The 61,107-nt window shown below is 39.0% G+C and overlaps 3 protein-coding genes across 3 annotated transcripts; all 3 read left to right on the top strand.

Annotated features, from left to right (window-relative positions):
• Positions 1 to 11,410: 11,410 nt before the first annotated feature.
• Positions 11,411 to 27,061, top strand: cds2 (CDP-diacylglycerol synthase (phosphatidate cytidylyltransferase) 2). Its single transcript, XM_079250929.1, has 13 exons — positions 11,411 to 11,508; positions 17,781 to 17,923; positions 18,831 to 18,927; positions 19,289 to 19,386; positions 19,861 to 20,000; positions 23,978 to 24,036; positions 24,417 to 24,499; positions 24,713 to 24,800; positions 24,953 to 25,021; positions 25,143 to 25,295; positions 25,711 to 25,830; positions 25,982 to 26,085; positions 26,784 to 27,061. Exons 1-13 carry the CDS (start codon positions 11,437 to 11,439, stop codon positions 26,917 to 26,919), a joined length of 1,362 nt encoding a protein of 453 aa, XP_079107055.1. The 5' UTR covers positions 11,411 to 11,436; the 3' UTR covers positions 26,920 to 27,061.
• A 3,673-nt stretch (positions 27,062 to 30,734) lies between these two features.
• arhgap25 (Rho GTPase activating protein 25) lies at positions 30,735 to 48,640 on the top strand (the record flags this gene model as incomplete). Its single annotated transcript, XM_079252016.1, has 11 exons — positions 30,735 to 30,854; positions 35,761 to 35,963; positions 38,468 to 38,555; positions 39,492 to 39,605; positions 44,689 to 44,893; positions 45,905 to 46,037; positions 46,113 to 46,186; positions 46,358 to 46,479; positions 46,622 to 46,767; positions 47,655 to 48,196; positions 48,439 to 48,640. Exons 1-11 carry the CDS (start codon positions 30,791 to 30,793, stop codon positions 48,638 to 48,640), a joined length of 1,893 nt encoding a protein of 630 aa, XP_079108142.1. The 5' UTR covers positions 30,735 to 30,790.
• Positions 48,641 to 53,788: 5,148 nt separating this feature from the next.
• Positions 53,789 to 55,505, top strand: bmp10 (bone morphogenetic protein 10; the record flags this gene model as incomplete). Its single annotated transcript, XM_079251864.1, has 2 exons — positions 53,789 to 54,194; positions 54,448 to 55,505. The coding sequence occupies exons 1-2, from the start codon at positions 53,792 to 53,794 to the stop codon at positions 55,503 to 55,505; spliced, it is 1,461 nt and encodes a 486-aa protein (XP_079107990.1). The 5' UTR covers positions 53,789 to 53,791.
• Positions 55,506 to 61,107: the final 5,602 nt, after the last annotated feature.

Below are 61,107 nucleotides of genomic sequence, written 5' to 3'. Positions count from 1 at the left end.
AAGCGCAAAGAAGGGGGCCGGGGACTAGTGAGCATCAAGGTCACTATCCAAGATAAAACATCCAAACTCCACAAATACCAAGGGAAATCAAGGGATGAATATCTCAGACAGTGGAATCTGGAGGAACACGAGATGGAAGAACGACCATGGGAGGAAAAGCCCCTGCATGGGATGTACCACCGGCAGATCACTGAAGTGGCCGATATTAACAAGTCCTATCAATGGCTGGAGAGGGCTAGACTGAAGGACAGCACAGAGGCACTAATCATGGCAGCACAGGAGCAGGCCCTGAGCACCAGAGCGATCGAGGCCCAAATCTACCATCCCAGGCAGGATCCCAGGTGTAGACTATGCAAAGGAGCCCCTGAAACAATCCAGCAACTCCCAGCAGGGTGCAAGATACTGGCAGGCAAAGAATTCATGGAGCGCCATAACCAAGTAGCTAGGATAGTGAATAGGAACATCTGTGCAGAATATGGACTGGAAACCCCCAAGTTCCAGCAGGAAACTCCCCTCAAGGTGGTGGAGAATGAGAGGGCTAAGATCCTCTGGGACTTCCAGATCCAGACAGATAAAATGGTGGTGGCCAACCAACCGGACATATATCATGGATAAGCAGCAGAGGAAAGCCGTAGTGATCGATGCATCCATCCCCAATGATGGAAATATCAGGCAAAAGGAGCATGAGAAACAGTAGGAGTACCAAGGCCTCAAGGAAGAACTGGAGAAGGCCTTGAGAGTGAAAGCAACAGTATAGTAACCATAGTGATAAGATAGATAGATAGATAGATAGATAGATAGATAGATAGATAGATAGATAGATAGATAGATAGATAGATAGATAGATAGATAGATAGATAGATAGATAGATAGATAGATAGACAGACAGACAGACAGGTGGGACTTTAACACATTAATTACAATTAATTAATTACAGAATAACACATTTTAATCGTGGAACCTTTGTCAGACCACAATTTCCTGGTAAACTGATTACAGTGACGCACACGGTACATCTGCTACTAACTTAGCAGCATTGGTGCTATATTCAGCAATGTTTCAGATCATTAGTGAGTCTATTAAAGACAAAGTGAGCATCAACAGGTCGAGTCTCTTTCTCTGGTGGAGTAAGAAAAAAATCACTCCCCTCACAGTTGTCCTGAAGGTAAACCTGACCTAATAAACCTAAAATGTTTTGTACCAGGCTGTAAACATGTTTATTTTTGCTGTGAAGTTGTCTTTTTTAACATGGGAGTCTATGGGTTTTGGAGCCCTTAGCGGATGAGGGGGGAACTGCAATCTTTGGATCTTCCGCATCGGCTTCACTTTTAACCACCAGAGCTTACCGCTTGTGTAGTCAAGAGGGAGAGGGCCTTTGTTCATTGGTTTGTTGATGAGGGTATGTTTCTTTATTATCCAATCAAATAAGTTAGATTTGAAACCAAATCTAACTTATATATATATATATATATATATATATATATATATATATATATATATATATATATATATATATATATATATATATATATATATATATATATATATATATATATATATATATATATATATATTTGAGAAAGTATACTTCTCCAACTTCAATCAAAACTAATGTTTTCTTCAATCAAAACTAATGTTTGTAAGTCAAAAATTACAACCATTGTGCGTAAAAATAAGTCCTCTTCGCTTTAGAGTTAAAAAATTTTGTTCCAAGTTTTAAAGTTTTGTTTGCAAATCAGTCCTCTTTGCTTGTAAGTTCTAAAGTTTTGTTGCAAATTTAACAGCATTTGATGGGCGGTCCCTGCGCTGGTGAATGAGAGCAGCAGAGAGTTTCTATTGGTTGGTTTCACCTGGCTCCGGCGCCAGCTACGTCTTCTGTGTTTCACCCATTTCTCTCTTGCTGTCCTGCTTGCAGGTCAGTTGATTGTCATGATATGGTATTTTCTGTTTCTTCTTAGTTCTGGTTTCCTGTTTTGGTTTGTAGTTTTCCTTGTTTAGTTCTCTCATGTCTAGGTTCCTGTGCATTAGTTCACCCGGTTTGATTTTCTGATTTGTTTCACCTGTGTCTAGTTTCTTCTTTTGTGTATTTATACCCCTTGGTTTGCATTGTCAGTTGCTGGTTCATTTAGTTAGTTCTGCTCTCATTTTGTTTATGGATTAAAATTATGTCTACTTCCTGCATCCTGGCTTCCCATATCCTGCATTTGGGTCCTTATCTCCACACCAATCATTGATAGCCTGTTGGTCTTGAAATCTATCCCAAAAGTCACCAATTGCACTACATATTGTTGGCCACAAATAGTCATACATTTATAATAATAACACAAGTAACGAATTATAACGCCTTGCTTGCTGCTCCAAGCACACTGATTAGCAAGGACATGGTTAGTCATGGCTGTGTGCTTGGAACGGCATCAAATGCAGCTTGCAGTCAAATTCCTGAAAATGAGAAGTTTGGTTTCATTCTGAATAAAATTTCTTTCAAGTTATTTGTCTTTTAATTTACTGCAAATATTCCTCCTCTGGTAAAGGATTATAAAAGGTTGGTGTTATCTCCAGAGAAGGCAATAAAGAGGAGGATGAAGAGGGGTACTGCAGGGGACATGGAGTATTTTTAATCATGATTAACAGAGAAGTTGAGAGCGATGGGATACACCCTGAACTGGTCACCAGTCCCCATAAAACTTTGTTCTAAATCAAATGTACAACTTTAAGATAACTTTGATTAATTGGGAATAAATCTGAAGAAATTGTGGAGGGTTCCCATGTAGATACTGCTAATGGAGATGTAGCTACATATAGCTGCATGAAGCATGCAGCCAATTGATATAGGGATATATAAGGGTTGAAATAGTGACAACTTAACATCTGAAAACCTTTTTATTGTTTGCCATCAAGGTTTACTAGACATACCACATAATCTTACTACTGGGTGCAGGTAGAAATGATGATGGGGACCACACCCAGCATGGGGTGAGACATGACTGAAATTTTAACCTGAGACAGCAGCAAATTTGTGCTGCTGTTGTGGGCTTGCCTTCCCGGCGTCATGAAACATCGATGCTCATCTGTCCTCGGTGGCACAAGAAGAGATATGACTCAGCATGGACCTCTGCGGAGGATAGTTAGACAGGAAGCATGTCAGAGGGCAGATTTATTGAAAATTCAAGAGTCCAATCAATCCTGAAGCCGCTCTGCAGGCCTGTGGTCCCGCGGCTGGACTACGGACTCGCCCTTCATTTGGCCATGTTGCTGCTGTGTGAGTGCTGAGCTCTGCTGTCAGCAGATTCTGTTGTTGTGGAGGTGCATACATAATTGAACCTCTCCGTTTTCCTCTCCTACTGTTCTCCTGAGACTCTTACAGATAAAGCAATAAATGCTAAACCACAGAATTTAGCAGCCACCCTTTCCTGTTCCTGTTTGTGGGAGTTCTCAGGCATATTACCATGTTTTTTCTTTTGAAGGGGTTAAACACATGCATACTAGTAAATACACAGCTTAGTGTCCCTGTCATCACAAGTATTGATTTCCTGTGTGGACAGTTGGTTAACTGGGTTTTCTTGTGTTTCTTGAGTAAAAAGGGTTTGAAGTCATAACTTTCTGTTTGCGCAAACAGGATTATACAAACATGCAGAAGAAAGTTTGCATTCAACATGATAGAAAAGTGGATCACTGTCAAGGAACTCATTTTCTGATCAAGGATTTCTTTTTCATTCATTGTCCTCCCCTCATCCTTCTGTCTCTGTGTCCGTCTATGCCTCCCTCTCTCTCCCCCTCTCCCTGTAACTCTATTTCTATATATAGACTTCTGCATTGCAGATGTCCCAGAGCCCCGCAGTTCTGGAGGAACTGCTGAGGAGTCTCAGCCAAAAATTTGGGCTGGCTGACACACAGAGTCCAGACAAGCAGAAACAGCAGACTAACTGTGCACCACAGGATGGGATGGTCACGCCATGCAGGGAGAGATCACAGTGTACATGTGCTGGCAAGGCATCGCAATGCAGCAAGGATAAAAAGGTCTCACTCAAAACCACCGCAGCCTTCATCTTTGGATGGGTGGGTGGGTGTGAGAGTGGGAGAAGTCGTGGTCATTTTCTGCAGTATTTCCTCTCACAATTTACATCCAAACAATTGTCAGAAAAAAAACTGATTAGAAAATTATAAAATGAACAAAATATTGAGAGTCTCCCACCTTAAAAAAATAACACAATAGGCAAAGTGAAGTCACTTTAAAACTAGTTATTGCATGATGCATAGTTGAAACAACAATTAAAAAAAAAGGACCTAATTGAGACGGATTTTCAACTGATTTACTTTTGGTTTTCAAGACAAGCTTTTGGACCTTATTTGTGAGCAAAGGCCGTTAAAATAAGTACACATATAAAGAAATGAGGATGTCTTGAGTTATGGGACATTTCTTCACTGGAAAACAGGATGTACTGAAGAATGCACACACATACAACATAAAAACTAAAAACTAAGCTTGTAACATTTTAATGAAGAAGTCAATATTTGGTTGTAACTCCTTTATTCTTCATCACAGTCTGGCAAACTTTTTCATTCCTGTGATCTTCAGTAATTTTCCAGGTTTCAAGACGGACTTTCTGGAGAAGTTCTTTGGATGTTTGCCTTTTGTTCTGTTCTCTTTCAAGATGATCCCACACTGTTTAAATGATGTTGAGGTTCGGACTCTGGGAAGATTAATGGCTCCATCAGATCTGTCGCCTCTGATTCTCAGTTCAGCATTTACCTCAGTCTGTTCTCTTTAACTACCACCCCTTCATGGAAACTACTTCATATAAAGCTGAAACAAAAATATCAGATGTATAAATTAAAAGTCAAGATGCATCATGCACCATCAAACAGTCTCTGCAGGATTTTTTCAGCTTTCTCCAAATTTCTGAAGGGCATCACTTTCAGAAACTGTTCAGCTGTTGTAGATTACTTTTTCTGTGTGTCACAGTGTTTCCTAGAAAATAAAACAACTAAAGGTCAGAGTCAGAGTGTGATTAGTTGTCTCCCATGTTGTGACTATGACAAACTGGTGACCTGCCCAGGTGTACCCTGCCTCTCGCCTGCTAATTGCTGGGATAAGTTCCAGACCTCTGTGACCCTGAACTGGACTAAGCAATATAGAAAATAAATTAACTTCTCACCATATTGAGATATGCCATGTAATCAGCTCTTTGGGAGCAGCACATTGTTCTTAAAAAAATACTTATTTATGTCTGTCAAACTTTATTTTTATCATATTTTCATAAAATCAACTAAAAAATAAAAACTCTACAAATTAGGTCTGATTTTGCTTTAATGGGTCTTATATTAATGTTACCTTTAACAAAAAAAAAACAAAAACGTTTTCTCTTCAGTGTTTATTTAAAAAGCAGCTGAAGTCCAAAGAAAAATCTTGAAAGACTTTCATACAGCTTGAAAACAAGATTGATAGTCAACAACATGTTATCAAAATGCTTACAAAATTGTACACATTGGGCACTTTTCATGCTTCATTTGTTGGAATTTGAGGTTCATAAAGTGCAATATTATGTGGCTATGACTGCGGAACATAAAATGCTCCACAAAAGTACACTATGTAAGCTCACACTGCACATAAATAAGCTACAATATAAAGAACTTTGGGGGATTTTGTGCAGTTGAGATATTTAAGGAGGGCAAAATACTTCAGATGATAAGTATAAAGAAGACATGCCTCTAGTAAAACATAATTAAAGCTCGTAAAAATCACAAATAAAAGATGGTTTGAATTTCGTCTCAAATTGTTAAATAGACAAGTTTATCATGTATTGTAATGAGTGATGTGTAGAAATGTAAATTGCTTTGCAGTCTGTTGCAGCTACTCATCACCACCTACAGGAAGAGTGAGCAGCTTTCTCAGATCCTATTGAACTGTTGTGTTTGGGCTGCAGCGCTACCTCTCCTTTCACTCCTGCTGCAACTGTGGTTGGCCATTAAATAATGATAAATGCTAGCTGCTGGCAGGCCACAAAGCTGACACACACCATACACATGAGCACACATACATACGCTGCACAGCAAAGTGAGCTTTTGCTGCCACTTGGTGTTAAATGTGCAAATTGCGGGAAACATGCAACAGAAAAGACTAAAGAAATCTGATGAGGAAACATTACCTTCAATGAAGGAACGCTAATCAAATAAATGATCTAGTAAAGTGAGAGCTAAAACAAAGTTATCATATGTCTTGCATTTTGATCTGGGACACTGAATACTCTAGGGTACTGTAGTTGAAGATTATGTCTATCAAAAGTAAATATATAGGTACATTTCAAATGAACGCTGTGGATTTAGACCCAGGGACAAGGATTTCCACCCCCCCAAAAAACCACACAGATATTTTAAACAGAATGAACTCAACAAAATCTACAAAGTTGTAAAAGACATTGCAACTAAATTAGCAGGTTTTTGACAAAAGACCATTTAGTTAGAGCTTATGTGTATAAAGAGGCGGCAAGTTTAGTTTTTATAAAACTTAATGGTAAAGATTATATCTGTCTGAGGAAATAGGTAAAAATATTGATGTCTGAATTGAGGTACACAGCAAGGAGGTTCACATTCCTGTTTCAGCCCTTTCTCACTGTGATGACAGGGTGTGGTTCTGGCTCATCTGCAGTGGAGGTGGTGCAGGGCTTCAGGGAACAGTGCCAGGTGAGACTGATTAGCACTGATGCAGCGTCACAATGCACAAGGTTATGATGTCTGAACACACAAAGGTGGATTAGTGGCACAGTGAGGTAACTTCTGGTACAATTTTGGTTTTTCAGTGTAACTAAACTAGTTCAGTTTTTACCAGCGTGCATCACAGTTTTTTCTGTAGCCTCCTTTGAGCAGGCCATGTTTAAAGATTAATGCATGATGGTGGCATATACACCAATTTTTACAGTAGCTATACGGTAAAATGGTTCTAATGTCAGATAACAATACATACCAAGATAATAGATTATCAAAATCCTGAACTGTGGTTAAAATGGTTAAAACAATTCCTTTCAACAAGTTATTTAATCAAAATGTCCAAAAATATTGGGGGTTTTTTTTGTTGTTTTTTTTTTTTTTTTAACCTTTAAGTGGTTTAAAGTTGTGCTTTATTCTACTGTCTATCCAGAGCTAATGTTAGCATTTTCACATTGGATAAAACTTGATTTTCCACAGTTTTTATTACACTCTAAAAAAAAATTTAAGGGGGAGGGGGTGTAGTTGGTTTAATTACATGCAGCACTTCCAAACACCCAAAACTGTTTATTGTTTTTATTTATCTTGTCAATAATATGACAATACATGACTAAAAGATTTTTCTCAAGTCCAGGTTGGCTTTAAGTGTCAACTAGTTGAAAAAGGGATTATACGTGAAGTCAACTTGATTAGAATTTGAAAACAATCATGGCCAGGTCCATGGATGGACAGGAATAAAAGACTGTCCTGAACTTGTCCCACCAGGACTGTCACATTTTTACATTTTACTTCCTGTGACAGGGCTATTAAGATAGGATTACATGTCATAGTCAATTTACAACACTAAGAATAGCAAGTTGTGAATGAAAACAAAATGCCACTGAAAATGACTGGATACTGTATTTCTTGCTGTAAAATTTCATATTCTTCTAAATTTATTGTCCTGCTAAGTGGTTGACCAGGCAACCATATCCCCAAATGAGTGCATGATAACATCTAACCTGAGGGGTGAAGGTGTTTCACTGGTAAACAACAGGAACCTGCAAACACCCAGCATCCTGTATAAGCACTATTTAAACATGTTGTGGCAGAAAGGTATACCTCTACATCTGACTGAGTAGGTTTGTTGATGCATAGTTAATAAATGAGTATCCAACAGTATCCAATGTCAGCTTTGTACTGTATGTTCATGGTATTGATGTGATGAACTGTGAGGCCGGTAAGCTGACAGCTGTAGGAGAGATGGGTGTTCTGAACTTGTCCATATTTAAGGGCTAAAATGAATCCTTTTTACAACGCAAACCTTACACTAACCTTATGTCTTACGCTTCATGTACAGTCATTTTTACAAGCACTAAATGTTTCATATTTCTTCAGATGAGCTGTTTGTTTCCATTGCCTGCATTACTAAAATTACCCAAAAGATAGTTTTTGGGATCTCGTGTAGTCTCATCACTGTTGCCCTGTTTTTGATGCAAGGGCCAATGCACTAAAATGAGACATATGGCCTTACTTCCAAAGACTAAAGTCAATCAAGCATATTGAACAGTCCTGAGCCTGTAGGAAGGATAAAGTGCATGCTCATCACAGTCATGTGCTTGCAGAACCACATTTGCACACACAACATAAACATGCACCATTGCAAGCATGCTAGTGTTAAGTGTTCTCTCTGCAAGCTTGCTAATATTAAAGTAAAAATCCAGGTCAGTAAAAAGAGGCTCAAGACCTTCATTTTTAACTTGTCTTTTAACTGAAATGTTTATTACAAGGAGGAGGTTATGTTTTTACCGGTATTTGTCTGTTTGTTTGTGTTCAAGATAAATAAAACAGTTATGGACAGATTTTTATGAATTTTTTAGGAGTTGTTGGAAATGTAAAAAAAGAAGAACGGATCTAATTTTGATGGTGATCCAAATAACCTTTTGTATCCAGGAATTTTTTAAAGGCCTTGGCGGAGGTTTGCGCTCACCGAGTGCTGGAAAAAGGGTGCGGTAGAGAGTTAATACCAGTTGAAAGAGTATCCAAGTTAATGTCCTTAATATTATGGAAAAATAAATCACGAGACGGCCTGTTTTTTGAGAGAACCACATTAACATTAAAAGAAATTAACAAGTGATCACAAAAGGGGAGTAGATCTACTTTGCAGCCTGTGGACCAGGGTTTAGTTATTTTGGTTTTGGTAGCTGATTTTATTTGATATTATCCCAATATTTTTTATAAATTAATTAACCCTTTAACCAACAAGAACCACTCCTGGTTCCTTTTTATGTATTTTTTAATATAAAATCTTGCACGATCTGTTAAATGTTTTATATTTCAATACTATTGTGCATGACGAACTGAACCACAGTGGAATACTGTCTTGTGGTCAGATGAAGAAAGTGAAAATCTTCAGGTGGATATCATGTCCCTGTCCTCTTAAAGCAGAGAGGGACCACCCAGACCTTTCAAAAGCCTGCATCTATGATAGCATGGGGTTGCATTAGTACCTGTGCCATGAGCACCTGACAGATCTTTGAAGGCTTATTAATATTGAAAAGTAAATAGAAGTTTTAGAACTAAAATTTCTCCCATCCAGACGTCACTGTCAGCGAAGGCCTTGTGTATTTTAGCAAGACAAAAGAACCCACAGGGTCAAATTTGGCCGTTGTTAATCGCTTAACCCAAAATGAACAAACATAAAAAAAATGTCAAATTTGACTCCAAAATTCCAGAGTGCCACTTCTGACCTCTGCACAGAGACACCTAGTGGATGGATATTGACCTGACATGAGCCAGTGTGGTAGTAGCAAGATGCCTGACTACATGTTGTTTTGTTGAGCTGGAAACCTACCCAAACAAAATGGTCTTTTCTAGAAATACATTTTACGTTCTTTTTGGATAAATTAGTGACTGTGAGCTAGCTTAAAAAACAATGTGCCAAAAATGACCCTCTGGGTGTATGGGTCCAAAAAAATGTTGGGTCAGAAATGACCCTTTGGTTATTTGGGTGACTTTGTAGATGTAGAATGATGACAGTCCTGCATTTGGCTAAAGCCTTGAAACAAATTCATTTGTATTTTACTCTTACCTTGGTAGTATAGGACCAGAGACTAATAAAGTAAATACTGATATATTTTCATATATGAGAAAAACGTGGACGCAATAAAGAAAAAGGGAAGAGTCAATCCGGAGTTGGTGGAGACATTGTGGAGAAGCTATGCCAATAACTTGCAGAGAAAATACATTTCCTGATTTTTGCTGACAATTTCTTCACTTGAATGCCCCTTGTTTAGAAATTATTGGCAAAAGGAACCACATGTTGAGGTGCAACCTGATGACGGACAAAGACTTCTCCAAGAACAGCCATGATTATCCCTGCATAACATATCAAGATTGTTATTATTATTTCATGTCTGTTGCTGTAATCACAGCATGGCATCTTTACCAGCATGATTGTGAAGCAAAGGGGAATCCTTGGATCAAAAGTTCTCAATCTTTGCAAATTTCAGGCTTTTGTTGCTCCAGGCTTGGTTGAAGATGGAACATCAAGAGAGCGAGGTAGGCCACCAACTACAGGCCCCTCTTTCCAGTAACCAAGATTTGTTCAAGGTTATCAGAGTGCAGAGTTCATTTAGACAATATTGCCATATTGTTGGTGTTGGTAATTTTGGCTTTGAGTTCTGGTTTCCATTGGCCAAAGTGTGTTTTACACTTGAAATCCAGCTCTAACATGCAACAAAATAGAAATGAAAACATTGTTAAATGTATTGATGCCACTTACTGATTATTTTCCTCAATATAAAATAGTTTACATTGACAGTGTTTGTTCTTGTGATTCTCTGAAATAATACACGTAAAGCCCAATGGGTCAAATTTGGCACAAATCCTAAATTAGGTAAGTAAGGGTTAAAACTGAAAAAGTGGACATTTTGGTGTTAAGTGAAATTATAGCAGTCATTCAATGCATAGTTAATAATTTTCTAAAGAAAAAAAAAGTGTTCTTGGGTTCTTCAGGGCTAAACAACATAAAGCATTCATCAGGCTGGGTGCTGAACTGGTCTGCCTGAAGCAACAGAAAACAGTTTGTGTATCAACATACAAACTAAATGTGGCAAAAAATAAAATAAAATAAAATAAAATATGTTCTATTGTGAATAAAACATGGGTTGATAAGTGTTTGTATTTCCTTTTTTTTTTTTTTTAATATCCCAGTGATTTTGGAATTTGATTGTACTATCATTTTATCTTATCGGGTTTTATGTATAAAATCTGAAGATCTCCTAAGGACCAGCTTTCATTTGTCTAAAACCGTTTTATTTCAATTGCTTGTTTGCTTGCTCATATGTTTGTGTGTGTTGTGTTAATTCCCTGATATTAAAACTTATGAATATGTAGAAAAGTTTCTATCTTTAAATTTAAAAGCAGTCAATATTACTGTTATCATTAATGTGTGTATTTATTTCAAAACCCGCAGATTGCAGTAGATACTTGAAGCGGCTGCGAGGTTGATAAGTTATTGGATAATAACAGTTTGATTTACCTTCCAAAATAAGACAATTTCCTTTAACTTTATATTGAAAACCGGAAACTCTTATTGTTTTTGACGTTGCTTTGCCATCGATTGGTGTCTTCTAGTAGGAAAAAAAAGTGTTGCTTGCAACATCTTGCTTAAATATTAGTAGAAGTTTATCCAGCTAAGGGTGAATTGTCAGAGCTTCTGGACCTTTGCTGTGTTTGCTGGACTGCAGTAAGATGACGGAACTAAGGCACCGTGGAGCTAAAGACACCGACTCAACGCTGGAACAGCAGCCGTCAGAGGACAAGGTAGCGTCAGCCAGGACACGTTTATTTATACGCGATGCTAATGCTAACTAGCCACCTAGCGATGACAGCATTATTTTAGAAATCAGTAATATCTCGCACAACTAATGTCAGTCATTTTACTGCCGTCTAGTGAAGCCCTATTGTATGTTTTTCAGGAAAGGGATTTGTTTTTATTTTATACTGGATTGGCAAATCTTCATTTCTCCCAACTGTGAGCATTTGTTACGAAAACACTCGTAACCAAATGGGAAAATGTAAACAAATTAGTGCCGCTTTTTCATGTGTCAATTGCCGATGTGAAAAAGTGCAGTTTTAAAATATAAAAATATACTGTCTGTAGCTTGACCATTTTATTTAGTTAATGCAAAGCTTGGTATCACTAAGATGTTTACATTTAAACCAATATTTGCTGATGCGGGTTGCAGCTTGAAAGCTGTGATGCACGGCGTTTTTATGTCAGCGTAAAAAAAAAAGGCCAAAACAGTCGATACATCCTCCTCCATGTCAGCCAAAGGCATCTTTTCCGTCTGTTTCTCTGTTTAAACAGCAGTAGGTAAACATTGTTGACTGTACAACATCTTCCCTGTCAGTGTGGCAGCATTAGCTTGAATGGTATCACGACTGCAGTAACAAACGCTTAGAAATAAAACGACACGACATAGCAATAAAAATACTATTTTGTTTCATTCATAGTGAAGAGATTTGAAAGCACTGTCTTGTTAGGTAGCGGAAATATGTCCCAGTGAATAGTCGGAGCCCAAGGGGCGTGGTGATGGTGTGATGGATGTGTGACTATGTAGGGCGACATGATTACAGAGAAACGCTGAAAGCAGATGGGAAAGTAGTCAAAGCATTAGCTCCAACAAACCACACGGGGTTAGTTTAATTTTCCAGACAATCCCACTCAGTGTAATGAGTTCCTAAATATCTCATCCATTTTTTTTCTTCTGGTCTTGATGCATTTAGGTGAACTACCATTGACAACTCAGCTGCAGGATAATGTACCACTGCTATCTCACTAACATTATTTTTTCAGGATATTTGCTACATAAGCCATGATGCAAAGCCATCATTGTAAAAAAATATACATTTCTTAAATAAATTTGAGACCTTTATTACGGGCTGTCAAAGTAAGCATGGTAACGCAAAGACATTAATTTGTACAATTATTGTTTTAATGTTAAACTGAATCCACCAACAAATCATCCTCCTCCTCATTTATAAAAATTCTGGTTACACTGTCTTATCGCTCAAAAAAGATTAAGAACCATGGATCTAAGTGTCTGAACAGGACCACAATTTCTTTTGGAAAGGTTTACCTGAAGTGACGTACATGTAAAACCAGTGGTTACAGGTACAACAAGTACCTGGTAAGGTGATATTAAAATTCATGCAGATGTCAAACTGACTTGTGTTTCAACAAAAATGAGCAGAATTCTGTTTGAGGTTTTAGTCTTGACATTTACAAAATTACTATTAAAATGTGCAAGGTCATACAGATTGATTTCCTCAACAAGCCATACTGCTGCTTTGTTGTTTCAAAATACAAAAGGAAAACCTGTAGTTTAATATCCGAGTCTACAAGAACTGGTTGTCTAGTAGTACATTACACACATGCAGAATATTGTTTTTCATTTTTCAGGGTTTTATTTTCTCACCACTCACTAAGTATAATGTAATTTCCAATAACTTAGGAAACAACAGTCCAGTTTAAGCTTTATTGGCAGTGTGTTGTCGATACTGTCGCACCACAATGCAACACAGCTCATTTGTTTTATCATTTAAATTATTTACCACAAAGCTTTGTATGTTGAGTGCAAAGCCAGATCTGAATGCTGCTCAAAGTTTACTTTAGCGAGCTCTAGCTGTGTCTGTTTCTGTATCTATTGTTTCATTTTAGGTGATGTCAGAAAATGAACCTTAATCAGGACTGAACATATGGAGATTTTTTTTTGGCTTTTCAAAACTGTTTATTACAGTTTTTCTGTAGTTTTTGTTTCCAAATCACAAGGCTTTGTTGGTTTCTGGTCTGTTTAATGAAGAATTCACACTCCGCTGTGTATAAAGACATTAAAATCCCTCCAAATCTGGCCAGTAGGCTTTTATAGCATGTTGATGCAGCGTTGCTAATAAAATAGAGACTCAGGGGGGAAACGACAAAGACTCAAAGTTGCCACTGGTGTAAAAAGACAACATGAAAGGGGAGGAGTGTTAAAGTGAAAGGAGCGCCTATTTTTAACTCGAGTATCCTGAATGACGGATATTGTCTCCATAGAAACCAGCAGACAGAAAATGGCTCAGTGTGTATGTGTGTGTTCTTGTGTATGTTTCTGCAGCCCACTAATATGTTTTTAACCAGCTGTGTACACTGTTTCATTTATATTTCCTAAAATAACTGCATTTCTGGAAAAATGTTGAATTTTCTAAACTGCAACATAAACTTGAATATGACACTGGTTTGTTTATATGAAGTGTTACAAGAGACAAGCACAAAGAAATGATTTTTACTCTTCTCTGGCCAGTGTTTGTGTGTTTAGAAACATATTTTAAACATGTACATAACATTTTTCTAGAATATTTTGCCTGTAATTAGTCAGATAAAGGTATCAATATTGTTTATGAAATGAGCATCAAACCCAGACTTCAGCTTTTTATGCCAGGATAGGTCATAGTTCACCACTTTGTGTCAACCATCAGAACGAAAAAGTGACTGTCATAAATAGCAACAACACATGCTGATTCAATTAAAATTCATGTATGTTCAAAAACAATTACATTTTATTAAATTTAGAGGAATGTTTTTATTATTGTAAAGCCACTAACACTGACCTATGAATTATTCAAGTGCTGTGTTCAATATATAAAGAACAATTTAGCAAAAAAACATTTTAAATAGTAGTTGTAGGCACTTTTTAATTATTAAATTACAGAAATAAAGCTTTCTGCATTTCTGACTTTTAGGCAGGAAGCTAACAGTCACGCTTCACCTGTATGCTTTAGGGAGGCTGACTGGAAATCCAAAGCAAACAGGAAACAACAGAGATACCAGAAAACTAACGACTAGCCTTGCAGCTTCTGTTACTGAGCGTGAGATTTACTCATCAGGGTTGAAGGCTATTGTTTCGAAACACTTTTGAGGTACCTAAGATTGTAAACAACTAATAATTTAACTAGGACCCAGACTGAGCCAATCCAACAATATAATCCAGCTGATGGTTTCTAGATGAAAGATGACTGTAAGATAGCATGAAGGAATTACACAACTTTGATATGTTTCATTATGCCGGGCAATCCATCATGGTAAATGTTGGTCTTCGCAGCTTGTTGGAAAACCCAGAGCAAAGGTATGCTTTAGTTATCATCCTGCTCCTGCAAAGGCACAGGGAAGAAATGCCTTTTCTAACTTCACAAAGTTCAACCAGTGCCAATAAATTCAGGCACCAAATTCGATATAATGCAGAACTAAATTCTGTAGCATGTCTAACAGCTTGTATTCATGGCCACACAGTGTGTTTGCCTGGCATGCCTGCAGTCCTACATCTGCAATGTTTTTATATTATCTAAGTGTCAACAGTGTGAATTTTTGTGGCATCTTAGAAAACTCCAATTTATTCAAGAAATGTGTTGATGGCATTTATCACATTTTGGGAGATGAAGTTTTGCACAGGGTCGCGGGGAAGCTGGAGCCTATCCTAGCAATCTTCGGGCGAAAAGCAAGGTACACCCTGGACAGCTCGCCAGTCCATCGCAGGGCCACACAACCCTGAGTTGGATAAAGCGGTTTAGAAAATGAATGAATGAATGAAAGTTTTGCACAGAGGATACGGATGAGAAAACTGCGCTGACTTGCTGACTGTTGCAAGTATGTAAATGTCATCTTGATTTGGTGTGTTAGTTAGTTACCCTTTTCTAGTCTCCAATAATTTTCTTAGATTTCAAGTTGGAGCATTGTTTCTAATATTACGTGTTGTTTTTTTTATATAGCATGTTAAAAAAAAAAAAAAAAAAAAAAAAGGATATTTTTTTTGTTCTGGTTACATTTCAGTAGGCGGGATGTGTGGATGACAAAGTCAGACAATGCATTTATTTGAGTCAGCATTGTAAATGTGTGGAAAGGAACACAAAGTAACATGACATTTCACAGTAATATTGAGAGACTAATTAAAGGACAGTGTAGGCAAAACAAACACCCCAGGTCTGTTATTGATATGGGAAAAAAAAAAAAAGCTGCAGTAATGTAGTCAGCTGATTCCAGCTCTTGTGAGAGGCTGAGTGGGTGTCAGAAAGCCACATGTCCACCGTCTGCTGAGCAAATGTGAGGTGACAACTCAAAGCCTAATTTGGGCACCAGTATTAGAGAGGGCAGCAGGGGAGCTAGAAAGAAAGAAATAAGCCTGAGTTGTAACAGAAGCTGTAACAATAATGGGACTGGTACCGTCTGGTTACGTCCATTTTACCGTTACCATGGGAGGCACAGAGATCAGTGTGTTTCAGTCACCACTCAGCATATGTTTCTCAGACATCACCAATATGGAAGGAGATAATGTGGTGCAATGCTTGGCCTCCCACACACAACCCTGCACTGGCTGTCTTTCTCCTCTTTCTTAATACAGCTTGTCATCCTCTACTGCATCTGATGCTGTTTGCTTAACAACACAAACCTCTTTCAGTTAAAAGTTAAAGTGAAAATCAACTGCACTGAACTAAAAATGTGTCTTTTGACTTAAATGTTAAGCTTCTGGCGCAGTGTTGCTTCATGGTTCAGGGATGTTAACAACTGTAGACTGGTTAGGTCCTTCCTCGTGTCTGTGTTGCTGCTTACAGACTGCACTGAGTGGTTCACCCTGAACAGAGATTGTCCAATTATGGTGCAGCAAAATAACTCTGGGTGTTGTGCAAAGGAACTCTGTGTCTACAGTAATAGTTTGGCATTTGGTAATAGGGCTTTTGTGCCAATTCGATTTGATTCCGATTTTTTGGGTGCCGATTTGATTTAAATTGCGATTCTCACAATTCTTCGATATTACTTATTTTTGTAGATTGAAAGAAAAAAAAAATGTATAAAACTTTTTTTTTTGTTTTGCTTGTCATTTTTCTTGATTTCGATTGGGAAAAACAACACAGTAGCCAGATCATCTTTCTGCTGCTATAATGCCCAAGATGACAAGTAAGAAGATCAATAAAAATAATAAAAAATTACCAAAATTTTGTGATGGATTATATTTATTTATTTGAAAAAAACTAAACAAAAACAAAAACCAATTTTTTTCAACAAAAAAAAAAAATCAATTTTAAAATAGTGAAGCAAAAAAAATCCAGATTTTCGATTTTTCGATTCGATTTTCCCACCCCTAACTGGTAACACAGCGCTGTGCTAAAGTCTCTTCATATTTTGCTTTTTGAATAATCTGTGAGTGGTCCTGAGCGATGGATCTCCAGGCTTTCTAAAGGTTTTTTCCTTTTTTTTTTTTTTTAATCATGGATATTGGCTGCTGCTTTATCAGTTTTCAGGCCAGTTCTGTTACAATTTTAAAGGAATTTTTCTTTTTATTGTGAAGTGACAAACACTGACCTATGAATTATTCAGGTGCTGTGTTAAATATATAAAAAAACTATTTAGCAAAGAGCCGCTTTAAATAGTATTTTTAGGCACTTTGTTACCAGGAGACTAACACAAAGATGAAGAATATGTTGCTATTTTTTTAGTTGCATCTCTAAAGAATGTCACTGATGATTAAGCATACTAGTAAATAGTGTCCCAATAGTGTGAAAGATGTAAAAATATTGTCTGTACAAGTCTGTCAAGCAGTAAATTTGAAACAAGACTAATTTTGATCATAAAACCTGAGCCAGTTTTCAGTCATCTTTTATCTTAAGAAAGAACCCAACAAAGATTAGGAAAGAGGTTCCAGGCAGATGCATCTTTGTTTATCATTCTGCAGGAAGGGAAACAGGGACACCAGATGATACACAAACCAGACTGGAAATCAGGTCAGCTACTGCTGACTTTCACATTGAGGGTGTATGGAGGGGTGAATGTGAATCTCAGCATCAACATATCTTGCATTTGAATTCTTATAAACAGCGATTCTCTTCTTTTTGAGTGTCAGGATTTAAAAGATGTGAAAAAAAATGCAGTCATTTGTCATGTTCGATTACTACATTCAAGTCAAATCTAAAATAAAGTAAAAATCTAAATGATATTAAATTTCTAGTGTTGGAGAGTTAATGTGTTTAACAAGCATCCCATGTTGTTTTGCGTTTTGTTGCAGGGTTCAGACAGTGAGGTGAAAACGGAAAAAGATGGGGTGTCTGACAGCGAATCCAAGGTGGACTCAGGAGTCCCAGAAGTGCCAGTCCCTCCTGATGACACCCCTGAAGTCCTAAACAAGGCATTGTCTGGACTTTCATCAAGGTATGGTCTGCGCTGAAGGACATCGTACGGTATCATAAGTTGTGTGTGGGAGTCTAAGCTGTGTGTTTTTAAAGTTTGGATTATTCTGCTTCTGGAGGCTGAATATGCTGCGCAACATTTAGATGTATTTAAAAGACACCTTCTCTCATTGTTGTGTTTGTTACTTGTCCATCCTTACTAACCCCTCCCGGTTAAAGCATATTTGAGCCAGTCAGCATTTCACCTGTGCATGGTGTCATTTCTAAGGATGATGTAGCTAATTTGATGACCGTGTACAAGTCAGTTTACTTTGGTTGAACACCAAAAAATCCATCTGCAGGAGGTGTGCATAGAGGCTGGAGGCCGGGTTTCCATCCTGTGGGTCCCTGTCCCAGCCCATCCTTCTAAATCTTAAGCCCAACATGGTGTGGTGGTGTTGCCCTTTGCCCTTCCTTGCCCCCATCCTGCTCATGCTACCTGCATTGATGCTGCATATCATTCTGTTGAGTCCCCCCACTGTGTAAAGTTCCTCTCTTCAGGATATTTGCTTACATAAACCATCCTGACTCTGGTCTGACGTTTTTCAGACCTAAACCAGAGATCCTTGTTTATCCTGAACTGCATCTCGGCGCTGCTGCACGTGTAGAGGAGACATGATGTATACACAGGAATACAGTTTTCTTTGAAGAGTTGACATGATTTACTGATCAGTAGGATCAATGTTTAGAGTTAGTCAGTATTAAACCCAAAGCGCAGGGTGCAGTTATATTGCATCAGTCTTGTTTTTGGTGGTAAGATCTGTGTTCCCAGCGACTTGTGTGGACATTTTAAGTGGACTAAATAAAGAATTCTCCTTACTGATCCACTTGAATCTAGATGTTTGGCTTTCTTCATCTTTGAGCTGACAGATTGGTTGTTTTCTTCTCAGATGGAAGAACTGGTGGGTGCGGGGAATCCTCACATTAGCCATGATCTCCTTCTTCTTCATTATCATCTACCTGGGCCCCATGGTGCTTATGATGATTGTGAGTACAAACATAGCCGACGGTGTTCCACAAACGTCCCGCAGCCGGCTGCTCAACAGGAAATAAGGAGACCAGAGCTGTTTTAAGCCAGGGTTTCCTGTCAAGGCACCACTTCTGTTTTCTGTAACTTCATGATGTCAGCATATTGATATTCCTATGTCTAGCACACATGAAAACCTTTTCCTCATGGATTAAACGGGAGCCTATGCTAAAACACACACATGCTCTTGTCGTTTAGGAATTTCCTGAATCTAGGCCTATCAGCGATTTAGTGTCAGTAGGGCACACACATACAGACGCACAATGAGAAATGATGTTCCTGTAGTTAAACACCCTTCTGATGCAGTTTTTCTCTGTGAAGGTCCTCTGTGTTCAAATCAAGTGCTTCCAAGAAATCATCACAATCGGTTACAGTGTGTACCACTCGTACCACCTGCCCTGGTTCAGGACGCTGAGCTGGTGAGAACACACAAACATGACATGAACAACCCAAATATCCATTCAGACTTTCATGGTTTTTTTTTTGTTTGTTTTGTTGCAGTTGTCCCAAGGTTTGTTTACTGGCTTATTTTGTTTTAGTTGCCATAGTTTGTATATAGTTGAGCCAATTAGAAAATAATATCAGGAGCACTGAATCATTAGTGCATCATCAGTTTGATTTCCTGTAGTACCAGTGCACAGTGTATTGTGCTGCTCAGCAGAGTCCCAATGTTCACTAGCCTGAAAGACCTGGTGGAAAAACACTGTGTGTAAACTTTGCAAAACTTTTAACCTTTCACTTTTCAGAAGTAAGAGAAGCCGAGAGCAAAGTTTCACATGACAGACTAAACATGTCAGCATTCCAGGTTTTCTTCAGGCATTTTAAACTCAGTGTAATAAGGCGCGAATCCAGCAGTAAGATGTGTGTTTTTGCTCCAATCATCTGCTCTACAGGTACTTCCTGCTATGTGTGAACTACTTCTTCTATGGTGAAACTGTGACAGATTACTTTTTCACACTGGTGCAGAGAGAGGAGCCGCTTCGCATCCTTAGCAAATACCACCGCTTTATCTCCTTTGCCCTCTACCTAACAGGTACACACACACACACACACACACACACAGTCTGTGAATGTATCTGTCATCAAGCCAGTAGGTCACAAAAACACTTATTCTTTAAGGCTATTCAAGTGAATCTTTAACTTTATTAATAAACAAAATGACATGTTATTAGCAATAACCATGTATTTTCCCCATGGGAATAAATAAAGATTTAATCTATATTTATCCAAAAAGTTTAAGAAAAACACACACAGCTTCACATTTATTATTTTTTTTACAACCTTTGCCAAAAAAGTTGAAGTAATTATTAAAACAGTTTGAATATCAGTGACATGTGGTGGTATAATTAAAGGATTGTTTACTTTTCCCTGCTACACTCTGGTTAAGCTTGATTTTGGTCCATAAAATGTGGGAAATTTTCCTTCTGTAGTTTCTCGCAGCTACTGTGAGGGTGTGAAACCAGTTTTAGAAACAAACCATAATTCAATATTAATTTAAGACACATTCCATGTTTAGTAGATTTAGGATGTGCCGCATTGCTCCTGGCAGATGACAGTGATGAGGAAAGTAATAAGACTAAAACAAGTTGCGAGCACGATTCTGGAAAGAAACTAACCTCTGCCCTGATTTATTTATTCTTCTTACATTGTAGTTTTTTGGCTCGTTTCATCTTTATGGCAACGCCTGTGCAGGGTTAGGGTTGATGAATGGCTATGAGGTGTAATCATCTAAACTTTTTGTCTCTTCTGCCTTTTCTGCTTTCTGTGCTACACAAACATTCAGGCTTCCAAGGAAGATGTGTAACATTTTTATTTAAGCAGATGGTGTGGAACCACCCTGCAAAACTAACCAGAGGTGTTTTGTTCTTCAGATCATAACTGTTAATCCAGTAAAAGAAGAATGACCAATACAAAGAGCTGTATTTTAGTGTGTTTGCTTTTACTGCAAACTGAGCAGTATTTTGCATACAGCTTTGTGCTGTCGTCTGGTTTTCAAAGCTCTCCCAGTTTGTGTGCAGACTCGGTTGAATTGAGTTGTTTTTCTGTGATGCTGTAAATTCAGGAAGAGTGACCTTTTTTTTTAAATCACTTATTCACTCCTCACTTACTCATTGAACCACTGCTACATTTAGTAATTTCTGTTTTTAGCCTACCATAGCTCTAACAGTCTCACACACATTACTGTTGCATCTTAAGCTCACAGTCACATGCATCACTTAGAATTAGGAACAAAGCACACTGGGGAGGAGATGTATTCTTTTACAACGGTGCAATACTTGCACAAATATCCATCCATACATCCATCTATTCTCCGCCGGTCACAAGGGTATCAGCCTAAGCAGGGAAGCCCAGACTTCCCTCTCCCCAGCCACATTTGCCAGCTCTGCGGGGGGGATCCCGAGGTGTTCCCAGGCCAGAATCCCTCCAGCATGTCCTGGGTCTTCCTCAAGGTCTCTTCCCGGAGGGATGTGGCTGGAACACCTCACCAGGAGGCATCCTGACCAGATGCCCGAGCCACCTCAACTGGTTCCTCTCAATGCGGAGGAGCAGCGGCTCTATTCTGAGCCCCTCCTGGATGACTGAGCTCCTCACCCTATCTCTAAGGGAGAGCCCGACCACCCTGCAGAGGAAGCTCATTTCAGCCGCCTATATACGAGATCTCGTTCTTTCGGTCACATCCCCCAGCTCATGACCATAGGTGAGGGTAGGAACGTAGATCGACTGGTAAATCTAGAGCTTCGCCTTCTGGCTCAGCTCCTTCTTCACCACGACAGACCGACGCAGAGTCCGCATTACTGCAGACGCCGCAGCGATCCGTCTGTCGATCTCGCGCTCCATCCTTCCCTCACTCGTGAACAAGACCCCGAGATATTTAAACTCCTCCACTTGAGGCAGGACCTGACTCCCGACCCGAAGAGGGCAATCCACCCTATTCCGGCTGAGGACCATGGTCTCAGATTTGGAGGTGCTGATTCCCATCCCAGCTGCTTCACACTCCACATCATCTGCAAAACGCAGGGACCCAATCCTGAGGCCACCAAGCCGGATCCCCTCAACACCTTGGCTACGCCTAAAAATTCTGTCCATATAAGTTATGAACAGAATCGGTGATAAAGGGCAGCCTTGGCGGAGTCCAACCCTCACTAGAAATGAATCCGACTTACTACCGGCAATGCAGACCAAGCTCTGACACCTGTCGTACAGGGACCGGACAGCTCGTACAAGGGGGTCCAGTACCCCATACTGCTTAAGTACCCCCCACAGGAGCTCCCGGGGGACACGGTCCAACGCCTGTAGACTGTTTGGGCTCCCATGCCCTCTCCAGGACACCAAAGGGGTTATCGAGCTGGTCCACTGTTCCACGACCAGGACGAAAACCACAATGCTCCTCCTCAATCCGAGATTTGACTATTTGACGGAACCTCCTCTTTAGAACCCCTGAATAGACCTTTTTGAGGAGACTGGGGAGTGTGATTCTCCTGTAATTGGAACACACCCTCTGGTCCCCCTTCTTAATAAGGGGGACCACCACCCCAGCCTGCCAGTCCAGAGGCACTGTCCCCGATGTCCACGCAATGCTGCAGAGGCGTGCCAGCCAGGACAGCCCCACAGCATCCAGAGCCTTAAGGAACTCCTCGCCATCAAGGAGCTTTTTAACCACCTCGGTGACCTCAGACACAGAGTTAGGAGAGTCCACCCCTGAGTCCCCCAGCTCTGTTTCTTCATCGGAAGACGTGTTGGTAGGATTTATGGAGATCTTCGAAGTATTCCTTCCACTGACTCACAATGTCCTGACACACAAATATGTCTGTCTGCATTCTCAAAGTGTCAGATATTTGCAAATGAGAATGCAGACAGAGCGATCTTGCCACTCAGTGCCTTATAGAACATTTTTCACAGTGGAGGAAAATGTCAATTCAAATTTGGGAAGAAACCAAAAAAGAGCAGTGTTTGCCAGATGTGAGCCATTTGCTTGAAATAGCTTACTCTCAATAAAATGAGTATATCTCTGCAAGCACAAAGTGTATTTGAGTGCTTTTGTTGTCATGTTACACTTTGTCAAAAATGTGTAAATTTTGAGTGATTTTACTGGTAATATTGTTGCAGAAAAGTTACAAGGATTTCATTAGAGTAGAAAGACAAAGACACATAAAAACACATTCCTCTGAACTTCTTGGCTTTTTTTCCCCCTCCATGTTGCACTGCTACGTTTCTGATGTAGCTATTAACTTAGCTATTTTTATTTCTTTGTTTTATAAGGTGAGGTTATTCAGCTACATTATAATCTGCAGTTTACAACCACTGAATGTTGCCAACTCCAACTCACTGAACCTTAAAAAAAACAGATTTAATGTTTTATTTGATGCGTCTTGGAAACGAGGAAATCATTAACTTAGACTGTCGCACGACATTTGATTATAATCCTAGTTACTCAGGAGGTTGTTTTAGTCTCATGTGAACTGTGATGTCCCACTTCTCAAACTACAGGATGTCAGTTCGCACAACAGTACTGCTTTAGTTTCTTACTCATGCCAAACAGGATGTGGGGAGGAAGGAAGCACCCTGACAGTTTGTGCCTCTTGCCTACTGGCTTCAAGGTGAAACCGAGCAGCCCAGGTTTATCCCAAGCACTTAGACAAGAGGTGTTAAAGCTTATATTGTGATGTGTTTTGCAGTGCTACACATTTTACGTTCCAACCTGAGAAGAGACACTGCTCATTTGAACTGCTGAGTTCAGGAAGCAGATCCTCTCAGTATGTGTAGGCTGACTTCAGCCTAGTGAAGACACCTTCTCTCTGTCTTTGTTTTGCAACATACTTTCATATCAGTCATGTGAGAAATGACTCCAGCAACTCTGAGCTGCTCTCTTCACTCTAAACTTGGCTTTGTTCGAAATGGGTCAAGCTAAATTTAATCAGTTTGACCAAAGATGATCTAATTTCTGAATGCTTTTACCTTCTCCTTGATGCAGATGCCACTGTTAATGTGGTCTCTGTTCTGCTCCGGCAGGTTTCTGCATGTTTGTGCTGAGTTTGGTGAAGAAACATTATCGGCTTCAGTTCTACATGGTAAGTGGGAACCAGTCTTGTCCTGGCGTCATGCCTAAAGGCTGGATTATTGATGAGATGAACCATAAAACAAGCCCTCCAGTTAATGATAAAGTGGGACAAAGACATTTCTTAAGGGGAACAATCAGTTCAAATGTGTCTAATACATTTAATAGAAACTGATCCCACAATATGGCATCAGTACGATGGATGAAACATCCTGCACATACACCGTCTGCATGAGGCAGTGCACACGCAAAATGACTGAAGTAAAAGGCTTTTTAAGTGACCTGCAAACAAATGCTGGATGACTCTTCTGTTTTTCAGATGAACAGTAAGGGTTTAATGTTGACCTCTCCTCATGCTAACACAGTGTTCAACTTCTTACCATGTCTCCACAGTTTGGTTGGACCCATGTGACCTTGCTGATTGTGGTGACACAGTCTCACCTTATCATTCACAACCTGTTTGAAGGAATGATCTGGTGAGTGAAGAGTTCTTGATCTGCTTTAAGACTGTTCAGTGCAACCTAAAAGGCTGAAACTTTACTTCTTTCAGAATATTTTCATGCAGAAAGTCAAATCTAATTATTTCAGAATTAGATTATCTTGGATTCTCTTTGTTCGCAATGCAACAGCAGTGCTTAAACATGAACAGGCTAATTATGATATAATCTCTTTTTTTTTTGTCTAAATAGGTTCATTGTCCCCATTTCCTGTGTGATCTGTAATGACATCATGGCGTACATGTTTGGTTTCTTCTTTGGACGAACTCCTCTCATCAAGGTTAGTCAGCAGTTGCTCTTTAAACTAAATGAAAACATGATTATGCAGCATTTTATGTGGTTTTGGGGGTTATTTCCCAGTTTTTTCCACAATTTTTAGCTGGTTGTTATGTGCACATGCATGGTGTTGATGTTTGTTTACAACTTCTGCAGCTGTCACCTAAGAAGACATGGGAGGGATTTATTGGTGGATTCTTCTCCACCATTGTGTTTGGTATCATGGTAGGCATTTTTTTTCGCGTTTTGAATAGTAAATAGTGTAATTAATGTGTATCAGGAGAATTAAAATAAATGAAACTCGCACGATGTAACTGGAGAGTAAAAGCATCTCGCTCCCTCTCAGCTCTCCTACGTCATGGCTGGTTACCGCTACTTCGTGTGTCCGGTGGAGTTCAACAACGACTCCAATAGCTTCCAGGTGGACTGTGAGCCCTCTGAGCTGTTTCAGCTGCAGGACTACGCCCTTCCCAGTGTCCTGGAGTCCATTACTGGATGGGTAAGACTTGGTTGACATTTTCTCCTGATTTGTGCTTTTAATGGTCTCCTTCTCTTTTTAATACAAGCTGTGATTATGTTTATTTGTGTCAATATTATTCTATTTTCTGCCTTTCTACCAAAATGTGTGCAGTTGGATATATTTATGTAATGCTATTTAACTTTAAAATAACCACAAATAAAAATTGCATCCTGGTGTGCTGCATTATTTCTGGTTCCTGTTTATAAAATTGTGTTTTAGCCAAAGATCTTTTATCCCCAACATGTTTTATCAAGTTTGTAAAACCAGGACCTGGAATATAATGGATATAAGAAATGAATACTTTCTTTTTTTTAATTGGTTAAATATTATTTATAGATGGTTCCTGATGAATAAGATGATGTGCTGATGTAGATTTTCCTTCTTGTCTCCGCAGACCAAAGTTCGTTTATATCCTTTCCAGATTCACAGCATCGCTCTTTCCAGCTTTGCCTCCATCGTTGGCCCCTTCGGCGGCTTCTTCGCCAGCGGCTTCAAGAGAGCTTTCAAGATCAAGGTAGGAGTTGAACCGCCGGCCTCCAGGAGTGTGTCAGTACACCAGCAGGCCAAACTTTTCTGTAGTTTGTTTTATCACCTGTAATATATCCTGCCTGTGTTTAGGTGCCCACAGTAAGCTTATATGTTGTCTTCTTTGTTTTTACTTCCAGGACTTTGCCAACACTATTCCGGGCCACGGTGGCATTATGGACAGATTCGATTGCCAATACCTCATGGCTACATTTGTCAATGTGTACATTGCTAGCTTTATCAGGTAAGCACCCGGACTGGTTGCATGTTTAAAAATATTGAGTTTTGGGAAAAAAAGGAAGAAGAAAAAAAGAAAAAAGAGCCTCCAGAACTAAACCGAGTTGCTGTTTTAGAAGATGAGTTAAGTTTATTCACACAATCTTCCAAACGATTAGGGATGTATCAATGCCACATCTGTTCATACCAAGTACAATACTTGGTTTGAACAGTGGAGTACTTATATAAGTACTAATGAATCTCATCACATTTAACTGGTAAGGTTTGCGATCCAGAATGTCCGACAACTGAGAGGTTAGTTGTTTGATATATCAAATGCAGCCATCCTCTAAATCAGTTGAGCTCAAGTCCGGACCTCGAGATCTACTATCCTGCAACTTTTAGAGTCAGCTCTTCCCCAACACACATGAAACATATGGCTGAATTCCCTCATCCATATGTCATTCAGCTATGCTGAGGCCTGGTCATCTGATTCAGGTATGTTGCAGGTGGGTAGCGTGACGTCTAAAAGTTGCAGGTTTTGGAGGACCGGCCGTGCACTCCTGCTCTAAATGTAGGGCTAGGAAATGATGAGTCGCCAATGTGCTAACTGTAGTTTGAGAGAAAGTACCCTGGTGTATTAAAGTGGAGCAGTTTTAAGTTAAAGCAAAGTTCAGCTGTTGTTGTAACTAACATTACTGTTTGATTTTCTGTGTTTTCTTTTAGGGGCCCCAACCCCAGCAAGGTGATCCAGCAGCTCCTGGCCCTCCGGGTTGATCAGCAGCTCCACATCTTTAACTCTCTGAAGGCTCACCTGACAGAAAAGGGCCTCCTGCCCGCCCTGGAGGAGGCCGCCCCTTAGAGCCCCCCCCTCTTCCTCAGCAGCTCGCCGTGAGGGTGGGGGAGAGGGGAAGCGGGCAGTACCCAGGGGACCCCCTGAGGCTCCAGCGATTTGGGAGAAGAAGTGTTTAGTGTGGGGGGGGGGAACACTGACACAAAAAGACAACAGCCTTGGGTCATTCCATGTCATCTGGGTTTGAGAGCGGTGTGTGTTCATGTGTTTTGTGGATTATGTTTCTAACATCAGTGTTTTCAGGTTGGCTTTGTGGTTTACTGTATCATCACACCTTTCCAGTAAGACTGGTGTTTAAGTGTCGGCAATGTTAAACTACACGCCGTGCAGACGTACATTTCTACCTGTTTACAGAATATTCTCTATATATTACCTGATAATGTATGTTTTATATTTTATTGTATGTTTTTTTTTTTTATTTTAATGCACTGCTCTCCACTCTGTTACTCACTGTATTGTTACTTCATTTCCACCCTCCCAAACAATTTCACTTATAATTTCTTTGTTGTGATTGTTTCTATTTATATATAAATATATAGATATGGTTTTTATATTTGGTATGTTCAAATATATGTTGTGAGTCAAATGTTGTGTTTTATTCAGGCTGTCATCACCACTGCCACCTGTCACATGCATTTGTTTTCTGTCCGTTTTTCCTCTTTTTGTCATTTAAAGCCTCTTGCTTGGTCATATATCAACATTTTATCAGCTTGCAGAAATATGGATTTTGCAAAACTATTTCAATGAGATAAAACTCTGTTTTTGTCTCTTAGTTACTCGCTGTTTGAGCAATGCTTCAGTTAGTTTTATGAAGAATCAATAGATGTCTCTGAGGGCCACAGACACCTCCTCAGCCTAACAACTACAATCTTCCCCAGTAAAATAAACATCCTGAGATGGGACAGTGTTTTTTTTTTTCTTTAAATACAAGACGTTTTTTTGTTTGAGTTGACTTATTTTACTTTTCCCCTGGTTAGATTAGGGGGATGGAAGTATTTGTAAAAGTACAAGTACAGAAAAAGTATTTCTGCACTGCCATTGTCTGCTCGTGTGTATTGCACTGTGCCATGTATTGCAGCTTCAAAGCAGATGTGTTATCATCACAGGTCAGTTTGACCAGTTGGAGTCACACGTTGTTAATGAAGCTGAGCTTTCACACACCTGTCCAGGTTGGATTTTGCCAATACAATCACGTACCGCGTACATACTGTTCATTCCATGAGCTTTTATAGCCGGAGTTTTCCGTTATTTATGTTAATGCCAAGTGTGTGTTTGCTTTGGTAGTAAAACATTTGCTGAAGCTGCTTTAATGTGAGTTTCTTAATGTTTCACAATACTTTTTGTTTTTTTTTTGTCTTCATAAATGCCATTCTGTCTCAAAAGCTTCAGCAGAATTTTGTAAAGTCCAGGGGTACTTCACATCAGTGTCATACTTGTTATTCAGCTCATGAGGTTCAATGCCTGCTAATTTAAGTCTACAAATGTGAATATTTCTGAGTTTGTGACAGGGAAAGACTCCAGAGATGTAATGCTGTAAGTGTGGTGTCTGAAATTGGTGGTTTGGTTATGTTGGCCTTTACTGTAGCATTTACGGCATTTAATAACATCCGGCTTGAACAAGTCCTACTGATTGTATAGTACCGCACTTCTGGAGTACTTTCTGAACACTGTCTGGGTGTTTTTTTTTTTGTTTTTTTTTTTTTTTTATAAATATACATTGTTTGATCAAAATCTGTATGTGAAACTCTGACTGACTGAGGTAATGATAAACTACTATGTGAAATGGCTGTAAACAAATTTCCCTGATATTTTAACTGAATGCTGGGATTGTGTTGCATATTTAGATTAAATGATTTGTTGTACAGGAAGATTGAGTCTGAATAGTAAAAAAAACAAAAAAAAACAAACACTAATTAATCCAACACTCAGCATTGTGTTTATGATCCTGTGAAATCAGAAAAAATAATGGATTTGTCTTTGGAAATAAAGTCAGATTAGCTTTGTTGGGCTAAAGTGAAGTCCTGTACAGCTGTTCTCAGTGTAATAGGACAAAAAGAATAAAGCAGTCAGTGTAGAAGGGATGTAAAGGTCTATAATGTGTATTTCTACACGCTAAACACAAAATATTTCTGGTTCGCTATTATGTAAAATAAATGTTAGCTCAATTTAAATCAAAGTAATCGTACTTTCTTCAGATAATGCTCTCAAATTTGACCTTTTAAAATTTTTGTTGCCTTTTCATTATTTGTCATGGAATGAACTGGTGTATGATCCAAACACTGTTGTTTTCCCCAAGTAGGAATGTCACTCCTTATTCATTGATATCATGCCATGCCATCAGCCAATCATGAATTCCTCCTCCCTAATGTATATTTATCGTTTTCAGGTTCAGTTTTTTCAGAGTTAAAATATTGTACATTTATTAAGATGTTTAGAAAACTGTTCTTTAGTATTTTTTGGTTGGAAGAATATTTAAATAGTTACTGCCATATAGGAAAGAGTATTGAAATAGAAGAGTATTTCCTCGCCGTGACTGTAGTGCAGTTGGGTGTTTTCTAGAGTCGTCCCTGTCGTGTCAACTCCTGCGTCAGAGTGCAAAGTTGAATGGACTTGAATTCTTATAACTTATGTTCCAAGTGGTTTTCTGGAAAGTAGTGCAAGGGAAGGTGTCATAACACCGTGAAGGATCTCATGCTTCTCAGGCCTTGATGCCTCCGTGGTGGTTTGATATTTTGAAGCTTTTAGTCCTGCAGCTCTGTACTGCCGTTTGCCTCTGCCTGGTGTTGCAGACGGCCACCAGGGAGAGCTGAAGCTCCTGTGTTTAACATTTTGGGTACAACACAGATGCTGCACTTAAATGGAAAAGTTTGACCTCATGTAACAGCTGCTTGATACATTCCAGCCCCTCAGTGATGAGATTTTCTCACTCATTAAATAAAAAGTAAACTCTTTGAAAGCACCCAGGATATACCTCAGTGCTGTTTTCAATCGTCATGGTGCCACTTTACAGTTGTGCATCATACCCTGTCAGGAATGTATGGGAGTTGTGTCAGTCCCACACACTGTTTGCTTCCCTTTGTAGACATTTTACTTTGTGGTTGTAGACAGATCTGGATGATTTTAGAATATATTCTTAAACTGCAATTGTTCAGTTGTACATTGTCGAGAGAAAAGCTGTATTCTTTGATGCTGAAATGTGCTTTGCCTTGTTTCGGAGAAAATAAAACTGTATAAAAAGAAATCACATGGCAATGTGACTTTTTCTTCTATTTTTGTCTTCTTCCTCATTTTGAACATTCTCAGATGATTTTCTGACTCCAGTTTTTATATTTGCTCATTTCTTTGACAATAACCACTGCAGTGTGTGTTCTGGGAGTTGGTAAAGGGATATGCTTTAAGCTTCATCACATTCTTGCAAATACCCTGTCTGCTTGTTCATCCTACTGAAGCTTCAGCTGTGAAGCAACAGGCTTACTGAGAGTCAAACCATCAAAAACCATTTCCTCTATGAAGACGCTGGTGGTTTTTTTCTTATGACACCGCTGAAAATTACTCATTTGAAGACTTCTCACTACAAGACAGCTTGGAGTTAGTCACTGTTCACCTCTCTGGAAGCCACTGAAGCAGTACTTTATTAGAACGAGTGCAAACATGGAAGTAAAGGCATCACAAAAGTACTTGATCTGAAGAGCTGCAAAAAAGAAGAACAATTAACACACAGGAAGTAGGAAGTGTAATCTGCGATATCACCAGTTTGTGTGTGTGGATATTGTATGTGTGTTTGCTTGTAGTGTGTGTGTGTGTGTACGTGTGTGTGTGTGTGTGTGTGAGTGTGGGGTGCATGTGTGGACTGAAGCACTGACCTGTGTGCTCTTGGATAATGTCTCTGAAACTACCTCGCAACTGGGACTTCAGCACCTTCAAGACTGACACAGCTCGAATAGGTAAAGCGGTGATGGTGCATTCACTGACAACCAGTGATGCAACACTTCCTCACTGCACACTTTATAGAAATGCAGTAAATTGTACAAAATTTACACAAAAGATAATGTATTTTTGGACCATTTTTGCACTCTTTTCAATTTCTTTTTTGCTGTCTATGAACTTGTGATTAGACTTTGATGATAAATTAGTCACAATGTAACATAATTGCTGAGAAACTGCATGTAGTTTTCTGAGTGTGGGTTTTTGAGCGCATCAGTGGTTGTGTGGCTGACTTTAACCAGAGTTGTTTTTAGGACATATTTTAAAAACAAATCACTGTATTCTGGTATTAAAACTGCTATGTTTTAACACTGGATTACAATCAGATACTTCAAAGTATTTCTCTTTAAGTACTTCTACATGTAAAAAAGTTGTCCCTCCTGCTCATACATGTGTTGTTTTGTGAAACTATGTGGTATCATACATGTCAGAGTGTCCACACTACTGGCTAGACCCACTCATGCTATTATTAACAGTCTTTGTTCAGGGTGGACACAGTTTTGTAACATGCGTTGTTTCCTTTCAGGCTTGCATGGCACAAGAATTGCAGCATATATATTGTAAAATATGTGCACACAAGCTGCGTAAACTCTTCTCTGTACAGTCCTGTTCACATTCATCATTCGAGTTTTAGCTTTAATCAGTTTTCACAATCAGTGGTACCTGATGTTTAGCGTTGTGAAAGGAAGTAGCTGCACACATTGCATGTTTTTATTAGCTCCTTAACAGCTGAATTTCTGCCATAATATAACTGCGTTCTTGCACTAGTTTGAAAGTATAACTTCCTCAAAGCTAGTAATCCTTCAAGATGATTTACTCTTAGATGTTAAGTGGCTGTAAAAGTAGAATGCTGCAACCATTTTGGCAGGAAACTGTTGCAAGAGCTCAGTTTCTGAGCTTTTGCAGCAGCGCAATCAAACTTTCAACTATGTTGTTGCTTGTTTGCAACTCTGCTTACAATTATATCAATGCAGAGGTGTGCAGGCAGTGCAAAAGTTTGTGCAGTCTTTTCAAAACTTTTGAAAAAATATGAGAAACAATGTATAGCCTATCTGCAAGTTTTGAAGTGCTAAAGTCAGGACATGATAAAACTGAGCTTTACTTCACAACTTTGTTGTAGTTAGAATAAGCGTTTTCCTGGAAAACCCTTTAAACAAGTCACACTTTTTCAGTCTTTTATTTTTATGTACAAAATTGTACATATTTAACATCCCAGTAAGTTCTGTGTGACAATATGCCCAGTAAGCCTGCAGCTAGGGTACATGCAAACTGAGTAAGCAACGTAATGATTCTTTACAGAAATATGTCAGAGTTTGACTATAGTAGTGTAATTTTACACTTAAATGCAATGGCCAGTGAAGTATTTGAACTATTAACCTGGAGAGTTTTTTGGTTGATGCCTTGGATGTAATGTATAGTAGCCTAAATATTCAGTATTAAGAGCAGTCACTGACTACTCTCTGAAAAACAGAAGAAAGATTGTCTCATTTGGTCTGGCTTTGCTGCTTTTGACCAATGATAAACAAGGATTTGTACATAGCCACTTCACAACAACAGCATCTCAGCACACTTTACCGGCGCATCAGTTCAAACCAATTCATAATAGACTAGTTAAGGAAAACAAACTGCATCAAATATATACTTTGATCCAATCCCCCATCTTGACAACGCACAAAGCGACATGAATTTTGTCAGTGCAAATTTCCTGGCTACCCATAGGTCTGACCGGCAGAGGCAGTGTGTAATCCCGTGGGTGCAGCAGAAGGAAGTTAGCCTCTGCATGTTAATGCCAGCATTACTTTGCTAATAGACAACAGTGGGAGTGTCTGAAGCAGGAGGTCATGAGTTTGGTGAAGCCACTCATTAGCTCCTCATCAGGGGTGCTGAGCACCAAGACAGCTACCCAGCTAGGCAAGATAGAGTTACCTGTTTTGTACATTTTTACACAGTTTTGTTCCCACATCTGTGAAAGAAAAGCATAAGAAAACATTTTTGGGGGAAAATCTGTGACTAAATCATCAAATCTGATGGATGTTATTTATAAGATGAGCCACAACAATGAGGAATGGAATGGAATCATAAAAGAAACATGTAATATCCCAGATTTCTGATATAAGTTACTTGTGTGCTTCTGGAAAGCATTGGATGTGCGAAAGAGCACATAACTTTCATGATGTAGATAGAAAATGATATTGCAATTTGAAGGTTAATTTGTCAGCTTACAAGCTGCTGATATGCATTCTACTATTCTGTTTTTTTTCTTACCTGGTTCTTCCTGACCTTGTACTCTCTCCTCCCCTTCCCCCTTTTCACCTCACTCTCCTTGGACTCACAATCATACACAAACAAGTCGTATTCAACTCGATAAAAAAGATTATATAAAATATGAAAAAATACTATTAACAATACTAATAAATAGAGCGCTCTCTCTCTCTGTACTGTTTATCAAAAGACCAAAACCCAAACATTGTCTTGATTATTTAATAAGGAGGTAGATGTCTTCTCATTTGCCACACCGGCCATTCAGTTCCCAATGCAGGATTATCATTGATCTGATCAGTAATAATCTTCAGGATGAGATATTGCTTCCTGGACGTAAGGTTTAAACAAGAAGAAGCCATACATTACATGGTTTTAATGTATGACGCGCAATCTGGAACACCACACCATGGTGTCACACAGTAAACATTTTATTAAAACGTTTAAGTATTTTTTTTTTGTAGACTTTAACTTTTAACTTTCTAATGTGCTAAAGTATAGGAACTGTTTCATGTTGGTCTTGATGTAGTTTTCATGTTAACGCTGTCAAGCTACAGCTGTTTAATGTGTTACTATGTCGACGTAATGGAGTGATATAACAGGGATTCTACTTGCTGTATACATAGATTTGTAGATTTTACTATGTATACGTATATAGCATAATAATAATGCACGTCAGTTGACATTAGCATTCTCACTGACTATCATATAGAAGTACATAACAGGCACTTTAAACACCTTGGCCCTATTACATGGTAATAAATGCCATAAAAAAAGAAAGATTAAAAGAAAGAAACAATGACCATAAAAACCCCATTTCTGGCCAGATGATAGTAAAGTCGTAGTACAGTCCATGTTGGGAATCACCAACTCCTGACTTCTTGGGTCAGGTTCTTGCAGGTTTCAGATATTTTCCTGCTGGAACACACATGATTCAACTGAATGGTTATCAAACATCTTGTCGTCAGCTTCTGCACTAGCGCCTTGATTGTGCGCCATTTCTCTGAGTCAGGTGTGGAAACATCTAAAACCTGCAGGATACTGACCTAAGATGTATAGAGTTTCCCTGATCTATGTGACAGGTACTGGGAACAAATATGATGGCCATCCTAGATGGGATACGGTATGTTTGGCCCATAATTTGCTAACACTGCCACAGTGGATTCATTGTCCAAACGGAGAAGCACATGTGTGAATGTAATGATAAGGAGTAGATGACATGATATGTACGGATGTCACAAGAACTCCATGTAGAAACATAAAAATACAGAGTTGTACTATGACTTCCAGTTTCCATTACATTAAAAAAAAAAAAAAAAAAAAAAAAAAAAAAATTGTCCACGATGATAATGGTTCAAATCAAACTTTCGTTTAAAAAAAGTTTCTGCAGAAAAAAAACAAGAAGCTATTAAATGGTTTTGATTGCAGTAGAACATGTTTGGAGTCTTTTTGGTGAGCAACGTCCTCTTTGGTGAAGAGTAGCTGAAAAAATGTCAGACGAGTGGCAGAACAGTTGTACAGCTCTGTTATATCTCAGTCTGATTGAGGAAATAGAAGATTTGCATTTCTTGTTACGTGTTGAACAGACATGACTGTTAACGGGGATGATGAATATTACTCTTTCCTGAATCTCTCTAAACATTAAGATGCTGCTCTTGATGTAAACTTCTGGATGTGTCTGAGCACATCTAGACGATGCTGTGACACTTGTTTCTGATCATAGATCTAGCTGGAAGAAACTGAATGTTTTTCTATTGAGGGTGTGGTGTGAAATTAGTCTCTGTATGTGGGGTCAGGACTCTTCAACACCACTTGAACTTTCCACTAATTAGGAGGAGGGTGGTACGATTAAATTAGAGCCAAAAGACTCTCAGGCTCATAGGTGGAGACCTTCAAAGTGCAGTAGGCCTCCGGCCGTGATGTGACAGCTTCCTGTTTACCCGAGTACAGCCCCTTCTTCGTCTCTCCTCCTCTGTCATCCTTCTTAAGAAGACACAGTGAATTTAAGAAGAACAGAGAAAGCTGACCCAATGTGATCCAGTTATCTCTGCAGTCATACCACCCTGCGTGTCACTCAGACCGTCTGGGTCAGACTCTGTCCTTTCTGCACCACGTACACTTCTGCCTCTTTTCTTTCATCAGTTCCTCGGACCGCAACATCTTTACCTCCCACAGTCACAAAACTTTTGGTTAACGAGTTTAAAGCAAGGAGAATTGAAGTTCAGAATTGGACAGTATTTTCTTGTGATTTTCTGTTCAAGTAGTGTGTTCAGAGTTTTACACCTGACCTTTAGCTTACTATTACTGTATCATGTATGTTGTGCAATCACAGCTGCATTCATGCATCCGCAACAGGAAACTGGTCAGCTAGGACCAGCAGTTTCCTTTCAGCTCGATTAGACAGAAACAAAAATAGACAACACCGAGCTGGTTTCTCTGAGCTCTGATAGGCTGATGCATATTCATATAAAAAGAGGAAGTGCTCTTCTGCAGTTCAGTGGTGTTTTGGTAGTATTTCACAACTTGGGCTGTGATACTGAACACTGTGGGGGACAGAGAGGGGGTAGATCATTTTTTTTACTAACTTCTTACTTGTGGTGTTGGCAGCACGATCTAGGAGTGTGATTCCTGGAGAGGGAGGCCCTAACCTGGGCTCACCACGCTCCTCCAGGTCCATGGAGAGGCCGCTTAAGGCAGGCTGGCTAAAGAAACAACAGAGGTCTTTGGTGAAGAACTGGCAGCAGCGTTATTTTGTTCTGAGAGGAAGTACTCTCACTTATCACAAAGATGACAAGGAGACCACTGTTCAGGTGAGAACCTGTGGGAGATGACCATCCTACACCTCATAGTATTATTTTCATATTGTTTAGTGTTTTGCCAAAGTAAGATTTATGCATCATCTCCACATCTCTCTTACATGTTCATGCTAAGTTTAAATGACAGTGTTTATGTTAATGGAAACCAGCATTTTACTGTATTACAGCAAATCCAGTGTGAAATTAGGATGTTTTAAATGATGTTTTATATCTTATCAGAGTGTTCATATGGTAGTGAGAAACGTGCTATATCATTTTTAGTCAGCACCACAAGCACTTGTGAGACTCGCTTTGCATACTTCCTGTATACAAACAACCAATGCTTAAAAACTCACATTATCAGCCTAATCAACCATCAACCAACAGTCTTTCTCTGCATTATCATTACCACAGTTCCATCTGCGTGGAGAGAAATAAAGTGGGCGAACTTCTAGAAAGATGTTGTCGAGATCAGACAGATCATATGGCACTTACCTGCATTTCAGGGGGAGAAGCTTGCTTCTCAGGAAGCATGTTCAGATGCGTGGCCATAATTTCCTGCATACAACCCTCCTGTGTCTGTCCTAATGAGAGGAAACATGAAACCTGTAGCTGTGCATCTTTGATTACAGCCAGAATGGCATTGAGTGAAACATATCCCAAGGAAATGTCGCTTATCAAGGAACAATGACAAATTTACAATGCAAAAATAACTCAGTGTAATTCTAATTATGCTTCACTGCTATTGGAAGGTTTTTCAGTGTGTTCAGTAGAGCTGTGACGATATGCTTATGTCCCAAATTGATTAGATTCCGAAAAAAAAATAAATTCAGATTTCAGTTAGGAAAAAACAACACAGTAGCCAGATTATAATTCTGCTGCTATGAAGCCCAAGAAGACAAATAAAAAGATCAATAAAAACAATAAAAATGACAAAAAATGTTATTATGGATTGTTTTTATTTATTAAAAAAATAATAATAGATTTTTTAACAAAAAAAAAAAAGTTTCAAATGGGGAAGCAAAAAATCCAGACATTGGACTTTTTCTATTTGATTTTCCACCACTAGTGTTCAGTGTCAAAATATCTGTAAGACAGTCTTCATGGTAATTCTGGTTGCACATCATTGTAGATCATCTTTGCTGTTGCTGGAATAACTTCTTTACTTCTGAATCAAGCGTTCATCTGAATGAACAAGCAAAGTATCAGTTTGCAGATCAACAAATCAGAGCACTCTGTCCAAGAAGACTTGATATTGTTCATTTTGCCTTAGCAGGCTACATTTCTAATGCCCACGAGTGACCAAGTTGAGCTAGATAGGAGTAACCATGGAAACAGATGTTGCAGGTATGGAGCACTCAGGAACAGAAGAACAGTAAGACAATGTCAGATTTAGTCAGAAAACGTCAGATTTACAGGCGCATAAAGTCTGAACACTGAAGATAGATGATTGCAGAAGTACTACATGGTTGTGTTTATGATACATATATTTGTGTGTCATAGCTGTATTTGTATGTGGCAGGAGGTTGAGTTTAAAGACCTGTGTAAGTAGCGTAGATGATGAAGTTGGAGCTACACAGAAGCAGACTAGGACTGCATGAAAGAGAAAGGGAGAACTTAAGAGAGAAAAATAATCCTGACCATCGGAAGGAGGTGACAGCTTGGTGTGGTCCACCGAATAAAATGTATAACTGGGAAGATTTTTTTAGAATGCTTCCCCAATAATAACAAATAATTAATACCTATCTCAGCTGCAACGTGACCTCGCCTTTGTTTCAGAGACCCGCATAGTTGTTTTAGTAGTCACATGCTGGCAGTTACAGATGGGTAACAGGTATGATGCTAGATGACAGTTTCAGCTCCCGAAACAGTCAATGCAGATGTTCATAGCACTGAAATACTGAAAGAATTTCTTCTTCAATCAATCAATCTTTATTCATATGGAAAACATAATGTGAATCAATCATATTGATAAAAGGAAATTGTGAAACTGACCATAAAAATAAGTAGGGGATAACCAAGAAAATATCAAAATCTGTAAAGTAAAAGACAAACGTAATTAAAGTACATGAGTAAAATAAAACAGAAACAGTTCACAAAGTAACAGAGAGGCTGTCAGAGGTTTAGATCAAATGAAAGATGTGGAGGGAGTTTATGGACAGTCAGCAGAAATTGCTTTACAATAGTCCAGTCTACAAGATGTTAGCATAAACTACTATTACAGCATTATATGACAAATGATGCATCTTGTTTTGGTACTATTGCATAAGTGGAGGCAGGCGGTTTTAGAGGTTTGTTTTATGTGAGATATATGGCAAGTCTTGATTGAAAATTACTTTAAAAAACACCTATAAAGGCTCATTGAAATTATATTACAAAATGCAGTAAGAGTGAATGGTTAATGGTAACAGCAGATGGCTATGAATGAATGTACATATTAGCGTAAATATTAGCTATGAGTTTGAGAGAATTCTGGTTTCAACACAGTGTTTCGTTGTGCTTTTATTTTTGGTCTGCAGGGAGTCATCCAGCTGCGCTTCAGTAAAGTCAATGAAATTCCTCCAAACTCAGATGACTCTGGAAAATACCTCTTTGAGATCATACCACGTAAGCGCTTTAGCACTTGTCTTTGACAAGGAGGCTTAATTGTTCAAGTTTTACTGCAATGATCACCTTCTTTAATCCCTGGAGGTTACTGTCCCACAGAGTGAAATGTTTCCCTGCTACACACTTTTATCCATCACAAACATCTAACCCTAATCCATATGAATCTTTTAGAACACATTTGCTACAATTTTAATACTATATATATATATATATATATATATATATATATATATCTATCTATCTATATATATCTATATATATCTATATATATATATATATATATATATATATATATATATATATATATATATATATATATATACACACACACACACACACATATGAATATATATTTATATATATATATATATATATATATATATATATATATATATATATATATATATATATATATATATATATATATACATATATATATTCATATGTGTGTGTGTGTGTGTGTGTATATATATATATATATTCATGAATGAATGAATGAATGAATGAATATATATATATATATATATATATATATATATATATATATATATATATATATTTATATATATATATATATACACACACACACACATATATATATATATATATATATATATATATATATATATATATATATATATATATATATATATATATATATATATATATATATATATACATATACATATATATGCATATACATACATACAATATAGGGTTGAGACACCTGTACTGTGTTTCATCATTTCACCACCAATTAAAATCTAATTATTTTTAAATGGAAACAATGTCGTAACAATGTTGTATGCCACAGGTTTTGAACCATGAGTTTTGTTATTGTTTGCAAAAGGTTTAAAGTATTCAGTTACTCTTTGAAAGTTAAACCTTTTCTAAAAAATTTTCTTCATATTTGATGTTTCTGGGTTTTTTTTTAAGGTACAACTGGAGACCGTGAGCGATGTCTGCATGTGTTTATGGCAAACTCCCAAAGTGACTTGGAGGATTGGGTCCGCACCCTGCGTCGAGTCATCGGAGCCCCCACAAGTGGAGGTTGGCTAAAACCTATTGTATTTTATAGCTGCTAAGATTACATTAACACTGCAAATGTCCTTTGTAGAAAAATCGAAACATTCAGTTCAATCCCTTTAATACCCAGCGTAAGATGTGAGGATTTATGTCTCCTACATTCAATTTTTTAACTGTAAAGCAGCAACACAGACAACTAAACTTTGCATCAAGACAGGACAGATTTGTTTTGTGTCCAGCACAGAGAAAAAAAGCTATTTAGAAGCCATGGCTACAAATACAACCTAAAGTTCAGCTCAAATTCTGGCCATTCTGCTTTCTGCTTTTCACTTGACATGAGTGTTAGTCAAAGCTGTTGATTGTGTCATTATTGTGTCATCAAACAAGTGTCAACATAACTTAGGACAGGAGACAAACTCAAAGATTCATTATAACAGTTTTAAGGTTGTCATTGGCTTTGTCTTTTTTCCATCTAAAAGACATTCAAATAAAAAGAGAAATGGAAATAATGAAAAAAAGGTAGAATAGAAGTATATATTCTTGCTTGAGTGGGAGGTCTTCTTTGAAAAAGACTTGATAGATCACAGAGGAAATTGTCACTTCTCAGCAATGCATGTCTAATTGTGAAAAGATCAAAATCATGTGCTATCAGTTGCCTCATGACTGAACAAGAAAACAATGAATTCCATTGACTGACTAGTATCTGCCAAAATATGATGTAATATCCAAGATATTACCAGAACTCAATGGTGACCAGAAATGTTTCAGTGGGGTGGCCAATACAAAACAAAAGTTAGTGTGAGAGGGTCAACTTATACATTCTACTATCTATGATATCCAGCAGGATGATAGTTAGCTTTTTCTTGTATTCAGTGTGTGAAATAAGGAAATTCTTACATCTGGAAACCGTGAAATGACAGCTTTGAGTCTTTTCCAATGTAAAAGAAAAAAGCTATTTGCAGATTTTAAAGATTATACAGCATATGAACATGCAAAAAGAATTTACTGTTGTTTTTTGTTGTTACTGCACAAAAATACCGCGCATTGTATTGAACTTTATACCCCACCACACCACATATATATATATATATATATATATATATATATATATATATATATATATATATATATATATATATATATATATATATGAAGAGAAAGAGACAGAGAGAGGAGAAGAGGCAGGGTACACCCTGGACAGGTCACCAGTCCATTGCAGGGCCAATACAGAGAGAGAAGTAACCATTCACACACACACACACACACACACACACACACACACACACACACACACACACACACACACACACACACGCACACACACACACACACTCCTAGGGACAATTTAGAGTACTGTAACCAATTCACCTAAAGTGCATGTCTTTGGACGGTGGGAGGAACCCGGAGTACCCGGAGAGAACCCATGCATACATGAGGAGAGCTTGCAGACTCCACACAGAAAGGCCACTGTTTGAACCTTCCCCTAGCTGAGGCTCAAACCACTCATACAGTGCTAACCACTATATCACCATGCAGTACATTATATGTCTTTTATATTTTTAATTTATATGGCACTTTGATAAATTAGTGTAAATGACTTTTTTTGTTTTACAGAATAAAAGAAACATGAACGGACACAGCTATTAAAATAAACATTATAATAACGAAACAAGTTGCAAGTGATAATAAATCATAATAGAGATGATAATAATAGTAAGAAAATAGGCATTTAACTTTATTTCCAGGTAAAGAAACTTGACAAGGCGCCAGACAGACAAGCTACCAATCAGAATTGGGGTGACCAGTCTAAATTTCAAGGCAAGATAATTATAGCTCAGTATGTATAGTATGTATAGCTCATTTCACGTACAAGTTCCTTCCATAAAACATAAAAGCATTACAGCAGGGTGAAGGAATCATTATAACAAACTATTTTTTTTTTAAAAAAAGAACTAAAATAGAAAAACCCCAAATAAAATAGATGAAATGCAGTAAATGAAAGTTCCACTTTGAGGAATTAATGGAAGGTAACGGAAAGAATAAAAATTGCACTAAAACAGTGGAGAGTTATAGCAGATCTTCAGTTTTCTGGGAGTTTGTTGCATTTGAGAAGCATAAAAACTGAATTCTGCCTACTTGTTTAGTTCTGACTTTGAGAACAGAAAGTAGACTTGATCCAGATGACCCAAGGGATCTTGTTGATCCTAAAGCAATGCTTTATAGTAGGATTTTCAATTCAGTTTTTTTCACAGACAAGAAGCCAGTGTAAAGATCTGAGGACTGGAGTTAAATGATCCACTTTCTAGGTCTTGGTCCTGGCAGCAGTAATTTGGACTGACTGCAGCTGTCTGATGAACTTTTTATAAAGACCTATAAAGACAGCATTACAGCCATCGAGTTTACCAAAGATAAATGCATCTATGGGTTTTCTAAACATTGCTGTGACATCAGTCTTTTAATCCTCTTTGTGTTCTTGAAGTGATAAAAGACCAACTTCACAACTGTATTAATGTGACTGCTGAAATTCAAGCCTGAGTCCAGGACTACACAAAGATCTCCGGCTTTGTTGTTGGTGTTGAAGTTAGCTGTTTGCGACTGAGTGCTGGCTTTTAATCTTTCTTCTTTGGCTCCAAAAACTATTGTTTCAGTTTTGCCTTCATTTAACCAAAGGAAGTTCTGGAACATCCCATCTTTAATTTGATCAATGCATTTGATCAAAGTTTTGATCCGACTTTAGTCTTTTGGTGAGATGGTTATGTAGATTTGTGTGTCATCAGCATAACTATGGTAGGACATTGTGTTGTTTTTCATCATTTGACCTAGTGGTATCATCCAGATGTTGAACGGCGGTGGCCCCAAAATAGAGCCTTGAGGAACTTCACAAGTCAATTAAGTTCGCTCAGATTTATGGATATTTATAGACACAAAGTAGCCGTTGTATATTAAATATGGCTCAGACCAATTAATTGCTCTTTCAGAAAGTTCTATCCAGTTTGTCCGACAGTCTTGTGGTGGCAGCACTAAGATCCAGTAGTACCAGAATGGAAATGTTTCTGCTATTTGTGCCCCAGCGGATGTCAGTAATATACTTAACTAGAGCAGTCTCAGCAGTGTGGTGTGCCCGAAAACCTGACTGGTAGACATCAAAACACTTATTTAGTGTAAGTTGTGTAACTGTTGAAAGACATTGTTTTTATAATCTGATTCAGAAAGAGGACAATTTAGATCAACCTATAGCTGCTAATTCATGATTAATCAAGTGTTTTCAGTAATGGGCTGATGTGGGCTATTTTTAGGACTTGAGGAAAGACACCTGATAGCAGACATGTTTGTAAAATATGCTGTTCTTAGCAATGAAGCCAGAGGAGAATGAGTGTCTTGCATTTCTCAACTTCGGATTAGAAGTCCTCAGTCTCTCTTCATAGATGTCATAGTGAAGCTGCAACTTGGCTGTCAACCACCTGAGTTCAGCTTTTCCACATTCTAGTTTCTCAGCTCTTACCAGCATGGCATTTTTCCGTTGAGCTCGCTTTTTGGCAGTGATCACCTTCAACTTAGTGGAAAAAACAACATCAGTAATACTTGTAACTTCAGGTTGCCCCCCCCATCCAGACACTGGACCCCTCTTAAATTTGCCATTGACTGATGAAGAGATGTCACCATGTTTTTGTGGGTATGCACTGCAGTTGCATGCGAGGGTTTTTTCTTTTACCTCAGGTCTTGTTTTTGTGTGTTTGCTTGTCCCTCTCCCACCATCCCCATTTGATTAACCCCAAACCAGTAGACAGAAAATTGTCTTTTTTGTGGTTTTTCGAGCAGTTGTCTCGGAATTACTTAGTGGAAATTCTTCTAGCCACAAAGCAACACCATAATACCATTGTCTCTTCAATAAATATAAAAAGAAAAGTCATGTCAAAGGACTAAAACTATCAAGTTAGTCTAAACTACTGTTCTGCAGTTTCTGGTGGCAACTCCGGTCCTTGAGTGCCACAGTCCTGCAAATGTTAGGAGTTTCTCTGCTGCAATACACCTGGCACACATCAGACCTAATCAGCAGACTTGTGCAGAGCTTTACATCAAACTCTAACCAGTCTGCTAATCAGTCATTGATATGAATCAGCTGTGTTGCAGCAGGGAAACTCCTAACATTTGCAGGACTGTGGCACTCGAGGACCGGAGTTGCCTCCCCCTGCCTTAGTGGATGAAGGGGAACTACCATTTTTAGCACTACGCTTGCTGGAGGTTGCTGCTTGATCTCTACAGATAGAAATGTTAATTCTTCCTATAGTTCTTATTAAAATGGGTTAATTTTGTAATAATTAGCACATTCTTTCATATAAATAATTTCTTTAATATGATTTATACAATGGTGGACTTATGACTTTCGGCTGCACAGTGGTGTAGTGGTTAGCATTGGGGCCTCACAGTGAGAAAGTTGTTTGATCAAGCCTTGGCTGGGGAGGTTCAAGCAGTGGCCTTACTGTGTAGAGCTTGCATGTTCTTTCTATGCATGGGTTTTCTTCAGGTTCACTGGCTTCCTCCCACCATTCAAAGACACGCATGTCAGGTTAATTGGTTACTTTAAATCAGGGATCCCCAATCCTGGTCTTCAAGGACTGGTGTCCTGCAGGTTCTCCAAGTGTCCAGGCTGCAACACACCTGATTTAAATCAATGTGAATTTAGCAGACATGTGCAGAACTTGTCTGAGTCTGGTGTGTTCCAGCAGGAACACTTGAAAAACCTGCAGGACACCTGTCCTTGAGGACCAGGGTTGGGGATCCCTGCTCTAAATCCTCCTCTATTGTGAGCGTGAATGATTGTTTGTCCCTGTTATGAACTGGCAACCTGTCCAGGATGTACCCTTCCTCTTGCCCAGTGATTGCTGTGATAGGCTCCAGCTTCCTGCAACCCTCATGTGGAAGTTAAGAAAATGAACGGATGAAATTTGATCTTTGCTTCCGCAATCGTGCTAAAGATTGTGTATAAAGAAAGTAATTATAGATAAGAATAAATTATAATAATTTGAATATTTAATCATGTGTTTTTAAAATATATTCCACTGAAAGTGCTCAAAATGATGTCTGATGATGTTCTCTATCCATGCAGTGTTTGGAAAAGGTCTCATAGAAACTATAACATACGAGCAGCGCTTTGGACCTCACATGGTGCCAATTCTGGTGCAGAAATGTGTGGAGTTCATCAAAGAACATGGTTTAGATGAGGAGGGTATCTTTCGCCTCCCTGGTCAGGAAAATGCTGTCAAACAGTTCAGAGACGCCTTTGATGCAGGAGAAAGGCCATCTTTTCCCAGGTAATACATTTATGATTCTCTCTAGCATGCGAAGGCTTGTGAGGTGGTGTAACTCTAGTTAATGAATTGAAAAAAACACCAAGTGTAAAGTTGTTTTGTTGAAGTTTAAAGTCTTAATAAAACCTGAATGGAACCATGTTTGAAGTTTACAAGGCCACTGCCATAAAAGGAGACAATCAATGAGCAGCGTGAGCTTGAAGATGTGAAAACAAGGAGAGATTACAGAGATGTAACAAGAGTCTGATAGATTTCTGTCTGCTCAGAGCTGAGGGCGAGACCACATCCTGTTCTGGGAGGTGCTTATGAAGATGCCTTTATTACTCAACATCACAAGCTCCTCTGTTCATGAGAAAACTTAACGTGAGCTAAGTCATGGAGCACAATTTAGTGTGAAAACAAACAAGTAAACAAAGATTATTTATAACAAAGAACAGGCCAAAAATTAAACAAAGAGCATACAGTTTTGTTTTCTCCTGAAATTAATGTCAAATCTGATTTGGATATTTACCACAACTCAAAGTTATGGGCCCAGATGCTTAAAGCTTTTAACAATAGATAATCCCTGGAGGAGATTGTCTTAGAATGAAAATAAAAACCTTGTTTTCACTGACACTCTGTGTTATTAGTCTGTTGGGCCAGTAAAATATTTACAGATCGTTTTATGTATGAAAGCACTGACTGGGTTGTGGTAACAGTTCTGCGCCACAAAGAATAATAAAAAAATAAATAAAATGAAAAAAAAAAACTGAAAATATTCCAATAAAACTAACATTATGTTGTAAGACTGTGTATGACGAGTACAAATTGTAATGGATTTAATCTAGCTCAAGAGCTGACATTAACAGCCTGCATCTAGTTTAACAGATTGACTGTGATGTAAATGATGAGTTGTTTTTACAGAATGCAATCACAACACATGGCTTAAGCCGACTTAAACACAAAGTCCGCTGACTTTATTACCAGTTAAGTCTTTAATGGATTCTCACTCAGTAGTAAATCATGTTTTCACAGTGACACAGACGTCCACACGGTGGCATCACTGCTCAAACTCTACCTGCGGGAGCTGCCTGAGCCAGTGGTTCCATGGACTCAGTACCAAGACTTCCTGGATTGCACCAACCTCCTGGACTCTGGCAACACACAGGTATGTGTGTTGAGAAAATGTGGATGATGTCAACATATCTGAGTTTAATTATTGTTTAATCTCTTGCTCATCCAGGGGTGGAAAATGTTGGAGAAGCAAATTGCACTTCTCCCCAAAGTCAACTACAACCTTCTTAGTTATGTTTGCCGGTGAGTGGACACAAAGCTCTGTGGGAAATACCAGTGAACAACAAGGGTGTTTTTTTGTGTAGGATGCACCATAACTTACAACCTCTAAGAGGTTAAAAATAGTCGCTGTACTGAAGTTAGTTTGCAGGTCTGACTCTCTACATGTTAACTCTACTGATCCATTGTTGTCAGGTTTTTGTTTGAGGTGCAGCTTCACTCTTCAGTGAATAAGATGAATGTGGAGAACTTGGCAACTGTGATGGGAATCAACTTGCTCAAACCTCAGATAGACAATCCCATCACTATGATGGAAGGTGAGAAAACAATAAACTTACTAGTCTCTCTCACATGAGATCAGACACTTACAAGAGTAAAACAAGAACTTTCATGAAAGCTTAAAGCGATAGGATGTTTTGATGATTATCCTTTCGCATTTGTGTTTATTTTTCTTCACAGCGACTCCTCAGATCCAGAAGCTGATGACAGTGATGATCAGAGAGCATGAGGCTCTGTTTCCTCTCTCCAAAGACGTGCTTCCCCCCTCTCCTTCGAACAAAGCTGAAAACACTCCCCGGAGCTTTGTGGGCTGGGAGTCTGCAGAGGTTTGGCCTGCTGACCACACATTAAGCCTTATTCATGTTGCCAGTAATTGAATAACATAGTTATAACATATTCAGTGAATTTGAGTATACAGCAAACAGCAGGAGGGATTTTCCTGACAAAATCTGTTGTTAAAGCTGTTTTTGAAGTGTAATTGTGTCTGGTTAAGTGTTACTCATTACAGAAAAGTTTGATCTGGGAAACATGTTTATGTTTTCTTGCTTGAAATTAGATAAGATTAATGTAATTGTGTTGATTGTAGCACATTCAGTCCACAATGAAACAAAACTGCTTACAGCATTGGAAATATAGGAGTAAAGACTGTAAAAATAAGAAATGATCCTTGGCTGTTTACTTTACATATGTAGTAGTATAATAACAAATACCTTTTGTAAACATTGTAAATATTGTATTTCAAACATGCTGTGAATAGGAAAAAATGAGAACGTCTTAAATCTACCCCTTATTTCTATTTTGATTTCACAAAGCAAGTTTTAAGTTTTTTCAATTATTTTTTTTTAACATTTAGCAGGTTTTCACAAGTCCTTTTCCACTCCACTTTTAGACTGTATGGTTTTGTTTTGTTTTATTAAGCAACGTAACACCTAATCTGTGATGCATTCATCTTTACAAAGATGTTATCATTGTAGTCAGGCAATACAGTCTATCCTGGGTGGCTAAGCTTAACAGATGAGATACAACCAGGCAAAGTGGGCAAAGAGAAAACAAAATCCCTGTTTACATTTTCATGATAAATCTGGTTACCTGGACAAGATCACAAGCATTATAATGATAGAGTTCTTTTCCCTAGCATTTCCTAAATATCCCATTTGTTTACTGTTTTGGAGTGTGTGCCTGGATTTAATCTTTAATTCTGTGTTTGTCTCAGATGGGTGACACATTTCTGTCTGAGTCTCCAGAGGAAGAGGAGGATAGTGATAATCTAGGCCTATCTAAAGGTAACTGCAGCCCCGAGGCCGTCCCACAGCAGCCTACTTCTGCATCCTCAGATGACTGGTTCGGAAGTCCCCGCAAACGCACGCAGACTCTGCCCACCTTCAACTGCCCCCTCACTGGCATGGCTGCAAAGGCAGACGTCCTCAACAGGTGGAGCCGCATCCAGGAGGAAGAAAAGAGTGGAGGGACTTTGTCAGAGGATATTTTCAAAATCCTGGACTTGCGGGGTTCAGGATCCTTTCTGGGGGGCTCTCAGATGAGCAAAAAGGAGGGGGAGGATAGAACCACAGCACAAAAAGGAAGTGACCACACTGCTTCTCCTACTGTTAGCTCCCCAAAACCTCAGAGTGACTCCCGGCCTCTGCCAGTATTGACGCATCAAAAGAGTGTGGACACCTTGATAGTGAGCAGCTCAGTGCAGCAGGTTAACAACAGGCCAGAACCGAAGGAAGACGCACAGCAGCTTGTAGACAGGTGAGTTCGGCTGAGGAATTACCTCTCACTACCAACTTTTATACCTAGATAAATGTCCTTGTTGGAGAACTCTTTCCATAATTTCTTAGCAGATTTTTTTAGACTCATCGTTATGGCACCTTGTACTCAATATCTTTACAGAATGAACTGGATCACCATGATTCAGTCACAAATTCTTTCTGAAATCACTTTTAAAACCATTTTTGCTGTATTTCTAAGCTCCTGTGTCTTGTCTCTTGCAGTTTGCAAAAGGAGAACAAAGAGCTGAAGGCCACCGTGGCTGAGCTCCAGGCTGCTCTGGAAGCAGGGCGCCGCCGTCTGGCTGCTCTGGAGATCTGCCTGAAGAACGCAGAGCGCAAGCAAGATGAGGCCCAGAAACGCAACGAGGAGCTGCAAAGAGACATTCAGCGGTTTCTCATCAGGGAGGCACAAGCCCCCACCTAATAGTCCTTTTCTGGCTTCCTGGTTTATGTATTTATGCGTCTGATAACTTTAACACAGCTGATAACAGGAGCTGCTCATCTTGTATCCTCCTTTCGATGCTGGATTGTTTCCATTTGATCTTTGTTTGGTTCGGAAGATAAATTATTGCCTCGTTTGCTTGTGCTTGTGAGAAAATTTCCAATTAAAGACTTTAAAAATAAGTTTTTTTTCTTCCACCCTACTGTGGGAGTCACACTGTCGAGGCTGTTCACTGCCCTCATCTAATGTAGCTGTTGCATACAGAGGAGGAGGGGCCACATCTGGAATCAATGAATTATTGATATGGAATTATATTCATGGCTTGACAACAAGAGCTTAAACCCTGGAATGGGAGGTGACTGGACTATGTGATGGTACTGTTTTTTGGAATCACCACTAGATGATTATTGAATGAATAAAACCACAAAAATCTGTTTTCTGCCTTTTTTTTTTTTTTTATTCAGAAGTAAATCTTAAACCGTGATTATTAAAAATAAACACACATTAAGACAGTTTTTGCATTTTAGTTTTAATCAGATAGAAATAAATTGTTTACTTACTGAGGAAAAAAAGAGGAAAAATGTAATGAGGAAATGTTGTGTAAACAACAGGAGCAGTGAGGCACGTGTCGTACAAAAAGAGCACACAAAACATAACAGAAAATATCTCTTAGGATCCAAAGGAACAGTTCTGAGGACTACATTAGATGCACTACATAAGTGCATTGTTCATTACTTGCTGTTTTCTTCTTTGGTGTTTAAAGGTTTGTTGTTTTCAGCTGAAATTACAAAGCAAAAAAAAAGCTGCCTGCTGAGGAAGAAAAAGAAGAAAGCTCAATGTCAGTGAATATCATGGAGCATTTAGCAGATAAACAACTAGTTATTTCTCTGAGGCATTGTGAGGAAAATCAAAGCCAGCTTCACATGTGACATATTTGGCTAAGAGACATGATGCCACATGAATTGCCAAGTCATAATTACTTGGCAATTGGAATTTAAATTGTTCCCATTATGGTTTTGTAGTTGTTGTTCCCCTGCTGCATTATGTCCTGACAAAAACAAAACAACAAAAAGTCTGTAAAAACAGTGAAATACTCGGTGGAAGTGTGTTGCTTTTCAATTCATTTCCATCTTGGAGAAACAGATGGGAATCATAAAATTATTAAAGTGAATATCAGCAGAGAATACCGCCTGTTGGGGGGTTCAGTCTAAAAATAGAAACTCTGGACTCCACAATTCCACACTTGTTTCACTCTGAAACCTATAATAGAGACCACATGTAGGGGCCTGGCCGTGTGTGCAAAAGGACATTGCCACTATCAGTCTTTCTTAAGCCCATCAGGAAGATGTGATAGTCTGCTGCAGCAACAGTTCAACAAAGAGCCAGATAACGGTATGCCTGTCAACTGTCAGCCTGACAGACGAGTGGCAGAGGCAGGAAAAGCTCATTCCTTTCCATCTCTCTGACGCACTGAAATCAGAAGTGTATCTGTGGGTCACGCAAAGAAGCTCAGGAATGACAGACAGTTGTTTGGTAGGATGAAGTTTCAGGTGACTAACCAGGCAGCAATTCAAACTTGCTCAAGCGCCGAAGAGTCATTGCTAATGTCACTGTGTCTTCACTGCAAGTAGCGGTCAAAATGCTGAAACTCACCATCTATCCATGTAAGAGAAAGAACCCTTTTTGACTTTTAAGGCATAAATAAGCCATGATACTTTTAATTAAGTAAATTACGTAAATACAACTTCAAATAAACAGATTTAACAAAATGGTAAATGGACTTGTACTTCTATAGCGCTTTTCTAGTCATACAGACCACTCAAAGCGCTTTACACTACTTGTCACATTCACCCATTCGCACACACACTCACTCAACACACTCATACCCCGATAGGCACATCGGGGGGCAGTTTGGGGTTCAGTGTCTTGCCCTAGGACACTTCGGCATTTCAGGGGAAGCCTGGAATCGATCCCCCAACTTTTACCAGTTGAAGGACAACTGCTCTTCCTCCTGAGCTACAGCCGCCAAAACAGAGTAAAGACACAGAAGATGTGTGAAAACAAAGTTATTGGCCTTAATTTTGTGAATTCTCATAAACAAAGAGACCAAGTAGCAGCAGGGCAGTGCTGATCAAACTTGAACTTGATTATTTAATCATTGTCAGTGTGAACACTATATATTAACTAGGGCTGTGACAATATGCTTTTGTCCCGATTGGATTCGATTCCGATTTTTTGTGTGCCGATTCGATTCAAATGGCAATGCTCAAAATTCTTCAATATTGATGATTTTTGTAAATTAAAAACAAAAATTTTTTATAAAACTTCTTTTTGCCAGTAATTTTTCTTGATTTCAGTTAGGAAAAAACAACATTGTAGCCAGATCATCATTCTGTTGCTATAATGCCCAAGAAGACGAGTAAAAAGATCAATAAAACCAATGAAAATGAAAACAATTTTATTGTGGATTAACAAAAAAAAAAAAAATCGATTTTAAAATTGTGAGGAAAAAAATTCCGATTTCCGATTTTTCGATTCGATTTTCCCACCCCTAATATTAACCCTTTAGGCACTGGAGTTGCCTAAAGTCTGCTGAGGCATCTTGTAAATAAGTAAAAAGTGTGAATTACAGATCAGACTTCATGATAGCAATAAAATTAGCCGATTAATCTAATTTCTTATTGTGGTATTACAGGTTGGCAGCCATATTATAGTCCATAACTTTCACTATTAACTATGATTGATATGGTTGTTTTGTGACTTTGGCATTTAAAAGGTTAAATGTTGTCAGGCCCTGAAGGCATGTCACACACTGCTAAGGAGGAAAGACATCTGAAATGATTATAGTGAAGCAAATGCTGTTGTCATTTCGTCTGGGAAAGGTTTTAAGGCCATTTACAACAATATGGAGTCTGGCATTCTGCAGAGCGGCGAGCTAAGGTATAGCACATTTCATCCACAAGACAATTTAAAGTGCTTTACATTAAAAATATTTAAAACATTACTGATGGTGTTTAAAATAAGTATGGAAAAGAGGTCAAAGAGAGAGTAGTTAAAGGTAAAATATCTTCCCAGGAGGTGGTCACCTCACGTCAGACTCTGTAATGCTCTGAGAAACTGGGAAAGTACATGAGAGCTACATTCCAAATGCTACAGGCCACGACATGGCAATTTATAATATGGATTAACTTCATAGAGTAAATGAGATTAAACAAAGTCGTCTTGTTTGAAAGGCTTTCCAGCAGCCTGTTCTTGTGAACTTGGAAACTAACAAAAAAAAAAAAACATTTGGAACAAATCCCGTGGACAGACAAAGCTAAAGCTGAAATGTTTGGCCAAAATGCAAAGCATCACATTTGGTGAAAAGCAAATATAGCATGTCAGCACAAAGACCTCATACCAGCAGTCAAACACAGTGGTAAAAGGATGATAATTTAGGCTTATTTACCAGCAGGTGGTTGATGCCTTGCCACCTTTGAGTTAACCATGAACTAAAGCTTCATTTAAAATGAGCCATGCAATGTGAAAATAATCCCAAAGACTGCAGCAAATCTACAACAAAATGACTGTAGGAGTCAAAATCTAGGCCACAAGATAACTGTAAAGCTGCAGCACGCTTTTGTGGATAAATAAATACATGTAAACTTAAATGGACTGAAGCAGAGCTGTGGGCCAAAAACGCCTCTCCAGTGACATGAGAGTCTGATAAAATCATTGAGAAACTGGTTCCTTCATGTTAATGCTGATCAAGGAACTGAATTGTAGCAGTGACTTTCATTTTCTGCTTTTTAGGTACAGTTTGTATCTTATCGATAACAGGACATTGTAACATACCATTAGTTGTTGTTCATCTGAGGCTTTGTTTTGGCCTGTTATGTAAAAACGTAGACGTTTGGGAGGGCGTGCTTTCTTTATCGCGCGGCTGTACAGTTAATGAATGCCATACATTGTTGGATGGTGGAAAACTTCTTGTGTCACCCGGTTTCTGTAGGCTTCACCTTTGACTTGTTGCTGTCTTCCTAATCGAGAGGAATGTCTTCAAAGAACTATGTCTGCCCCTTGATGAAACCTTGTCAAGGTGCATTATCTTGACTGCCGTGCTACATGTTTACCTTTTTTCCTTTCTTCAAACAAACCCTTCTGTGTCAGAATGATCCATTTTAACTCTGAGAAGGGAGCAAATTTCACTAAGCAAAACTTTTACTTTCGTAAGGAATGCAAATAACTCTTTTGTGCTTGATTAAACTTTTCATGATGAACTTATAATTTTCCATCGACTCAGAGTGAACGCAGTGGCTCTCATGCTCTACCATTAAGGTCTTACACCTCATTGCCTTTCAATTTCACTTGGACAATAGTGATAAATGTATCCTGCTGCAATCAACGATATCACAGACCTTCAGTGTATTTTGTCAAAAAGAAATGCTCAATGGAGCCTAGAAAGCCGCTTGCAGTACTTTACCATTTACAAAGCAAATAAACAAATGAAGAGTATCAACCCTGGAACATCCACCCAAACAAAATAGCCCTTCCACAAGGAAGAGGCTACAGGACAGTGTTTACAAAATCCTCATTAAGGAAGTTGTGAGATAACACACACGCTCATGCATCACACAAAGTTAAAGGGAGGGCATGCACACACACACACCACCACCAAGAGCCCATAAGCACTGAGCAATGCAGAGTCCACCATATCATAGATAAGGGGACAGAGAAACAGAGCTGGGAATAGAGAGCAGAGCACAGAAGAGGAGAGTACGCAACAGAGATGAGTCGGACAGACAACGAAGCGCTTCGGCCACCCTGCCACCGGAACCGCTGCCCTGTTGCAAAGGACTTCAAAAGGTGTGCATGAGAATAAATGCTGTGAGATCTAGAGGAGAGCTACAAGAGTAAAAACGCCTGCAGAGGGGCTTGATTTGGTCAGTGTAGGGGTCAACAACACTCCAGATGCTGCCAGGGAGCCAGACTTTTCTGAGGTTGCAGATAAACTGATCAAAACTTAAATACACTTTACGTTTGGATTTATACAGTCAGAGGCTTGATTTTTTTTTTCTTTTTCCCTGGTTGCATGATCTCATCCATAGACTACCCTAGAGGGCATAAATCAGAGATCTGTGGCTTCTTTCTCCCATGGCGAGCATTTGGATCTCTCAACTGGGAACCATTTGCACCTCCAAAATTCTGTTGCTGCTCTTTTCCATCCTGCTGCTCCAGGGGCCTCTTTGTGGAGAGAGCAACCCCATCTCCAGCTCTCATCAGAGGTATCGTCCTGCTCCGGGGCTGGGGGACGGGCATGGAGGGGTGGTGGATTCATCGTTACTGGAGCAGGACAACAACGTAGACATGCAAAACCTGCTGGAGAGCCTCAAGGAACAGTTTCTGCGCACTTTCAACCTCTCTGGCCATCCTCCCTTGCCTCCTGGAAGTACAAGACAGGAGCCGCCTGAATACATGATGGAGCTTTACAACCGCTTTGCTAATGACCGAACTGCCATGCCAGCTGCCAACATCATCCGCAGCTTCAAAAATGAAGGTAGAGCTCAGTTTTGCAAGGCTGCTGTAACTATGTAGCGTAACTAAGTGCAAAGTCATTACCTGAATACATGCAAAGTTTTTGTAAAACTGTCTCCTGCAGCTTTTAGAAGCTAAAATCGCTCTGCTAAGATCCTGTTCCCTGAAGTGATTGTTTGCAAAGTAATGTTTTAGTCACGATGCTGATTATAATCTGAGATACAATTTCTAGACAGACTGTAGAAATGACTTTTTATCTTTTATTCTCTGCCCAGATTCAAACCCCAGTGTTGTGGGTGTTGGAGAAGTGAGGCGCCACCCACTCCTCTTCAATGTGTCAGTCCCCCATCATGAATGCATCACAGCAGCTGAGCTTCGCCTCTACACGCTAGTCCAGACTGACCGCCACCTCTATGCTGGTGTTGACCGCAAGGTCACTATCTATGAACTGGAATCACATGATTTGTCCGACAACACAACTGATGTAAAGTCAGCAAGAGGAGATGCTTTCAGAGGAGCAGAGGAGCGGATAGAACTGGTTGAACTGGCATCCCGTCAGGTTTATGGGACAGATAATGGCTGGGAGGCATTTGACCTCACTGCTGCTGCTCAGCGTTGGCGCAGATCAGAAGGTGGCACGACACACCGTTTGGAAGTGCACATCTCCAGTATTGTAGATGATGAGACTACTCAAGGTATGAAAGATGATTTCAAAGAGAGGAGTCCGTCTGAAGGGGACATGAAGATCGACAACAGCCCAGAAGAAAAGCATAGACCCCTGCTGATTGTTTTCTCTGATGATCAGAGCAGGGATCACCGAGATGACAGACGTGAGCTGAGCGAGATGATTGATCATGAAACCTCTAACACGGTTTTGCAGAGTGACATGAATGGGCTTTGGGGGGAGCTGGGAAGAGACATAGATGAAGGAGACCCCGATGAAGAAGACTTCATCCAGATGCGGTCTAACCTCATCTATGATACAGCGTCCCGCATTCGTCGCAACGCCAAAGGAAACCACTGCAAAAAACAATCTCTTTATGTTGAGTTCAAGGATATTGGCTGGGACAGTTGGATTCTGGCTCCTACTGGTTATGATGCCTTTGAGTGCGCCGGCGTTTGTTCCTATCCTCTGACCAAGCACGTCACCCCCACAAAGCATGCCATTGTCCAGACACTGATCAACATCAATAGTCCTCAGAAGGCAGCGCGAGCTTGCTGTGTGCCCACAAAGCTGGACCCCATCTCTCTGCTGTATCTGGACGACACAGGGGTGGTCACGTACAAGTACAAGTATGAAGGCATGGTGGTGGCCGAGTGCGGCTGCAGATAGTCCTCAGCGTCAGAGTTAAACTCTTCATGAAGTCTTACCACACGAGGAAGGACACAAAACTAACAATAAGCTGCAAGGAAATGAGCCAAGGATGCCTTCAACAAAAGAAAAGGACAGTTATTGGAACATCTGTGAAGGTTATTCAGTGAGACTGGAAGTTTTCATTCACTAGCCATTAAACTATAAGCACCCAAGGTGGACAATTTTGTACAGTAAAATACAAACAGTTCTTTTCATCTTATGCAGAAAGGCATGAATATCAGTTGTCATGAGTCGGAGAGTGGGTGAGAGCAGCAGAGATGAGGAGCAGATTTACAGTCAGTGTGATAACTAAGAATGATGTCTGCTGTCCACAAGGCTTTAAAAAGACTAAAGTTCCCAAAGAACTGAGCCTATCCTACGATCTTTGCAGCCTGATGGGAACTCGTGCTTCAGTTTTCCTCCTCCCTCTCCTTTCCCCTGACATCTGTCTTCCTCCCCACTTATCTCCGGCCTCCCCACTCAGAGCAAGCACTAATCAGCACTTCATGTGCCTCGCTGCAATGAAATGACCTCCCTGAGGCAACCTGGCAAGCCATGAACTCTCTAGGCCCACCCCCTGTCTCCTGCAGTCCCCTGATACGTGAGCACAGTGCAGGGGTCCAAGTGGCCGGCTTATCTATGTCAACCCTGTTTCCCACTTCACATGCCTCTTTTCCATCCCCCCCGACTTACTGTGATAGTAAGGTGTCGAGGGTTAAGAAACATGTATCCCAGCACTCATGCTTTGAGGATTCAAAGCCCTTCTGGACAAATTTTGGCGTGGTGGGAAGGAGGCCAGGGCTTGTCCACATTCCTTGGTGACTGTTTCAGCTGACTGTCCGAGCACAATGTGCCCCCTGCATATCTTCAACTGAGTCATCCATCACTTCTATGGAAAAAAAGACAAAAACAAAATTAAAAAAAAAAAAAAAAAAAAAAAGGAAAAACAAGAATAACTTTTTGGAACATTACTGTCTTTAAACCAGAATTAAGATTAAGAGGGGCCACTGTCACGCCAAAGGAATTACTTTCTTTTGTTATAAGCCTTTTGATACCTCTGCTGCTTGTGTCAAATAAAAGATATTTATTGTTTTAATTTATTAATTTTTACAACAGAGTAAATGATTATGTATGTAAATTTGTAATTTCAGCAGGTTTTATAACCATGACAATGCATTTGCAGCACAAAATAAATTTTGTTGGGAAGAGAAATGATAATCATTTGTGCAACAATAAAAACTTATTTAACAAATTATGCCGACCGTCAATGTTTGCATGTAGTCTTTAAAGAGGATTAAAAGGATTTTCTCATATGAAAAATAACTCATTGAAACTGCATGATGTATTTTCTCCATACTATAAGGGTATTATCATGCTATTTATCAAGATCAAAGAATCAAAGATCAGGTAGTTTTGAGAGTATTAATTGTTATCAAGCTCAAATCTTGTACTGCTCTTTCACCAAACACTCTGGTCACAGTTTAAAAGTCTGTGCTTGCATTTGGCAGGATCATCGGATCCAAGTACAAGAAAAAAAATGTGTGAGGAGAAATTCTGAGACTGCAGCACAGAGCAAAGGTCTGAGTTCAGAGGAGCAGGGTTCAAACTCCAGAGAAGGACGATTGTAGGAAAGTTAGAGAGAGAGGTTGTTTCACCAGAGGCAGGACACATTTGAATGCAAGCAGATTTTCTAAGTATGACCAGGGTGAGCTTTGATACACTTAATATACTCAAGTCTAATACATATGCTCTTGATAAATGGCAGGATAAAACTCCCATACAGTCATCTTGGCATCTTAATCTGTCTCCAAACCTTTGTTTCAATTATTTTAGAAATTAGAAGCACTCAGAGAGCATAAACGTCTAAAGCCATTGTATTTCTTTATATAGTTTTCACCTGTTTGTGGGCATTTAGTTAGCAAACCTACATCCCAACCCGTTGATCGTGTCACCATGAAGAGTTTTCTGGTGGAGACAGATTGTGCATCATACCAGTGTCTGTGTTGAAGTGTGTAACTTTTCAGCTTAAAGTTTTCTCCATTGCTTTTTTTCTTTAATTAGTAATCATGTCATAAATCTATACTGATACCCTCGACTTAAAAAAAAGTTAAAAGAAGATATGAAGTGATGCTAGTGGCAGTCGGACTGTACGAATGCTCTTATGTCTCTCTGCCGTCACATTGTGAAGGAGCTGCTAAGAATAAAGACTGACAACTTCACAAATAGATCAACATATGTTGATTTTTTGATATGTTGGCATTTTGACATCGATAGAAAAAGAAAAACCATTAAATTGTAATAAAAATAAAGGTTTTACTCACCAGTCACAAAATGATATGAAGAATTTCCAAAGGGCTGCAAGGTGTCCCGTCAGCATTGACATGCATATCTGCCAGCAGCTTGTCCATCTTTCTGAGCTTTTCCATCTTTTCAGTTTGAAGGATGATCTCTTGTTTTCTGTGGAACAACTGTGTTTATGGCAGCCAACTGCAGCACAAGTTTTATATATAAATATTTAAAGCAAACTATGAATATCAAAGAGAAATCTATGAAGATCAACACTGATGTCATGTATCAGCAACGTTTTGTTTTCACTGACAAAAGACCCGGATATGACAGAGTTCCCTGATGTTCCCAGATGTTTGCACATGCAAAGAATCCTTTAATGAATTCCTGATTCTAAGCAGCGATCTGAATTACACCCCAGGATCTAATCACTTCTCCCTTGTTTTATTTAGATTTCCAAATAATTTAATCAACATCTGGATATCACTGTTTTAGTTATGTTGCTCACGGACAAACAGACAGACAGACAAACCATAACCGCTGCCCTGGTGGAGGTAATAAGCTGCAAGAGCAGTGACACAATACATTGCTGAAATTCAGATAATTCATTCAACAGCTATCAGCTCAAATGTCACAGTTCATGTGCAACGTACAAACAGAAGACCATGGGAAAACGAGTGGACGGCCCTCTAATGAACGAAATGGATGGCTTGCTGCCAGTGCTGACTGAAAAACCTGCTGATGAAAAGACAGAGGGGGCAAAAAGTATGCAAAGGTCTGGACAACTTTAATTCATGTTGTTCTTCACAAACACACACACACACACAACAACAACTTGTGAGAGCAGTGCATGCAATGCTTTTAATGTCTAAATGTAGAATGATGATGTGAATACAAGACACAGCTACGTCAGACAACTTTTTGTCTAATGTCTATTTACAGTCTGTGCTTTGAGGAAATTTCATTTTAGCAAAAATGAACATCAACAGGCAGGTCAGTGTTGTTCCAATCTGCATTTAATCTGCAAAACACTGATTCAGAAAATCACATGATTTTCTTACTACCTGTATTTCATACGTTTTATGATCTCTTGGGTTGTATTATTTTTTAAATCCACATATGAAGATTATCTTTGCAAAATAGCGTCACCTCATTGTTACGACATAATAATGTCTTTAGCTGCGTTTTAACATGTTTATAAACTATCATTGGGGATTTTTAGTCTCCAAAAATAAACATTTGGCAACAAACCACTAATGACAAGTGCATGGAGATGTTTCAGAAGCCAAGCACAACGGACACTTAATGGCCTCTCATGTAAGACAGGGCAGAGGTTTTCTAAAAATGGTTGCATATCAGAGAGCAAGAACCTCAGTTACTGTAACAACGGGGGGCTGCAGCTATGTAAAGCTCACTAATTGAATATTTATATAATGCTTGAGGAAATATGAATCTGGCCTTTGTCACTGCAGGGCAAACTTTCAGGGGATATGTTGAAAAGGGAAGCTTTTAGCATGTGGTCTGATGATAAGAACAGCTAGAGAGGGCTCTGTGCTTTCTCACTCTTGTGTTTATAGATGGCATCATATGTCTAAAAACTTCAGGCTGGCTGCTTGTTGCTTTTGTGCAGTTTGGGAAGGATTTGGCTGACGTGATAACATCAGGAGTGCACCTAACAATAAGTAAACTATAAACTATCTGAACAGTTCCCAGTGTGCACACGCCTTTAAGTGCTTTATAATCCTGTAATTCTCCACTGGTTGACATCATGATGCCGGCTGCTGGACGTCGACGTGCCTCTCGCTGTGAACGTGTGTTTTAGTGTGTGTGTCACCCACGGCTGCGTGACTCGCCCTAACTCTGACGTCGGGTCTGTAATAGGGCCTGATTGTTTCCGCTTTGGGTCACATTGTTTATCATTTTATCTCTTGGCAACTCCACCACCCAGCACTCATCTCTTGCACTGTCCTAACAACTTTTCCTTTTCTAGAAAAAGCAGATTGCTCAATCGCTGCTGTAGACTCATGTGTAACAGTGCCTCCAAACGTTAAATACCTTTTAACGGTTTGCATCTGCTGTTACGAAACTTCTGAACGTCCATTGAAAGACTGAATGAAAAGCAGATGTTCAGTATCGTCAGTGCCAAGTAATACAACTGTGTGATTTCTCAGCAAAAATTACTTTAAAAAAAAGAAAACGTCAGAAAAGGAGCAAGCAAATAAACTTTCACTCTGTATTAAAAGCAATGGCTTTCATTCCCAGACACTTAAATAGAAACCAGAGTTTTTGTGCACTGCTATCTGTGAGAAAGGCAGAACTGAACTGCTGCTGAAGTTGTGAAACTTGTTACATTTGGCACACCTCTAAATCAATACGTCACACAGGAATCTCCAAGGCCCAAGCTTGCATGTTGTGCCTCTCCTCTTTACCTCCTTTCTCTGTTCTTCACTTCTTGTTCTGATGTTTTATTCAGACTCATTACTGGGGCTTGTTTTGAATGCTTTGAATGTGGATCCTTTGACTATTTCTCAGGAGACTTAGCATTTCTTCTGTCTTTTTTTCTTGGTCATTCTGAGTGTTTTTCCTGAGATCATGTTGCTCAGTAAAAGTCAATCAACCATTTGCTGGTGAAAAAACAGCAAATCTTCCATGAGACCATGCAAAAGTGTTGAGCCCCCCTACTTTTTATATACAGCGAGGAAAATTTGATTTTAAGAAAAAAAAAGTTTATTTATACCTAAACTAGCATGATAATTCATTCACAACAATTCATTACATAACATAATGAAACATTGTACAATTCTAATGATTTTTGGTATGATCATTTTTATCCATTAATGGAGTCTGAACCCTCTTAGACCAGTTTCTTGTGTTAGTAGTTTTCTGTTCTTCTTTAAAGAGTCTTCAGCTCTGTTTGCTTCATGAAGGACTTTCCTAAACTCTTTATGATGGTGACTAGACATGTCATTGCTCCATAACAAGGGTTGCCACAGACTTTTAATCAAATTCTTGTATTTTGGATTTGCCATACCCCAGTCTTTTCTTCCTGTTCATCTGCTGGGACTTTTAGATTGACGCTTCTCTTGTCCTCCACATGATCACCTCGCTCCGTTTTTCTAAGGACACACTGCAGCACACGCATGATATGTTAAGTTAGAGCTAATAATACAGTGGGAGTCATCCAGTGGCAAAGGGTTAGAACAAGAGGTCTCAACAGTCTTATCAATTGCGTTTACATGGAGCACTTTTGATTTAGTCAACATAAAATGTGTCATGTAAACACCTCGGTTTATCC

This window comes from Telmatherina bonti (assembly GCF_933228915.1).
Source record: "Telmatherina bonti genome assembly, chromosome: 13".
Taxonomy (NCBI): Eukaryota; Metazoa; Chordata; class Actinopteri; order Atheriniformes; family Telmatherinidae; genus Telmatherina; species Telmatherina bonti.
Note: the sequence above shows the minus strand (reverse complement) of the source record. Positions and strands in the feature narration are given on the sequence as shown.

Coding starts and splice junctions, on each gene's coding strand:
- cds2 (XM_079250929.1), top strand. CDS start 11,437: ATGACGGAACTAAGGCACCGTGGAGCTAAAGACACCGACTCAACGCTG. Junction 11,509..17,780: donor AGCAGCCGTCAGAGGACAAG/GTAGCGTCAGCC, acceptor GTTTTGTTGCAG/GGTTCAGACAGTGAGGTGAA. Junction 19,387..19,860: donor TGGTTCAGGACGCTGAGCTG/GTGAGAACACAC, acceptor TCTGCTCTACAG/GTACTTCCTGCTATGTGTGA.